Source organism: Nicotiana sylvestris, chromosome 12 (assembly GCF_000393655.2).
Source record: "Nicotiana sylvestris chromosome 12, ASM39365v2, whole genome shotgun sequence".
Taxonomy (NCBI): domain Eukaryota; kingdom Viridiplantae; phylum Streptophyta; class Magnoliopsida; order Solanales; family Solanaceae; genus Nicotiana; species Nicotiana sylvestris.
In genome coordinates, this window is record NC_091068.1 from 160,895,071 (window position 1) to 160,966,748 (window position 71,678).

The following is a 71,678-nucleotide window of genomic DNA, read 5'->3' on the forward strand; positions in this document are numbered from 1 at the left end:
ACACCCTAAATCTCCCAAGTGGCGACTCTGAAATAATTAAACCAATCCCGTTTCGATTGTCCTTTAATTGAAAAAAAACTCCCCCTGCGCCCCGCGGGCGCGGAAAAAGGAGGTGTGACATCTCCCACTAACCAATAATCCTCATAATTAAAAATTATCTCAAATTAGTTTATAGCCATGTGGTACCTTGTATGGTACTAGTCCATCAATACCGGGTATTTTAGTTTGGGCCATATTTTATCACAAAACGTCAAACTTTGACAAAATTCTTTTTCTTAGACTTGTTCTCCCTTTCACCTTCATGAATTTACTAATCACTTGTGAAATAGCATAATCCTTATAATTCCCAAAATAAATCTCATTCCCGAATTTGCGTCGATTAATCTTACAACGAAGCTTTATTGTACGACGACGTTTTAATGTACGAAAATGCGAAATATAATATCTCATTTTCAGACTTTCATCATTTTACTTATGGCGCACTTTCACGCACGAAAACCTGGGGTGTAACATAAATATTCTTGGTATGATGAGTTATGAAAGTTGTTTAAAAAGGTCTTCTCTTTATAAAGTATAGTTTGATTGCTCGAGGACGAGCAATGGTTTAAGTGTGGGATGTTGATGGTAGTCTATAATCTCGTATTTTAGTCACTTATTACACTCTAATTTACTTCACTTTAATTGAGTTTGAGCTTTAATAGCTAATATTTTGCACTAATTGCGTGTTTCATGCCTTGCAGGAGTGATTTCGAATCATGTAGCTATTTTGGAACTAATTCGAGCTATTTGGAGCTTGGTAGTCTGAGTAAAAGCCCAAAGGAATAAGCCAGGACTGTGTTCGGGGGTTGAGGATCATGTCTGGACGTCAAAATTTAAAAAAGAATCAACTGCTGAAAAAAACACTAGTGTGACGCACAGTGCCACGCAGTAGTGTAAATTTACGTAAAAAATTGGCAAAGTTCAAAGGGCACCCAGGTGCGTGATCGCGCACTGGGTGCGCAAGTTAGGCAGTATTCTGTCCAAAGTGTGCGGCCACATGTGTGAGCACACCCTCAGGTGCACGGTCACGCATGTCCAACTCCGCCACGTAGGAGAAGATGTTTTCGTTTGGGTCTGACCCTACTTGGTATATATATATATATATATATATATATATATATATATATATATATATGGAAAATGGTACTTTCTGGACTTTTGACACATCTTAGACCTAAGGAAGCTAACGAGAAGCAAAAGCACAAGGATTTTGTCATTCAATCCTCACTCAAGACAAGAGTTTGGATCTTTTTATATTTTCCTTTAACTTTAAACAAATTTGTGATGAATTACTCCATATCTATGGAGTAGTTTCCTTTAGGGTTTGATGGATTTGTGGATTATACTCTAGTTTTATGTATTGAGTCGTTTTGGATGTTTTACTCGTTGCATCTATATTCACTTGTTCATGTAATCAAGAGAGGCATAACTTGTGATATTTTTTTAGTCTATTTTGTTGGTTGAATTCATTAATTCTTCTATGTAATCGGAAGAGGCTAGTTGAATTATTGATTAAATCTAGTTAGGAGGATAATCTAGAGAAGTTCTCCTAAAGACCAATCCACTACGAGTTCTTGCATACCTTCACGAGCTTAACTTAGTTCATCTTGTGAGGCTGAGACTTAAACGAGAGACGAGTTTCTACTAAACGGTTGAACTAATAATCAAGTGAATTCGAGAGACTCACTTGAATAGTAGAAGTGAATTAACTAGAGTTAGTTCCCAAACAATTATCTTGCACGTATCCTATCAAAACTCTATCTTCCCCCAATTGATAACCTTCTTTGCTCATTACTTGTGTCGATTGTCATTAGCCAATAGTTTAGACTCTTAGTTAATTTTAGTTTTAATCACAAAACTCTCAACTGTTGATCATTTTAGATAGCAATCTAGCTACAAACTACGATAATACTGTTTAACTAATCCTTATGGATACAATATCATATTTTACTATATTCGACTAGTGGTCATATCTAGGTGTGTCTTTTGTGCCCATCAGGACAAAATATTAGGCGATCCGACTCTGGGCGGCTGGGCTTATGTAGGAGGCATGGGCTATAACACATGAAATTTGAAAATCGGGTGGAATTATAATTTTGTGGCACTAAAACACCAAAAAATAAGTAAAGGTCATGTCGAGGTGGTGACTATTGTTATTTAGGTCATTTTTTATGGTCAGACAAAATTTAGGCGATCCAAATTCGGGCGCCCGTGCCCATGTTGGAGGCATGGGCCATAGCACACGAAATTTTCGAGTGAAATTCTAGTTTTATGGCATTAAAACGCCAAAAATGTGTAATGGTCATGTCGAGGGGGGTGACTATTGTTCTTTAGATCATTTTTTATGGTCCGACAAAATTTTAAGCGATCCGAATCCGGGTGCCTGGGCCCATGCAGAAGGCGTAGACTATAAAATACGAAAATCTAGGAATCAGACGGAATTCTAATTTTATGGTCCTAAAATGCCAAAAAATGAGTAACGGTCATGGCTATGCGGTGACTATTATTCCTTTGGTCATTTTTGATGGGCTGACAAAATTTTAAACGATCCGAGTCCGGGCACCCGGGCCTATGCAGGAGGCGCGGACTATAGCACACGAAAATCTAGGAATAGGACAAAATTTAGTTTTATGGACCTGAAAAGCCAAAAAACGAGTAACAGTCAAGGAGAGGGGGTGACTATTGTTACTAAGGTCATTTTTGACAGGCCAGAAAATTTTTAGGCAATCCAGATCCGGGCGCCTAGACACATGTAGGAGGCATGGACTATAACACACGAAAATCTGATTATCGGGTGGAATTCCAAATTTATGGCCCTAAAACTCCAAAAAATGAGTAACGGTCATGGAGAGGTGGTGACTATTGTTCCTTAGGTCGTTTTTGATGGACGGTAATATTGTAGGGGATCCCGGTCCGGGAGCTCGAGCCCATGTAGTAAACTTGGGCTATAGCACATAAAAATCTGGGAATAAGGCGGAATTTTAGTTTTATGGCCCTAAAATGCCAAAAAACGAGTAACGGTCATGGTGAGGCAGTGACTATTGTTCATTAGATTATTTTTGATAGGCCGACAAAATTGTAGGCAATCCGAGTTCGGGCGCCCGAGCCCATGCAAAAGACGTGGGCTATAGCACACCAAAATTTGGGGATTGGGCGAAATTCCAATTTTATGGCCCTAATATGCCAAAAAATGAGTAACAATCATGGCAACACACTCATTACTGAAACTTAGGTCATTTTTTATGGGCCGACAAAGGTTTAGGCGATCCGGGTTTGGGCGCCCGAGCCCATGTAGAAGGCGTGGGTTATAACACACAATAATTAATAAATTGGGCAGAATTCTAATTTTATGGCCCTAAACATCAAAGAACGAGTAGCGGTCATAGCGAGGTGGTGAATATTGCTCCTTGGATCGTTTTTGATGAGCCCGAAAAATTATAGGCAATTCCAGTTTGGGTTCCCGGGCCCATGCAGGAGGCGTGAGCTATAACACACAAAAATTTGGAAATCAGGTGGAATTCAAGGTTTATGGCCCTTAAAAGCCAAAAAACGAGTAACGGTCATAGCGTGGAGATGAATATTGTTCCTTTGGTCATTTTTGATGGGCCGTAGAAATCTTATTTGATCCCGGTCCGTGCGCTTGGTCCCATGTAGGAGGCATGGGTTATAGCATACGAAAATCCTAGAATCGGGCGGAATTCTAGGGTTATGGCCCTAAAACACCAAAAGATGAGTAATGGTCATGACAAGGTAGTGATTGTTGCTTAGGTGGATTTTCATGGGGGCAAAATTTTAAACGATCCGGATCCAAACGCACGGGCCCATGCAGGAGGCGTGAGCTATAGCACACGAAAATCTGAGAATCGGGTAGAATACCAATTCTATGGCCTTAAAACGCCAACAAATGAGTAACGGTCATGGAGAAGTGGTGACTATTGTTCTATAGGTCACATTTGATAGGCCCGATAAATTTTAGGTGATCCGAGTTCGGGCGCCCGGACCCATGCACACGAAAACCTGGGAATCGGGCGGAGCTCTAGTTTTATGACCCTAAATTAACATTAAACAAATAACCATAATGGTGAGACAGTGACTATTGTTGCTTAGGTCATTTTTTATGGGCCAAAAGTATTTTTTGCAATCCAGGTCCGGATGCGCTGGCCCATACAGGAGGTGTGTGCTATAACACACAAAAATTTGGGAATCGGGCGAAATTTTCAGTTTTATGACCCTAAAACGCTAAAAATGAGTGATAGTCATAGCGAGGTGCTGACTATTGTTCCTTAGCTCATTTTTGATAGGATGGCAAAATTTTAGGCTATCCGGGTACGGGCACACAAAAATCTAAGGACTGAGTGGAATTCCAGTTCTACAGCCCTAGAATGCCAAAAAATGCGTAACGGTCATGGAGAAGTTCTGACTATTGTTCCTTAGGCAATTTTTTATATGCCGGCAAAATTTTAGGTGCTCTGGGTCCGGGGCACCCTGGCCCATGCAGGAGGCATGGGCTATAACACACTAAAATTTAGTAATCAGGTGGAATTCCACTTTTATGGCCTTTAAATGCTAAAAAATGATTAACGGTCATGGCGAGGTAGTGACTATTGTTGCTTATGTAATTTTTGATAGGGCAACAAAATTTTAGGCGATTCGGGTCCGGACGCTCAAGCCCATGCAGGAAGCGTGGCCTAGCACACGAAAATCTGAGAATTGAGCAGAGTTCCAGTTTTATGGCCTAAAATGACATAAAACGAATAATGATCATGGAGAGCCGGTGACTATTGTTACTTAGGTCACTTTTGATGGCCGATAAAATTTTAGGCAATCCAGGTCCGGACGCCCGGTCCCATGCAGGAGGCATGGGCTATAGCACAAGAAAATCTGAGAATCGGACAAAATTTCAAGTTTTATGACCCCAAAATGCTAAAATATGAGTGAAGGTCATGGCGAGGTGCTAACTATTATTCCTTAGTTCGTTTTTGATGGGATGGAAAAAATTTAGACGATCTGGGCACGGGCACATGAAAGTTTGAGAATCGAGCGGAATTCCAATTCTATTGCCCTAAAACGTCAAAATATGTGTAACGGTCATGGTGAAGTTGTGACTATTGTTCCTTAGATCATTTTTGATATGCCAGCAAAATTTTAGGCGATTTGGGTCCGGGCGCCCCGGAACATGCAAGAGGCGTGGGCTATAACACATGAAAATCTGAAAATCGGGCGGAATTCCAATTTTATGGCCTTCAAATGCCAAAACGAGTAACGTCCATGGCAAGGTAGTGACTATTGTTGCTTAGGCCATTTTTGATGGGGCGACAAAATTTTAGGCGATCCGTGTCTGGGCGCTTGGGACTATGCAGGACACGTGGGTTATAGCACACGAAAATATAGGAAAAGGGTGGAATTCTAGTTTTATGACCCCAAAACGCCAAAAAATGAGTAATGGTCATGGCGAGGCGGTGACTATAGTTCCTTATGTCATTTTTCATAGGCTGAAATTTTTTTAGGCGTTCCAGGTCCAGGCGCCTGGCCCCATTCAGGAGGCGTGAGCTATAGTACAGTGTTTTAAAAGGCATTTCTGGGGCGAGCCCTGGGGTGAGGCGTACCAAAAATGCCCCGGGGCAATGGTGTGGGCGAAAATCCCGTAAGGCATACGCCCAGAAGTTCGAGGCATATACCCGGGCGAGTTTTTTGGTTGAGGCGAGTTTTTCGGTTGATATCTTTTTAAAAAGGAATTAAAAACATTAAATTTAAAAGTAAACTTTTTAATATTGCTAAAAGCCCTAAATTAGAACTTTTTCCCAATTCTTTCCGTTGTTCTGCCTCTACCAAGAGCAACGATTTATCACTTTTTTTTGCAACAGAAAACTTCATTCTTCTCCGTAAGTCAAATTCAACAGGTTTGTTCTTTCCTTCATGTAAAAACTTTATTATTTTGGACTCATTATTTTCCTCTCTTTTTACATTTCACTGTTAGTTTGTAAATATGTATGTAATTAGTTTTTTAAGTTCAGTGCTTCTCTTGCTCTCTTTCAAAATATAATATGGAATCATATGTATGCGTGCTTTTATATATATTGATTAGATTTATATAAAATTTCACTTATTTATTTGGGATTTATAATTTCATTAGATAATATGGGATTTCACTTATATATAATTATTTGGGATTTATATGTAATTTCACTTTATTTGGGACTTTTATATAATTTCATTAGATAATATGGGATTAATTATATATTTCACTTATTTGTAGTTTTTTTCCAAAATTTTATGCAATTTTACCTATTTAATAATCATTTTTATAATTATATTATTTTATAAAATATTAAAAATTGAATACCCATGGGGCTTACGCCCTGTTGAGGCATATGCAAAACGCCTCGCCTTAAGCCCGCGCCTTTTAAAACACTACTATAGCATACGAAAATCTGGGAATCGGGCAGAATTTCAGTTTCATGACTGTAAAATGCTATAAAACGAGTAACGGACATGGCGAGGTGATAACTATTGTTCCTTAGGTCATTTTTAATAGGCTGGAAAAATTTTAGGAGATCTGGGTCCAGGTGCCTAGGCCCATGCAGGAGCCGATGGCTATATCACACGAAAATCTAGGAATCAAGCGAAATTCTAGTTTTATGGCCCTAAAACGCCAAAAAATGAGTAATGGTCATGGCGAAGCGGTCACTATAGTTCATTAGGTATTTTTTAGGGGTCGTCAATATTTTAGGCAATTCGGGTCCGAGCAAGAGGCGTCAAGGTAGGAGGTGTGGGCTATAGTACACGAAAGTCTGAGAACCGGGAAGAATTCAAAGTCTATGGCCCTAAAATGCCAGAAACCGAGTAACGGTCATGCCGAGGTGGTGACTATTATTCCGAAGCTCATTTTTATAGGCCGGGAAAATTTTACGCTATCCGGGTCCAGGAACTCGGCCCCATGTAGAAGGCGTAAGCTATAACACGCGAAAATATGAGAATTAGGCGGAATTCCAATTTTATGGCCCTGAAACGCCAATTTGGGCCCGGGCGCCCAGGTCCATGAAGGAGGCGAGAGCTATGGCACACGAAAATTTGGGAATCGAGCGAAACTCCATTTTATGGTCGTAAAACGCTAATAAATGAGTAATGGCTTTGGCGAGGCGGTGACTATAGTTCCTTAGGTCATTTTTTATGGGCCCGCAATATTTTAGACGATCCAGGTCCAAGTAGGCATGGGATATTGCACACAAAAATCTGAATATCGGGCGGAATTCCAATTCTACGGCCCTAAAATGTCAAAAACCGAGAAACGATCATGGAGAGGTGGGCTATAACACATGGAAATCTGGGAATCGTGCGAATTTTCAGTTTTATGGCCCTAAAATGCGAACAAATGAGTAACGATCATGGCGAGGTTGTTACTATTTTTTCCTTAGGTATTTTAGGCCCATGCAGGAAGTGTGTGCATACAGCACACACAAATCTAGGAATCCGGCGAAATTCCACTTTATGGCCCTAAAACGATAAAAAATGAGTAACGCCTATTTCAAGGAGGTGACTATTGTTTCTTATGTCATTTTTTATAGGTCGGCAAAATTTTAGGCGATCTGGGTCCTGGCGCTCGAGCCCATGCAGAAAGCGTGGGCTATAGCACACGAAAATCTGAGAATCGTATAGAATTCCAGTTTTATGGCTCTAAAACACCAAAAAACGAGTAATAGTCATGGCGAGGCAGTGACTATGTTCCTTAGGTTATTTTTGATAGGCCGAATTTTTTTTAGATGATCCAGGTTCGGCGTTTGGGCCCATGCAGGAGGCGCGGGCTATAGCACACAAAAATTTGGGAATCAGGCAGAATTCTAGTTTTATGGCCATAAAATGCCAAAAAACGATCATGGCAAGGCGGTGACTATTGTTCCTCAAGTCATTTTAGATGGGCCGAAAAAATTAGGCGATCCGTCTCCAAGCGTCCGCACTCATGCAGGAGGCATGAGTTATAGCACACGAAAATCCAAAAGTCAGGCAGATTTCCAATTTTATGGCACTGAAACGCCAAAAAATGAGTAATGGTCATGTCGAGGTGGTGACTATTGTTCTTTAGGTCATTTTTTATGGTCCGGCAAAATTTTAGGCGATCCAAGTTCGGGCACCCAGGCCCATGCATGAGGCGTAGGCTATAGCACACGAAAATCTGGGAATCGGGCAAAATTTCAGTTTTATGGCCCTTAAACGCCAAAAAATGAGTAACGCTCATGTCGAGGTAGTGACTATTGTTTCTTAGGTCATTTTTGATAGGCAGGTAAAATTTTAGGCGATTCGGATCTGGCGCCCGGGCCTCTGTAGGAAGCGTGGTATATAACACACGAAAATCTGAAAATCGGGGGGAATTCCAATTTTATCGCCCAAAAATGCCAACAAATGAGTAACGGTCATGACGAGTTGGTGACTATTGTAACTTAGGTCGTTTTTGATATGCCGGTAAAATTTTCAGCAATCTGTGTCCGGGCACCCGGACCCATGAATTAGGCATGGGTTGCACACGAAAATCTAGGAATCGGGTATAATTCCAATTTTATGGCCCTAAAATGCCAAAAAATGTGTAACGGCTATGGCGAGGTGAAGACTATTGTTTCTTAGATTGTCTTTGATGGGCCGGTAAAATTTTGGGCGATCTGGGTCCAGTCGCCTCGACCCATGCAAGAGGTGTGGGTTAGCAAACGAAAATTTGAAAATCGGACAGATTTCTAGTTTTATAGCCCTAAAACGCCAAAAAATGAGTAACGGTCATGGCGAGGCGGTGACTATAGTTCCTTGGATCTTTTTGATAGGCTGGAAATATTTTAGGTGTTCTGTGTCTAGGCAGGAGGCGTGGTCTATAGCACATGAAAATTTGAGAATCTGACGGAATTTCAATTTTATGGTCCTAAAACCCCAAAAACCGAGTAACAGTCATGGCGAGGTGGTGACTATTGTTCCATAGATCGTTTTTTATAGGCCATAAAATTTTTAGGCAATCCGGGTCCAGTAGTCCGGGCCTATGCAGGTGGCATGGGCAATTGCACAAGTAAATATGAGAAGCCAACGGAATTCTAGTTGTTTCCATCTATCGGCATGAATCAGAGCTACTAGATCCGAATCGTTCAAAATTTTGTGAGAAAATAAAAAATGACCTAACGAACAATAGTCATGTCTTCAACATGACTGTTCCTCATTTTTTGGTATTTTAGGCCAAAACATTAAATTTTTGGACGATTTTCAAATTTTCATGTGTTATAATCCACGCGATCTCCATGAATCCAGGCTACCGGATCAGAATCGCCTAAAATTTTGCGGGTCCATAAAAAATAACCTAATGAACATTGTCATGGCTTTGGCATGACCGTTCCTCTTTAGGAGGGCATTTTAGGGCCAAAAAATTTGAATCAGGAATTTTTTTAAATTTTCGTGTGCTATAGTCCTCGTCATTTGCATGAATTCGGGCTATGTATTAGAATCGCCTAAAAGTATATGGTGCCATAAAAATGAACTAATGAACAATAGTCATGTCTTTGGCATGAATGTTCCTCATTTTTTGGCATTTAAGGGCAAAAAATGGAATTCAGGCTGATTTTTAAATTTTCGTATCATATAGTCCACACCATCTACAAGAATCCGAGCTACCAGATGTGAATCGCCTAATGTTTTGAAGAGACATAAAAAAATGACCTAATGAAAAATAGTTATGGCTTAGGCATGGCCGTTTCTCAATTTTGGCATTTTAGAACACAAAAACTAGAATTCGGCCTGATTTTAAAATTTTTGTGTGCTATAGTCCGCGTCATCTGCATAAATCCAGGCTACCGGATCTAAATCTAAAGTTTTGTGGGGCCATAAAAATGATCTAATAAACAATAGTCATGGCTTCGGCATGACAATTTCTCATTATTTCAGCATTTAGGAAAAAAAATGAATTTGAGCCGATTTTCAAATTATTTTGTATTATAGTCCACACCACATGTCCGTGCTACTAGATCCGAATTTCCTAAAATTTTAATAAAAGTCATGGCTTCGGCATGAACGCTCCTCATTCTTTAGAATTTTAGGGCCAAAATTTAGAATTCGGGTCGATTTTCATATTTCGTGTGCTATAGTCCATGCCATCTGCATGAATCTGGGCTATTGCATCAGAATCACCTAAATTTTTGTGGGGTCATAAAAATAACCTAATAAAAAATAGTCATGGTTTCGGCATGACCGTTCCTCATTGTTTGGTATTTTAGGCCCTAAAACTGAAATTCGGACCGATTTCTAAATTTTTGTGTGATATAGTCTACGACATCCGCATGAATTTGGGCTACCACATCAGAATTGCCTAAAATTTTGATGGACCATAAAAATAACCTAATGAACTATAATAATGGCTTCGGCATGACCGATTCTCCTTTTTGGGCATATTAAGGCCAAAAAACTGCAATTTCGGTCGATTTCCAAACTTTCTTGTGCTATAGTCCGCCCTATCTGCATGTATCCAGGCTACCGGATACGAATCACCAAAAATTTTATGGGACCATAAAAAATGACTCAATGAACAATAGTCATGGCTTTGACATGACCGTTCTTCATTTTTTGGGCATTTTAGGGCCAAAAGATTGGAGTTCGGGCCGATTTTTAAATTTTCGTGTGTTACAGTCCACGCCATCTGCATGAATCCGGGGAAAATGATCCAAATCACTTAAATTTTTTCCATAAAAATGAGCTGATGAACAATACACATGGCTTCAGCATGACCGTTACTCGCTTTTTTGGCATTTTAAGGCCAAAAAATTAGAATTCGGGCCGATTTCAAAAAAATTGTGTCTTATAATCCACACCATCTGCATGAATCGGGGTTACCGGATCCGAATCACCTAAAACTTTGTGGGTCCATAAAAAAATGACCTAATGAATAATAGTCATGGTTTCGGCATGACCGTTTCTCGTTTATGTATTTTTAAGGCCAAAAAACTAAAATTTGGGCCGATTTCAAAATTTTAGTGTGATATATTCCATGCCATATGCATGAATCTGGGCTGGTCATGGCGAAGCGATAACTTTTTTCATTGGATCATTCTTAATGGGCCCGCAAAATTTTAGGAGATTCATGGTCAGTCGTCCGAATTCATACAACTGGCGAAAAAACGAGGATTAGTCATGGCAAAGCGATGACTATTTTTCATTAGGTCATTTTTATGGGCCCGCAAAATTTAGGAGATTCAGGGTCGATCGCCCGAATTCATGCAGATGGCATGAACTAACACACGAAAATCTTGGAATTGTCCTGAATTTCAGTTTTATGGCCCTCAAGCGCCAAAAAATAAGGAACGATCATGACAAAGCAATAACTATTGTTCATTAGATTATTTTTTATGGGACCGCAAAATTTTAGAAAATTCAAAGTCGTCGCCCTAATTCATGCATGTGGTGCGGATTACATAACACACTAAAATCTGGGAATCATCTTGAATTCTTGTTTTATGGTCCTAAAACGCTAAAAATGATGAACGGTTATGGCGATGCAATGACTATCGTACATTAGGTCATTTTAATAGGCACGCAAAATTTTAGCAGATTCAAGGATGGTCGCCCAAATTTATTCAGATGGCGGGGACTATAGTACACGAAAATCTTGGAATCGTCCTAAATTCCTGTTTTATAGACCTAAAATGCCAAAAACAAGTAACGGTGATGGAAAAGCGATGAATATTATTCCTTAAATTATTTTTTATCAGCTAGAAATGTTTAGGCGATCTGGGGCTGGCACCGAATTCATGTAGATGGCGGGGACTATAGCCCACGAAAATTTGAAAATTGTCCTAATTTCCTGTTTTATGGCAATATTACGCCAAAAATGAGAAACAGTCATGGGAAGCACTGACTATTGTTCATTAGGTTATTTTTTATGGTCCCATAAAATTTAAGGAGATTCATAATCGGTCGCCCGAATTCAAGCAAATGGTGTGGACTATAAAACACGAAAAACTAGGAATCGTCCTGAATTCCTATTTTATGGCCCTAAAATGCAAAAAAAAAAGAAGAAGAGGAACGGTCATGGCGAAGTAATAACTATTTTTTATTATGTTGTTTTTTATAGGCCCGCAAAATTTTAGAAGATTCAGGGCCGATCGCCCGAATTTATGAAGATGACATGAATATTAGCAAACAAAAAATCGTAAATCATGTTGAATTCTTATTTCATGGCCCTAAAACACTAAAAAGCGAGGAACGTTCATGGAGAAGCAATGACTATTGTTCATGACCACAAATTTTAAGGTAATTCAGGGCCGGTCTCCCAAATTCATGAAGATGGTATGGACATTACACACGAAAAATGAAAAATCATGTTGAATTTCTATTTTGGTCATAAAAGGCCAAAAAATAAGAAACGCTCATGGAGAAGCAATGAATATTGTTCAATAGGTCCTTTGTGATGGGCCTACAAAATTTTACAGAATTCAGGGCCGGTCAATTCATGAAGATGGCGTGGACATTAGCACATGAAAAATCGGAAAACGTGTTGAATTCATGTTTTATGGCCTTAGAACGCCAAAGAATGAGGAACGGTCATGGAGAAGCAATGACCATTGTTCATTAGGTCGTTTCTGATGGGCCTACAAAATTTTAAGCGATTCAGGGCCGGTCGCCCGAATTCATGAAGATGGAATGAATATTATTAGCATATAAGAAATCAGAAATTGTGCTAAATTTCTGTTTTATTGTCCTAAAAAACGAAAAAAATGAGAAACTGTCATGAAGAAGCAATGACTCTTGTTAATTAGTTTGTTTCTGATGAGCCCAAAAAATTATAGGTGATTCGGGACCAGTCGCCCGAATTCATGAAGATGACATGGAATGCACACGAAAAAAATCAGAAAACATGCTGAATTCCCGTTTTATGGCCCTAAAACATCAAAAAATGAGGAATGATCATGGAAAAGAAGTGACTATTGTTAATGTCATAATACACATGAAAAAGTAAAAATAATGACAAATTCGTGTTGCATAAACCCAAAAGTCACAGTGAAATAATGAGTATTGGTCACTAGGCCATTTTCTATGGACCTACAAAAATTCAGGTCAATCGGAGTCCGTAAAAAAAATTCTACAGCGAAAAGTGGATATAATAACATATTGGTGTTGCATGACCCTGAAAAGCCATAAAATAAATCTGAAAGTTACGGTGAAGCAATAAGTAACGATCACTAGGCCGTTTCTTATGGACATACAAAATTTCAAGCCAATCGGTGTATGAAAAAAATTCAACAGAATTAGCTTTTACTTAACACACGAAAAAATGGATATTATCACAAATTTGTATTGCATGACCCCAAAATGCCATAAAATGAACCCACCATTTATAGAGAAGCAATAAATATTGACTACTAGGTCGTTTCTATGGACCTACAAAATTTCAGGCCAATCGGAGTCCATCAATTTTTTTTAAGAAATCACCATGTAACTAATACACACAAAAAAGTGGATATAATTATAAGTTCGTGTTGCATGACCCCAAAACGCCATAAAATAAATCTGAAAGTTACAGCGAAGCAATAAGTAACGGTTATTGGGCCATTTCTTATGGACCTATAAAATTTCAAGCCAATCGGAGTACGTAAAAAATTCTACAAAATTAGCTTGTACTAATACACACGAAAAAATGGATATTATCACAAATTTGTATTGCATGACCCCGAAATGCCATAAAATGAACCCAAAATTTATGGTGAAGCAATAAATATTGATTACTAGGGCGTTTCCTATGGATCTACAAAATTTCAAGCCTATCGGAGTCCATCAATATTTTTTCGAAATCAGCATGTAACTAATACACACGAAAAAGTGGATATAATCATAAGTTCGTGTTGCATGATCCAAAAATGCCATAAAATAAACTTGAACGTTATGGCGAACCAATAGGTATTGGTGACTAAGCCGTTTCCTATGGAACTACAAAATTTCAAGCCAATCAGAGTTCGTCAAAAAAGTTTCTACAGAATCAACATGTACTAATACACACAAAAAAATAGATATAATTACAAATTCGTGTTGCATGACCCCGAAACACCATAAAATAAATATGAAAGTCATTGCGAAGCATAAGTATTGGTCACCAGGTCGTTTCCTATGGATATACAAAATTTCAGGCCAATCAGAGTTCATAAAAACTTTTACAAAATCGACATGTACTAATACCTGCGAAAAAGTTTCATGGGCCATGACATAGGAATTAATTATAATGTCCAATTTTATATATTTATATACATGATGATTTTCTTGAATTTGATTGACAGACTCCGATTGCTTAAAAATTGGTGAAACTATCGGATAAGGACTTGTGACCAAATACTTACCCCGACAAATGTCATTTTTTGGGTTTTGAAGTCATAATATAAGAATTAATTTTTACGTTCATTTTTCGTGTATACATGATGGTTTTCGTGAATTTGGGTTACGGGCTTCGATTGACCTAAAAATTGGTGGAACTATTGGATATAGCCTTGTGAGCAATACTAACCATGACTAACATCGTTTTTTGACGTTTCGGTGTAGTGAAACAGGAATTAGAGACATTTTTTCATGTGTTTTATATACATGATAAATTTTTTGAATTTTGTGAACGGACTAACCATCAGATACGGCTGAGCAATACTCACCATGACTAATATTTTTTTTTTACGTTTCAGGGTCATGACACGTGAATTAATTATTATGTTTATTTTTTGTGTGTTTTATATACATGATGATTTTCTTGAATTTAGTTGATGGATTTCAATTGGCCTAAAAATTGGTGAAACCAAAGGATGCGGAAATGTTCAAATTTTGTAAGAAGAAGAAACTCAACTTATCGACTCAAAACCGAAAATTCAAAATATCCAATCCGATTAATTCGAAACCAAATTTGAAAAATCTATTATGCCGAGCTTATATGGATTGGATTTGGATTGTAATTTTTTTATCCGAAAATCGAATATCCAAACCAAAATTTTCATAGCCAATTCGAACGGCCCGAATGCCCCTTAAGTTTGGACCTTGGAATTTTTTCCCAAGAAGAGACAGGGATTTTTACCTAGCTATATTATTAGAAACTTATTTACCTATGTTCTCTATGTTTTGTAGTTTTTAATAAATATCTAGGTTTTTATTACAAATTATGTAGATTTCTCCTTAAAATGCCCACGCCCCATTATTAATGCCTTCAATTAAGGGATTTAATTACATCCTTTTCTTTTTTTCCCCTCTTCCCTTCTCTCCTTTTTTTTTTACATCAAAATCCCTAAATCTATGCCGGAATCTCCATCTTTTCTCTTCCCACCATTGTCGACAACTTTAGATTATTAAAAAAATCATCAATTGCATTGTTTTTTTCTGGCAGACTGGACAACACTGAAAATGAAGAAATATTCAGGAATTGTATGATAATTGTATCATAATTGTATTTGAATAGTATCAGATACATCAATGCTTAAAACATAATTGTATCATACTTGTATCACAATTGTATCTATATGGTACATTAATACCCAAATACCTGGTATAATACTAATAAATTAATATATAATTATCATATATTTGTGATACAAACTGTGAAATTCGTCACGAACTCACAACTGCTCGAATACAATTCCTTCAACAATTATGATACATATACAATTATAATACAAGCACGATACATTTCTTAAAAATTGTGATACAATTATGATCTCCATCTTCTTCAAGTTTCAGTCACAACTCCATACTGAAAATCTAATATAATCGTATTATAATTGTATTAGCATTGCATCAAGTATTATTTTGGGTATTGATGTATCATATACAAGTCACATACAATAAACACTTAGAAAGAAAGAAAACAAGATTCAAAACTTACCAACAACTTGATTCTAAAGCAATATTCCGAATTTCTTCTGCATTGTATCAATAAGAAAGAGAGATTATGGGTGATTAGTAAGAAAGAGGGAAATTGGGTTTGAAAAGCTTAGAAAAAAAGAAAAGAATCGATAATTTTGGGGGAGATAACAACGGTTATAAAAAATTAAGAGAGGTTTTGGGTGATTATCGAGAGAGAAAATATTTTTGAAATCCTTTGGAAAAGGAACAAAATCTTAAATGTAGGGGTTATTGGAAATGGGGGTGGGTGTCATGTAACTGATAGACTAAATTTAAGGGATTTTGAATTTTCTTCTTTTTTATGATTTTATATATAACTTGTAAATATAGATATACAAAGTAATTAATATGGAACCTAAATAAAAGAGGTAAATAGGTTTCTATTATAGTATAACTAGGTAAAAATCCCTAAGAAGAAACATCAATTTTCGAACTCCTTATCTATGACCCTATTCAGATTACCATCGCGAAATGCTATTAGCTAGTATAAGTTTTTGTTGATTAATTTGATAGACATGTGAAGCATGGATGCGCTTACTTTTAGGACTGAATGTACCTACACACCAGCAAGGGGTGGCGGTGCAGTTGGCTAGCGCGTAGGTCAAGAGTTCGAGCCTCTCTCACCCCATAACATATTTTTTTGATACCGTTTATTCTAGCTCTGTAAAATGCATTAACAGAGTTGTGATGCTGAAAATACATTCTACTTCGATCAATACATCTTAGTCGTTGATTCGACGTCATGGCTGTAGGTACAGCGATCCCATAGAGTAGCTCATTCTGGACTAACATTCACAGCATAAGGCCCGTCCACGAACCTCGACATTCACAGCGTAAGGACCATCCACGAACCTCCACCCCCCCCCCCCCCCACACACACACAGAGAAAACATCCCTTCCCCTCTTAATCTCTCCGATTCAGGCCAAGTGCAGGGAGATTGACTCGGAGAACTCTCAGCTTCAGAGAAGACTTGTACAGAAGGGAGAGGGAGACGAGAACGTATTATGACGTTTAAAATGAACTCATGCAAAGCTTATACAGAATACTATTTGTAAATGCCACTCTTAGAGAAGTAATAACTAATTCTCTTAGCTTTTGCGCTGTAATTGACTTCCAACTTGACCTGATTTCTGCTTGTGAGCTAGTGTGGCTGTCACTGCAGTCATGTGTCTCAGAGGTCACAAATCAGTAAGGCAAGAAGAATAGTTAGGAATACTTCGTGGACATTCTTAGTTAACGAAACTGGTTGAAATTTTGACAATTTTCTGTTTTCCATGAAAAGTATCAGATGCTTTTACAAGATTACTGGAATAGGATGCACCTGGCAGGTGAACCATCTCCATGATTCAGCCTCAGAGGTAGACAGTGAATTGTGTAAACTCCTGGGACGGCATCATCAAGCTTGAGGCCTTCCACCGGAATTATATCCTGATGCATAGTAAAAGAATCCTTAACAGTTAGTAACCAAGTAAAAGCATAGATAAAACAAAGAGTGTTAGAAGAAAATATTGAAAGCAAGCTTTGAAGCGTGAAAAAACACTGTCCTTGAAGAAATATTGCTTGTATAGCAATTAGGGAAATAAAAACAAGTTTCTTCAGGGTTCCGTTTTGCTTGATATAACATTGCTTGTCTCCGCATTTAGGGGAATACAAACAAGTTTCTTTGAGATACAACCCAAACAGATGCTGCAAAACTTAACCACCTCTCGGGGAAATCCTGAAAAGTTGAATTTATAGAAGTGAAACTAGGTCTATTCTGAATACACATACAATTTCATTAACAGACATATTCGCTTTTATTCAAAAAAAATATTAACTATTCTTCTAAATTACTTGGAGAGCTTTACTTATAAAAGCCTTCAAAAAGCCTTTGGGCGCCAATGCGGGACTTCTCACTTTATATTACAAAACACAAAAGAAAGAGGACTCTATTAAGAATTCTAAGAGAAAGAAGAACACTTGCTGCTCAATATGGTGGAGAAGCGAAAAGGATTAGCAAAAAGAGTAGCAAGTGAAATTTGTAGATATTATGCAGCTGATAGTAAACAAGAAACTTAAAATACTATTCTTCAACCAAGGGGTTTTCAATCTTACAGGTAAACCGAAATGGGCAAATGGATGTTATACTTACTTTAGGAGCCAGAAGAAGTTGATGAACTTTAGTGAGCTCATCCTTGGGATTAATTGCGACTGACAAGTAATCAACACCAACCAGTTTGATGTCGGAATTCTGGACCAGATACTCTGCTCCATCTGAGGTGAATGCTGTATAGGAAGAATCAAATTCTTTCTTGTGCATCAGCCTCCTGTTTGGACCAACATATATTACATTCAACACCACACGGATGACAAAACAAAAGAACCAACTAGTGTAGGCATTTTAGCAGGGTTGGACCAAATAATTGCCTCCAATATGAACAGAGGAATAAGTACCTGTCGGTGTTTAATGTTCGGAAAAGAACACGTTTTACTCCTCGGGGTATGTTCAATGACCTCATAACTTCAGCTGATGAACAAGAAGAAAAGCAAAACTCTTAGGTTTCTTCCCATTGAGAGCAAAATAATAGTTAAGGAGAGAAAGAGCTTACTACTTGGTGCCAAACTATACTGTATGGGGTAGAAAAAGAGTCATCTAGTAAGAATTTTGGCGATGCATATGGAAAGAAAAATGTCAGTAGGCCGTCGAATTAATATTTGGCTTTATAGTCGGCAAACAAAATGGCTTAGTTTAATTTAAGTCTTTACATCTAGTAATTATCTCAACCATTTAAAATATGAAAATTTCCAAATACCGTTATACCTTTGAGGTGAAATTTTGTCTCTTTAACTTATTAACCTACTGCAGTAAGCACTCTTGTCCTAAAACCTTAGGTGATAAAATAATTTAAAAATTAAAACTAACAAGGGTCCTAAAGAAATACAAGCTTTAAGGCAACTAAAGTTAGAAAAAGATAGGTTAAAGTAACTGAATAATTGATGTTTTCCACAACATCTGAAAACGAAAAACAGTCAAAATTGATGTTTTGTTTCCAGAAAATGCCTTTCAGCACTGAAAACTTGCCAATTTTTTCAAAACCAAATTCAGACAAACATTATTTTTCAGAAATCAAAAATAAACCAACACATATGCTTACTATTAAACAAAATGCATTAATAAGCAACAACAACAAAAGCCGGTGTAATTCCACAAGTGAAGTCTGGAAAATGCTTTAATAAGATATGCAATAATTTCTTCTTTTTTTTACAGAAGGACCATACCTGTAATATTCTTGTCCCGTGGAGTGTCCACTACAAGAACAGGACCTAAATTTACAAAACTAAAGTTATCCCAAATTTCTGAAACAGATGATTTTTCAGTTTTAGAGGGAAAAAGAATAAAGAGATGGGCAAAAGCATTGTACCATTTAAGGTTCGGAGATCAAGCGAAACGACATCGTAACCGAGCTCGAAAAGAGTCTCATTGAAATGTCCAGGAGCATCAACGTGTGTACCAGAATGAGTAGAAAGGTTAAAAAACGAATAATTTGAGAGATCACCCAATTTGATGCTTGTCTGAAGTCTTATGAAGTTGCCTAACCCATTTTTTGAACCGTAAGCTGGCAATTCAGGAACATACTTATGAGAAACGTCAATTACTTTCTTTTGCCTGTAATTTCTCTCTTCTCTCGTGATTTTTTGAAAGTCAGAAGTGCTCACTGCCCCGGCGGCGGCGGCGACGGAGACAAGCGCCAGTACGGCGGCGAGCGGCAGCAGGAGAGGGAACAGTGTGTGACTGGTGGTCATGGTGGTTATGGGGTTTTTTCTTTCTTCTTTTTTTTTTTTTTTTTTGGAAGGGAAAGAAGAGAGGACTGAAGAGACAGAGGTGAAAGGTGATGAAATAGTTCTATGCAGATTGGTGACTGTAGTTTTATTTAACGGCAAATTTGGCAATTGAAAGCAGATACATGCAACTATGCAAAGTCTTGGACAAATAATTGGAGTTGGAATAGGGAAAAAAATTTATTGAAGGTAAAATTGGATTTAAAAGTCTGGAAGAAATATTATTGTGTTTGGAATGTTGTGCTTCTTTTAGAATGAAAAAAAAGAAGTTAAGGTTGATTATTTGTGAGTGAAGGTTTTAGAGGTTTCGAAAATTTCATTTGAAATACACATTCACGCTAGCTTGCATGAATGTGAGTGGAAGTAAAATTTTCATCCAAAAACTGATTTAAACCAGTGCTTGCGAATTTGAAAATTTTTTTAAAAAAAATTCCAGGACATTGATCATATTTCATAAACAAACAATATTTTTAAAAAAAATTGAAAAAATAAGCCAAAATCTATGCCAAACGTGAAATACCGTATTGGCTTTCCCCCCTTTGGTGTATCCATGCGCAACAGAACCAGAATTTGGCTAAATACTGTTTGTACTTTGTTTATATCAAGGTCCCCTAGTACAAATGTGAAATCTTGGGGCAAAGGACTGCAAACTCGGGCTTCTAGTATCTGATAGAACAATCACCAATTAAAGTTTGGCAGAAGAAAAATCCAATGCTGAACACCCCACCCCACCCCACCCCCCCAAAAAAAAAAAAACCCAAAAAGATTGTCAAATTGACAACCAAATGTACTACACTTCTAATTTCACATCCAAATTATTTTTGTATCCTGCACTAGACTACTACTGGTAAACAAATAACATCATCAAAATTTTGCTTTGTAGCGAATTCAGACAGAAATCAAACAGTTCTTATAATTTAAGGTAAACAAACTCCTCAACAGCAGGAATTTCCCCAATCCTCTTCAATGACTCCTTGCTTGGTTGCTCATCCACCCCAATAGCCATAACCGCGTGCTTCCTTGGAGCAATCCTTCCAACACTCATGAAACTTACATTCACATTCTCCTCAGACAAGATGCTACCCACCTTCCCGATCATTCCTGGTTGATCAACCTGTCTGCAGAGAATGATGCTGCCTTCCAAGCTCACATCCACTTCAAAGGATCCCACTTTAGTCAAATGAGGGATTCCATCTTTTACCCTGCCCTCCACTCTAATCTCTCCAGAATCAGAAATAGCACTGGCAAATTTGGACTCCACATTGGCAATCTGAACCCGAATGAACTCGAGCGGACTTTCTGGTGAACCATTTAGATGAGATCTTTCTTCAGCTATTCTTAGTCCTCTCTGTTTAGCAGTGAAATCTGCATTGACCAAGTTCACAAAGGCACTGGAAATAGGCTCAATCAATCCCTTAGTTATCATGGCACGAAGCAATCTTGTGTCAAGATCATCAGGTGCTCTAGCTGAACCATACGTCACTTTCACTGATTTCACACCACTTCCACCTGTGACTAGTTGGACAGCAAGTCTACCAAGTTTTTCAGCCAGTTCGACAAAAGGCTTCAGCTCAGAAAGCACCTGCATTATAGAGAGATAGAAATGATATTTCCTTTCATTAATTCCACAAATCACAACCAAATTAATCTTCCAAGACCCCCTTCCTCAAAAAACAATTGAAAAATAACGACGGATTTATCTACACATCCGGAGGAGACTCTTGTACAATTACCAATAATTGGTCAATTTGAAACATGCAAGAATTAACTAAGTGGGCAGGCTAATTAGTTGAAGGCACTGTATGGAGCCTTTCATAATTTGAACTAAGATGTTAAAGGGATTATAACCAGTAAATATTCAGCGCATTTACCTCGGCAGGCACCATTGGAGCATTGACAGCAGTAGCAGCAAGCTCTCCTTTCAAAGCTCCAACAACAGCTTCTGCTATCTCAATGGCCACCCCTTCCTGAACAAGAAGTTCAGACAGTATCACAATATGTATCAACTGGTAAAAAGTGTGACACTAGTGCAGACATCACACAGACCTGCGCTTCCATAGTACTAGCACCAAGATGAGGCGTTGCAGTTATATTCTCATGTTGAATCAACTTACTATCCTTTGATGGCGGCTCCACAGTGAAGACATCAAGTGCTGCCTGCAAAATTTATTCGTACTTCAATACAAATAAGCTATGGCAAAAGCGTATTTTATAGTTTAATCCAGGATTGGACAAGAAAGGTGGAAAGTAAATATTTGTTTTAGACTCTCAACTGTCAAACAGACATGAATATCAGCAAAATACACAGAAAGATGCAAAATACACAGAAAGATGCAGTTTGACAAATAAGTGCATAATATATAGCCAGGACCTGTGCCACAATTCCAGCATCAAGTGCCCTGACCAAAGCATCTTCATCAATCACTCCTCCACGAGCAACATTGACAATTCGCACTCCCTTTTTCATCTTTGCGAAAGTTTCATCATTTAGGACCTTCTTAGTTGCAGGTGTAAGGGGCATGTGAAGTGAGATAAAATCTGCAGACGCAATGGCTTCATCAAAGCTAACAAGCTCCACCCCAATGGCACGTGCACGGTCAGCAGGGGCATATGGATCATGAGCAATAACATGCATGCCAAGCCCCTTAGCTCGCCTGGCAACTTCTGATCCAACCTTCCCAAAACCCATCACAGCAAGTGTTTTGCCAACTAGGGAGACACCAACATATTTGTTTCTCAGCCACTTTCCTGGAAACAATATCATGGGAAAGTTTCAACATTACAATCTCCAGGTGCAAACACAACCAGGATAACAGAGGAACTATTAGCAGCCATAAATATGTACATGCAATCAATAGAGGCTTCCTGACTAGTTCTCCCATAAAAAATTTCCAATTTCACATTCCTAACAATAGCAAATTCATTTAAAGCATTTCCTTCCATTAGAATATTACTTTGCCAGTTACTTAATGTTTAGTGTTCCCCTCTTCAAGATAGAGCCCACGGGAGATGAAACACTCTAGCATTTTGATGCCTACATTGAAGAACCGCCCAAGCCAAGCGGATTGTTCAGCCCGTCCTAGTCTGAGGATAAGTACGCCGTACTATTACAAACAGATCCGAATATATTCTCATTAAATAAGGGTAAGAACGACTATAATATTTTCTCTCTTCCAAATAAATCATCTGAACAACTGAACCAATTTATAATAGATCGGATACCATAGCCGCAAAGCAATGGTTTTTTAGCAGAATTTACGTCTAGATAATCTCATATTCAAACTAAAATACTCTCACATTGACAAAACAGATCAAATTCAGGAAATAACTACGAACGTCATTTGTATAGATAAAACTACAAAAAAAAAACGTGTACAATATACTAACCAGCTTTCACGGAAGCATCGGCTTGAGCAATATTTCGAGCCATAGCGGTGAGTAATGCGATTCCGTGCTCCGCAGCAGCAACAGTGTTAGCAGTGGGCGCGTTAACAACAAGGCATCCATGCTCAGTCGCTGCTGCAAGATCCACATTATCAATTCCCACACCAGCTCGTCCAACAACTTTAAGCCGTCCACCGGACGACTCGAAGACTTCACGGCTCACCTTCGTACCACTACGTACAATCAACGCATCACACAATGAGATCTTATTGCGGAGTTCCTCAGGACTCAGGTTATAAGAACAATCCACGTCAGCAAATTCCTTTAGGAGATCTACCCCTGCCTCGCCGAGTTTTTCAGCTACAAGGACCGTAGGTTTTGCGCCCATGGAGAATATAACGAAACGGGGGTACTGACGCTGATCGCGGCGGGGAGACACGGCGGCGACGGCGAAAGCGGAGGAGGAAGCGAGGCGTGTTTTCCATGAGAGAGAGGTGCGGGAGGGTTTGGTTGAGAAATTTATAGTCGAAGAAGCAGATGTCGCCATTTTTACAGATGATTTTTCAGCGTTTATTTTAATACAGAGTGCTAAATCGGTGTGGCGAAGGAGAAGTAGGTGTGTAGGAGGCGGAGAGGGAGGAAGAAAGAAATGAATTATATATCCGAATTCCGAGGAGCAATTATAGAGAGGTTAAGGTGGTGCTTTGTCTTGGAATGAGATGAAAACACAAGAAAATAGTTTTTCAAAAAATGGTCAACACTTCTTGAAAACAAACATAATTTGGTTGATTTAATTTGAAAGTAATATTGAATATAAAGCTTTTCTATATAACGCCGTAAACTGTAAAAGTAAAATTTATTTTTTAAGTTATATTTTATATTTTTATAATAGTTTTTTTTACATATAACAACAATAGTCATATTTATAACATAATGCTCTTTTTGTAAAATTACCCCTCTATAACAATCATATAGAATTGTTATGACTACCAATAATAATTCCAAAAATATGCACACAATTATTTCTATTAAATAACATTTCTATCATGCATAAAATATAAGATTTGAAGATTTGCACATGATATCTTTTTTCATTGGTCAAATTCCAAAAAATATTTAAATAGAAAATTTAACTGTTAATCTCTTAGATTGTCTTCAAGAAAAAATTAATGGATACCTTTTTGCTGAAAATTTGGACATGAATCTTCTCCAGGCGTTACATCACTAGTGAGAGAATGAAATCTACGAAACAAGCTACAATTACAAAGTTCTTCCATCAATCTTGAAAAATTTATTTTCTAGGTACTTTTAAAATGTTTGCCTTAAAATTTATATCTTTATGCTTTTAGTTATGAATTTAGGCAAAATACATAAGCTACCCCCTAAACGATGGACCAAATCTAGATTACACACTTTTTGCGGACGAAAATCACATTACACACTCAACCTTTCCAAAGTGTATCTAATACACACTAGTTTGCCCGCGTGGACAGTACATGTTTTTTTCCAATAAATGAGTCGCGTGAACAAAAGAATTTTTGTGTCAGATGTCAATTTTTTTTAGTTTTTAAATTTTTAAAATTAAGTCATCTTCTTCCTTGTTTAAAAAATCCTGCCATGGCTGCTCCTTGAGACCTTGACACTAGATCCACTTCTTTCCACCATCCGATCTCCTGCTTCTCAAATAAACCCACCACGATTTCTCATCTCTTTTCATTGATTAGTTTTTAGTTTTTTTTTTTTTTTTGCAGATCTTTGGGCGAGAAATTGTGGCTAAATTCAGTAATTAAAGTTTTTTATAGCTCTCACAACCATTAAAGCTTGCCTCAAGCTTTTGCATAAAAGATTATTTTTTTCGCGGAGAATCTTAGTTTGAGCTTTTGGCGTGGCAGTGTCTAACTTTTCGAAAAAAAAATTCCAACCATTAAAACTTAACTCAAGCTTTTGCACATAAGTACATTCTTTAATTTTATTAATGAATGAATTTTTAAATAACTAAAATGTAAAGTTCTTAGTTTTCTTCTCTAAGAAATATACTTTCTTCCTTATTATTACAAATTCATTGCTTCAGTTGTGGGAATCGGAATGACACAAAACAAAACATTGAAACATGGAATGATCGTTAATGGTAGTTGAACTTTTACAGAAGAGAAATGGAAAATGAGTTGGATCTGGGCTAAAAATTTCTTATTCAATTTCAATGAAAAAGATGGATTTTTGGGTGTGTTTCTAGTATTTTTGTTAGTAAAAGGTGGGGGAAGAGGCTATGGTGGTTGATGGTGAAGAGAGGAGATGGACGACAGCAATGGTGGTTTAGAACTTTAGACGGAGAAAATGAGGGGTATAGTTGTAATTTTAATTATTTTATTTTTTAATAAAAAATAATGACATGTGTCACTGTTTGATTGGTGAAGGAAAAACTAGTGTGTATTAGATACACTTTGGAAAAGTTGAGTGTGTAATGTAATTTTCGTCCATAAAAAATCTGTAACAGGGATTTGGTCCATAATTTAGGGGGTAACTTATGTATTTTGCCATGAATTTATTAATAATGTATTAGCTTTCTTCAATAGTTAACTAGTGAAATATGCATATCTTTTGAGATTTTAAATTTCAATAATTTTCTTATCTTTTATATGTAACATGAAAAAAGAAAAAATAATAAATTTTTGAATAATTTTTATCTATAACGGCCAAAAAATATTTAAATGTCAAATATTGTTATAGGTATATAATAGTCATTCACTTTAAAAGTCAAAAATAAATGGGATCAAAGGGTGTTATAGAGAGGGTTTACTGTATTAAGCAAGATAACTTTCTAATGAACTATGACCTGCTTATTCATTTTATTTATTTAGCTTATAATGATTTTGATGTATGTTGTTATTTCCTTTGGTCCATTTTATTAGTGTTTTGAATGTGTAGAAGTTTAAAATAATTATTTGGCTTAATGTAATATTACTAAAAGCAAATTAATTAGTTAAAGTAATGAAAAATTACTTTAACACAGAAAATATCTCATTATAAATTTCAAATGCAGATAGTTTAAGGAATTTTTACCTCATATAGCAAGATTAACACCTTATTTATTTTAAATAAATACCATTTTAAGATATTATATTTTATAGATACATTTTAATGTTTATAGCAAAATATTTATTTTTGTTACCTCCTCCCCTTAAGCCACTATATATGCTATTTTTTATTTTTCTCTCACATAATTACCGTATTTGATGTAAACTTCTCACTCCACGTTCTCTCTCTCTAATTTGATACACTGCATCCTCTTCCCCTATTCCAGAAAACACGAAAAAAAGAGGGTAAAATTCTTCTGTTAGCATTTGAGAAAATAATTGCTACTGCATTTGATTTATTTACTCAACTTTGGGCTTCTGATTGCGAGCAGAGTTTGGATCTGGCGATGAGCCTCCACGTCGTAGTGGCTATATGCTGTAGTCTCGGAAGGTTCGAAGAGGCGATTCCGGGGCTAGAAAGGACGATTAAGGTGCCAAAAGTTTCAAAAGGTGCAGATCATGCGCTCGCGACGTTCTTAGTGTATATGCAGCTCGATGATACTCATTCTATGCTTGGACAGTTAGATCGGTCGATTGAATGTCACAAGGATGGTTTGAAAATACAGATGGGAGCTTTAGGAGATACAGATCCGAGAGTCGCAAGCTTAGGGTTGTTTTTGAACAAAGACGACAGAGTTGGGTGCTGAGCAACTTGAATTTTCTGTTAATATATTTTCAATGTATTTCAATGTATCTCGCTGTATTTCATTGTATTCATTATCTTTTTTCATTGTATTTCAATGTATCTCGTTGTATTCTATGTATTTCATTATATTCATTGCGTTTTTTTATTATTATTATTGTATTTCAATGTACCCTGCTGTATTCTATGTATTTTATAGTATTCACTGTCTCGCTATATTCCATAAATGTATTCATATGTTTTTTTAATTAATATAATTTATGTATTCAGATGTATTATATAATTTCTTTGAAGATTACTATGTTTTTGGGGTGTTTTTTGATTGAGAATTTTTTTATAACTGGAAATACAAAATTTGTGTGTTATAATTGAGTTTGTTGAGTTATATTAGGAGTCTATTATGTTAATTGATTCACTTTCCATTTAAAAATAGTGTAATCCCCTGTTTTACGCCGTGAGCACAATTGAATACAAAAATCTGTCCAGCTGTAATCCCATGTTTCACGCCATGAATACAGTCGAATACACTCGAATACAAAAATCTGTCTAGCTATAATCCCCTGTTTCACGCCTAGAAATGCTACTGTGTTCATGAATACAGTACCTTAAATACATTGAATACACTCAAAAAAAATCTGAAAACATAGTTATAGGAAGTAATATAGTAAATGGTAGCTACAACTAGCTAATAACCACTAAAACATAGTGGTTTCTGAAAGTTTCTCATAGTTTAATTTGGGAGAATTACATACCTTATCACTTGGCTCAACACCCATCAGAAAATGGCTCACGTTTGAAGCTCTTACCCAGTGTAGCTCAGGTTGTACATAACCTAAATATTACTTTTCACCAATTAGCCCACCCCTTTTTTCTTCGTTCTTCTTCTTCTTCTTCTTCTTCTTCCCGTGTCAGCCTTTGCACCACAAAAATTTCTCTACTATTGTTATTCTCCTTTAATTATTTTTCGGATTCCAATGGTTACACCATTACAGGTGGTTCAAAGATTTGATTTGATTTTAGAAAGTGAGTTTTTCGATATGTTAGTTGTTTGGAATGAGTGTTGTCCCAATTGATTGGAAATATCAAGATGAGTTCAAAACTTAAATTTCAAGTGATTTGGAGTAGATTTAAGCTATATTTGAGTTAAATTTCAGAGGATGCCTAAGGAAGAAGAAGAATAACACGTGAAGCTCCATTGATAGGATTCAATTGTATAATAATATATAATATTGTATAAATAGTATATAAACACCTCTTATACACTATTGTATACAAGGTTGATACATTATTTACTGGTATTTGGTGAATTTCTCGCATTTTCTTCTTCTTCTTCTTCGTCTTCTTCTTCTTCTTATTCTTCTTATATACCTATATACATAGTATATTAAGAATATTTTCACTCTGTGATTATACATCTTTATACACTTTTATACAACTATATACATAATGTACTTCTTTGTATAGAAGTGTATAACATTATTTAAAAGTCTATAAGCATCTCTGACAAAATTTTTGTACGATTTTCTCTTGCAATTCTTGTATAAAACTAGTCCAAATCTCCAGCAAATAATTTCAAACTTTGTATATAACCTACTTAGACTATTTCTAATAAGTTTAAACAATACTCACTCCAAATTTATCACAAAATCATAATCGAAATTTAACAAGATTAGCATTAAAGGAGATGGGAATTTAGGTTTCTCGCGTCTGTTTTTGCGTTTTGTAGTTGTGATAAGTATGTATAAACATGAAGATATACAAAATTTAAAAAATAATAATTCGGAGAAGTATTGGTTATGGAAGAAGGCACGAATGAATGTTGATTTAGTGTCTCGATCAATGGTTACACTAAAAATGGGGAACTGATTTTTGTTTGCATATGATTATTTTTATTAATTAAATTAAATATTTATGGGTGAAAAATAAGGAGAGAACTACAATAGGGGTAGATAGGTGACGGAAAAATAAATGAGGTTGTTATAATTAGAGGGAATGAGAAAAGAAAAGACCTTATTGATATTTGGCTACACATTTGCAAACTTGTAACTGAGCTAAAATAGTACAAGATCAACTTATGGAGTGCACTATTCTATAATTTTGTCTTTAATATTTTGAAATTTTAAAAATTATTAGTACATTTTTAGAAGAAAAAGTGGCTAAAGTATTTTTTTTTAGACGGTTTCGAAACAAATGAGTGTTACATAAATAAAAACAAAAGAAGTATATGCACAATATCGCATTAGTTAGATGTGAGATAAAGTACAAATAAGTTCTTTTGCCATGGTGGGGCAAAAGTTATATGTATGCGTACTTGCAGTTCACTAGGGGAAGCATATTTTTATTATTTTCTCTGTTTCTCTGTCTCATAACTCCAGCTTTTTAAGTATAAAGTTAAAGACATTTGCATTTTGGGGTTTTGTAGAGTAGTATAAAGTTAAAGACATTTCCTCTTGGGATTTGGTAGAATCAGGAAAAAGTTTAATACTATTTATTTACGTTTGTTTTTATCTTTTTGGACTTCTATAGAATCAGCGTAACATCATACATCAATCGACTAAATTAGCAAATCTAGTTGGTGTAAGGACTGAACTTCAGTCACTGAAGGTTTTGGACCAGGTCCAAAACTGTCTTGCAGCCGCAAATGCAAGAGGACTACATCTCTTTCTCAATCTTGGGGAACATAATATGCCAATATGGTACATAACTATATTACAATCTAGTATTACGAGAGACTGAATGTTTGGAGACATACTCTTGAGTCTAAAGGTTTCAAGCTGAGTAGAACGAAGACGGAATAGTTGGAGTGTATTTTCAGCACTGAGCCGGGGGAAGTGGGCGTGGATGTGAGGCTTGAATCACAGGTTATCCCAAGTAGAGGAAGCTTCAAGTACCTTGGGTCAGTTATCCATGGGGAGGGGAGATTGATGAAGATGTCGCACACCGTATTGGGGTAGGATGGATGAAGTGGAGGTTAGCATCCGGAGTTTTGTGTGACAAAAGAGTGCCAACAATACTCAAAGGTAAGTTCTATAAAGCGGTGGTTAGACCGGCCATGATGTATGGGGCGGAGTATTGGCCTGTTAAAATCTCACATATCCAAAAAATGAAAGTAGCTGAAATGAGAATGTTGAGGTGGATGTGCGGACACACCAGGATGGACAAGATTAGAAATGATGATATTCGGGAGAAGGTGCACGTGGCTCCCATTGATGACAAGATGCGAGAAGCGCGGCTCAGATGGTTCGGGCATGTAATGAGGAGAAGTCCAGATGCTCCAGTGAGGAGGTGTGAGCGGCTGGTTGTGGAGGGCACGAGAAAAGGTAGAGGGCGGCCTAAGAAGTATTGGGGAGAAGTGATCAGACAGGATATAGCGAGACTTCAGATTTCCGAGGACATGACACTTGATAGAAATTTGTGGAGGTCGAGTATTACAGTTGTAGGCTAGGAGCTAGTTGAGTCTTGTGTTACTTTGTTCCATTGTGAGCCTAGTCTGATAAGGTTTTAATCGAAAATTACTAGGGGCATTGTCGAGTCTTAATATTTTCTCTTTTCGGTGCTAGATCTATTTACTAGCCATCATTTCTGCCTTGTATTTTTCTTATGCATTTTAGGTTCCTATTTTTCCTATGATCTCTATGGTGAAACTAATATTCCCCCCTTTTGTTTTTCTTGTTTTTCTTATTATCTTGAGCCGATGGTCTTTCGGAAACAGTCTCTCTACCCCTTTGGGGTAGGGGGTAAGGTCTACGTACATACTACCCTCCCCAGACCCCACTTGTGGGATTTTCCTGGGTTGTTGTTGTTGTTGTATCTCCTTCCCAAAAAGAATAATAATAAAGTTCTAACATTTAAAGCAATGTGAAATAAACATATTTAAAGCTCAAATAAAAGACTTGATATGCTACTAACAAAATATATTGAAAATGTTGAATCAAAGGAGGTTAAAAAGAAACAGAGAACTAAAACAGCCTGTTATGAAGGCATTGGAATTCAATTTGTTCCTGCGAGAATACGATGATGATTCGACTTCCATTTTTTTGCATAAGCCCAGAGAAGCAACAGAATTATTACTCCAGAATCTTATAAATAAAAAGATACTCAGCAGTCAGCTCATTCAAGCTGTCATGACTCTGGATTTTCTTTCCTGAATCAAGACTAATTCTTTAGACTTACAGTTTCTACAAAATATCTTCAGAAGTAATGTCCTAAGATACTATTTAAGTTAACCCATTTGCTTACTTTCACCCGAGTCGAGTGTAAGTCTTCAAATCATAACTAGCAGACAATGTCCAGTAGATATTTAACAGATCAAACTTCTAAGACAAGATTGTCAAAAAGATAAATATTTGAGAATATAAAGAGCAGATGCATTATACGAGTTGGAAGTCAGACTTCTAAGATCAATAGAAAATACCAACTAATAATCTTTTTTTAATTGGTTATACCACATATTAATCTATAAAAGGTATTTCAACATGTTGATTTTGTACACAATTGAGAGAAATCAAGGAAACATTGAATGAGCCTCCATTAGAAAGTACTTTGCTTATGAGGCCCTGATGAACAAAATCCACATTAAGTAGAAACAAACACGAAAATGATTGGACTAAAGAAAAAAGAAGGATAACATGAGAACAGACCCAAACAAAAAGTTTCAAGTTCCCACTAATAGCAATATCATGTGCAATCCGCAGTATATGGTTTACCCAAACACGCATCATATCAGCAGCCTTCACGACAAATTCCTCGGGAACTTCCATATCAGGAATTGGAGGTAAAGGTCTGGAATTATAGAAACAACAATTCATTCATGTTTGTTGCAGACGTAAAACAAATAAAGCAGATGTGTCTTTTTGGTTTAAACTTGTAGATGAGGCAATTCACACAACTCAGCAAGATATCAGGTCCTAATTCAACTTCTCAAAACCACCCATTGACAATATTTTCACATGTTTGACCATGAAAAAGAATCAGGTTATATGTAAAGGGTGCGTTGCAAAACTAAGATACATAAATGTATCTATTCTCTAACAACTTAAGTTCTTATATGAGACAGTTCATGAAGCTCCACACAACTAAGTCTGACAATACATATTAACTTACATTAAATGTATAAATTGTGATTTTTGACAGAGGAAGAAAATGTGAAAAATAAATGCATCAATCAATACCTGTTGAGAAGTGAAGCAGATTTAGCCCAGAAAAAGAGATTCACAACTAAAAGCAACAGCACATTGGCAATAAAAGATAAGAGATTGTAGCCAGCTCGCTCAAGTAGAAACCAAAGAACAGTGGAACTAACAAGCAGAGTAACACTGCCGCATCGTCTCCTCCACAACAACAGATCAGCAACTGCAATAACAATTAAAAACCTCAAGAATACCATTCTAATTTCTCCCTATCAAAATAGTATTTCTATTTTCTTCATTTTTTTTTTCCATTTCTTTGTGATTAATACCACTTAGCTGGAATTAAGGTTTAGTCTGGTTAGTGAAACTTGTACCAAAGAATCTCCAGTTTTTGAAACGTAAAATTTTATTTTTGAGACAAATTATTTTAAACAGGAATTAGATGCGTCCGACTAGAGCGGAACGGATTCAGATGATTCATATGCTAACCCAATTAATTTGGAATTGAACTAACTTGATTGATTGAATAGTGCATTCTAATGAATGCTAACATGCTAGAATGAAGAAATTCGAGAAAAATTGGAGGATTAATGTCAAATCCGAATTGATGGAAATGCAGAGGCAAAATTGTGAATAAAACACTGTATACGGGTAAAACCGGTCTCGCAGTAGGTCCCGTTCTCCGACATGATAAGCCAAGCTGTAACACGACGTCGTCGGTCTCGTAACAGTCGTTTTGAGATCTAGCACGTCGTTCGGCGGTTTGAGGCTACAAGCAGCAACACTTCAGGTATTACGACATGTTCGCGTTGTCGGAATTGAAATTCGGGAAGTTCGAAGTTGATTTGGAAAGAGAATTGTCATTTCGGAAGCTTTAAGTTGGAAGATTCTGACTAAAGTTGGATTTTGAGTAAACGACCTCGACATCGGGATTTAAAGGTTCCAAAAGCTTCATATGATGATTTTGGACTTGGGTGTATGTTCGGATCAGGTTTTGGATGACCCGGGAGCGTTTCGGCATCTATTGTGGAAGTTAGCATTTTGGAAGAATTTCATAAATTTTGTTTAGAAGTGCATTTCAATGTTATTGATATCCGTCTGGTATTTCGAGTTTGGAAATAGCTTCGTATGGTGATTCTAGTATTGGGAGCGCATCCGAAAGTGGATTCGGAGGTCCGTAGGTCATTTTGGGGTAACTTGGCGAAAGTTAGAAATTTGAAGGTTTTTGAGGAGTTTGACCAGAAGTGGACCTTTTGATATCGGGGTCGGATTCCAATTTCAGAAGTTTGAGTAGGTCCGTAATGTCAAATGTGACTTGTGTGCAAATTTTGAGGTCAATCGGACGTGATTTGATAAGTTTCGGCATCGAATGTAGAAGTTGGAAGTTCTAAAGTTCATTAAGCTTGAATTGGAGTGCGATTCGTGATTTTGATGTTGTTTGATATGATTTGAGGTTGCGAGCAGATCCATGTTATGTTATGAGACTGGTTTGTGTGATTAGACGGGCTCACAGGGGCCTCGGGTGTGTTTCGGAGGTGTTTGGGTTGTATCGCGCTCTTATTTGATGTTTCAACGTCGTTTCTTTGGGCATAAAAGGAACTATATTGAGAAACGACCTTTTATTTATGATTGGATTGAACCATTAGATCCGTATCGTAACTACGGAGCCATAGTAACAAGAATCGTCGAATTTTGATGTCATATGAGAGAGTTGTGCCCATTTCCGTGACGGACAAAATTGCTGGTTTCTGGTGCGAAGATTTGTTCTTCACAAACGCGAGAGAGGTTTTGCGAACTCGAAGAAGGATTTCTGGGTTGATCGGTCAACGCAAAAAATTTCTCTTCACGATCGCGAAGGCGATGAAGAAAAATTGTCTGGATAGTGTTTTAAACCGAGAATTTTAGTATTTTGGGCATATCTTGAGTTCTAGAGTTCCGTTTGAGGTGATTTTTGCGGCGTTGTTCTCGTCTCAACAAGGGGGTAAATATATAACCTTTATTTTGATGTTTCTCCATGATTATTTCTGTTGGTTTCTATTTTTATCCGTGTTTGGATTGTAGAAATTGGGATTTTGAGCACCAACGTTGAAAAATGGTAAATCCTTGCTTTGAGGGTCGATTCATTGATGAAATTGGATGAATTTCTGGATATAGACCATATGAATTATAGATAATATTTACGAGCATGTGGACTCGAGGGTTGACTTTATTGACTTTTCGAGCGGAGATGGGAGTTGTTACAAATTGATTTATTATGAGTATTAGAGTATATTTTTATTGTTTGCACATTGCTTGACTAGTTTTGGAGCGACAAACACTGGTTTGAGGTGTTAGAGCGATGTTGGAATCGGTTATGAAACTTCGAAGAGAGGTAAGTCTCCTTTTTAACCTTGTAAGAGGGAATTTACCCCATAGGTGAAATGATTTGATTTGTACTTCTATTTGTGGGGGCTACGTACGCATGAGGTGATGAGAGTCTGTACGTAGCTACTATTCCTATTTATGTCCGGGTAGTTTAGGTTTACACCATGCTTTGTGGACACCGTTACTTGATTATATTTGTTAATTGTATCAAATGGAACTAAGTTGAGGATTATTAAAGATTTAAAAGTTTCAATTTGAATTGTCTTTATTTTAAAAAGAATCAAAAAGGGTTATGATTTAATGATAAATTTATATTTGACCACATTGCAAGTATGATCCGCGAGCGGAGAAACTCCTTAAATTTATATTCGACCGCGTTGCATGTATGATCCGCGAGCGGGGTAATTCCTTAAATTTATATTTGATTGCATCGCATGTATGATTCGTGAGTGGGGTAAATAGATGCATCTATGGTTCGCGCCGTTTGACCCTCGGCAATGCACAATTTAAATATTATGTTGGATCGGGCCGTACGACCTCGTCATAATTTGTGCATGACTTAATTGATTGTTTTAAAATTTTTGATAATTGATGTGGCCTCATTGGCCGGAGATATAAATTGTTAAAAGATGAAAATAAATTTGGAAATATCTTATTAACAAAAGAATTGTTTACCTGCTTCATGTTATTGAGTTTACAGTCACCTTAAAGAAATTCATAATTTATTATATTATCGGTATATTATTGTTGGCCATATTAAGTGTCGGAATCGACCTCTCATCACTTCTTCGAAATTAGACTGGATACTTACTGGGTACGCATTATTTTCGCACCTATACTACACTTGCTGTATATTTTTTTGTATAGGCACATGTACGTCTAGTGGCCTTGTGGGCGCAACGGTGTGGTTGATATGGGGACTTAGGTGAGATGCATCCTATGAGACAATCCACAGCCAGCAGAGTCTCCTTTAGAGTACTTATATTTTTCTTTTCTGTCCAAATTTATATTTCAGACAGTTATTGTATTTTATTTTAATTCCTAGTAAGTGCTCACGCACTTGTGACACCAGGTTCTGGATGATTATGGGATATTCAGTATTGAAATTGGAGAATATTATTATTATTCTGTAAAGTTCATCTTTTACTAGTTAAGTTGAAGGAAATTTATGATCTCAGAAATATAAAAATGAGAATTTAATTAACTACTTAGTGTTGGCTTGCCTGACAGTGATGTCCGGTGCCATCACGACCTTTAACGGATTTTGGGTCGTGACAACATGGTGTCAGAGCACGAGATTCACTTAGGTCTCACGAGTCATGAGCGAGTCTAGTAGAGTCTTGCGGATTGGTACGGAGATGTATATACTTATCTTCGAGAGGCTACAAGGCTGTTAGGAACACTTCCCTTCTTGATTCCTCATCGTGTGAATCGATCCTTTTGAGGCTTGTACCTTTATTTCTTTCCTATACAATCTTATGCGACGTGATGAACTTGTAATGGATTGGGAATCGAGGAATTGTCATGGTACTACAGATATGGTGCAAAATATTTCTACCTGCATATTTGATTAGGCTATTACCGTCGTCTTTCGGAAGGCCATCTTGTCGTTTCAGCTCAACATCAGTATTACCTAAGGTTTTGATATTTGGCATTGATTTTTATGATGATTTGTGCGTTGCTATCACATAGTGTCTGTGTAATAGTAGGATGCTTGTCTAGGCGTCAAGGCAGTGAATGACCTGAAATGAGGTTTTACACAGTGTATGATTCAGAGATTCAGTATTCTATTTCTAGCGGAGAAAGGCAATCGGACTAGGAATGTTCAGATTTGGGTTGATGGAGTACCGAGACTTCGTATTTTTGAGCGTGGTAGAGTTCTTAATTGTGATGTGGTGTCATCGTCTTTGTTGAACACATTAAGGTTCGCTGATGTTATGGCATTCTTCAATTTGCTTTCGGGGCAGGGTATTATGAAATGGTGCCTGAGATGCGGTTATCAGAGATAATAGAGTATAGCGATTTCGGAATCGAATTGGTACTTTTAGTATTGATGGCTCAAGAAAGATGATCTTTTAAAAGGTTTAGAGTTGGTAGCGGCTCATTTTTTGGATGTTACGGAGATGGATTCGGATTTGGGGCAACAATTAGGTGATGAAGGACAAGGAAGGACATGTGGGAGGTGTTTTGCAGTGGTTGAATTGCTAGAAGTTCAAGTGTGAAAAGTAGAAGTCGAGGAGTTACTTAAAGGAGAGGGTTGAACCAAAGTGGGAGAGTGACAGAGTAATATATAAGTTCTGTGGTAGGATGGTCACACGCCTTGAGGAAAGTCTAGAGCCATTTGGGAAATTCATGGTGGACAACGACTAGGTCCACTGATTTTTTATTTGGGTGCAACATTACTTCGAGTTTGGAGTGTGTTGTTGGACTTTTAGCTGATGCCAATGGGGAAGAAGGAACCTCGGTGGGTCTCAAGGTTATTGAATTGTAGCTTCAAGCTAAGTGGGAGAGCCCCACCATCTATGATTGGATTGCGTGGTTGTCTACTTCTGTGGTTTCTGGTTATCGGTGTACTAGTGGGTTAGTATGACTAAGGAAAAAACATTAGTGGTAATTTGAGCAAAGGATTTGAGGAATATGTGCTATCTTTGGCCTTATCGGTCCATGTTCAGGTTTTGGGAAGATTCATGATTTATGCTTTGTGTAGAGGTGATTTACAAGAAAGGTGATTCAGCCGGTTGCTTCTTTTATAGGGTGTTCATGTGCTAGCAAAGCCTTGGGGGTTTGATTAAATTCGGGACCAAGTCAGAGTGGGTGACTCTCAACAACGGTCCTATTGGATTCAAAGGTTAAAGTGTGGTGCCTAAGGGCTTTGAGTCCGTGGTATGGTTAAGTATCGAGCTTTTATGGCGGATTATGAAAGGGGCTTGGATTGTTCTATATTATCTTCTGTCTGCGGTATAGTATTGATGGAATGGGAAAAAATAACTTCGGATTCATAGAAGAATTGCCAAAAAGGGTATACTAGTTGAAGACACAATTATGCGTACAAGGAGGGTATGAAATGGTTCGTGGGTTTTGAGACGACGTGGTCTTATGAAATCAGGCCACTCAGGACGAGTGTGGAGTTGGGTTCATGATGTTTTGAATGAGGCTATTATTATTCCTAAGTCAAGCCCAGAGTAAATTAGAAGAAGTCGAATAAGTTAGCAATGATTGAATTGGCACGATGGTGGCAATGATCAGTTCCTTCAGCGTGATAAGTTATACATGTGCTTGGTGGCGGTGTGTGAGAGGCTTGACGGCCGCCTTAATTGATTTTATGTGAAATCATTCAAGTGTTATGCCCTATTATGTGTAGTTGGATCCTGGAAGGGTTATGATGGTTTAGATCACGACTCGAGGTTTTATTTTCTGCGGTTATAAGAATCCAGTCACGTATTGTAATGGTTCTCTTGAAATGAGTTAAGTAAAAGGTTTCTATATAATGAAGTCTTTACTCTATTAGTGGTTCAGGAGTTATGATGGAATTCTTGTACTCTTGTGCATTGGCATGATTAAGTGCATCGAGTAGCATGGGACTTGGAATTTGAGGATCAAGGTTGCAGTTTGGTATCGACAAGAATGTTACCAGCTCAGATGAGTAGGGAAAAGAGATTTAGATGGTTAGAGTAAGTTGGTGTTGTCTTTAGCGTCACCTGAGATCGGTGTCCTGTGTAAGAGGCTTTGAGTACTGATTTTGGATTTTTGATTTGCTTTAAACATTAGTGCGTCCGGTGGTATGGATATGCAGACTTTTTACCTGGTGCGGAAGGTCGTGGGAGCCTGTACCACGGGAAAATGGTATACATGTGACATGTAGTCACTTAATTGATCGAAGATTGGAACCAAGTATGAAGATTGTGGTACTATCGTTCATATGAGAATTTATGCCTGAAGGGCGCTCGGTTCATTTGGTTATAGATTGTGGAAGTTTGTTCTGGATCAACAACTGTCTTTGTGTGTCATGGGAAGAAGAATTGTCAGAATGGGTGTACCAGTTGAAGACACAATTATATGCACAAGGAGGGTATGAAATGGTTCGTGGGTTTTGAGATGAAGTGGTCTTATGAAATCAAGTCACTTAGGATGAGTGCGGAGTTGGGTTCGTGATGTTTTGAATGGGGCTATTATTATTCCTAAGTCAAACCCATAGTAAATTAGAAGAAGTCGAATTAGTTAGCAATGGTTGAATTGGCACGATGGTGGCAATGATCAGTTCCTTTAGCATGATAAGGTATACATGTGCTTGGTGGCGGTGCGTGAGAGGCTTGACGGCCGCCGTAATTGATTTTATATGAAAGCATTCAAGTGTTATGCCATGTTATGTGTAGTTGGATCTTGGAAGGGTTATGATGGTTTAGATCACAACTCGAGATTGTATTTTCTGCGGTTATAAGAATCCAGTCACGTATTGCAATGGTTCTCTTGAAATGAGTTAAGTAAAAGGTTTCTATATGATGAAGTATTTATTCTATTACTGGTTCAGGAGTTATGATGGAATTCTTGTACTCTTGTACATTGGCATGATTAAGTGCATCGAGTAGCATGAGACATGGAAGTTGAGGATCAAGGTTGCAGTTTGGTGTCGACAAGAATGTCACCAGCTCGGATGAGTATGGAAAAGGGATTTAGATGGTTAGAGTAAGCTGGTGTTGTCTTTAGCGTCACCTGAGATCGATGTCCTCTGTAAGAGGCTTTGAGTACTGATTTCGGATTTTTGATTTGCTTTACGGCATTAGTGCGTCTGGTGGTATGGATGTGCAGACTTGTTACTTGGTGCGGAAGGTCGTGGAAGCGTGTACCACGGGAAGATGGTATACGTGGGACATGTAGTCACTTGATTGATCGAAGATTGGAACCAAGTATGGAGATTGTGGTCCTATCGTTCATATGAGAATTTATGCCTGAAGGGCGCTCGATTCATTTGGTTATGGATTGTGGAAGTTTGTTCCGGATCAACGACTGTCCTTGTGTGTCATGGGAAGAAAGGTTATTGTGAATTCTTGAAAGGTTACTAGCCTAGTGCGTGATAAGAATCGGCTTGAGGTCTGTGGATGGATCTATATGTGAATGTGGGCTCTATATCAGGTTGGATTTATTTATTTCAGCATAGCGCTCCTTATGGAGAAGTATTCAGACGTTGGATGTTATTTCGTCGTCGGCTATTTCGTGTAATATTATATTGTGCCGTATGAGTCGTGAAACGGCTTGATAAATTTCACATGTGTTGAGGTTCCGCGTAGCGATGGTGTTATGTGACAGGATGGTGTTGTATCCAATTTTTTCCTATATATTTTTAATATGCAAAATACCTTCAAAATAGCATATATATGCATATATAATGTCATGGGCGGCTTTCTAGCCATGCCCCATGACCCCTTGGGCACGCCCCGTGGCGTCCTAGCAAGCCTCCCAATGCCTAGCGCCACAGACGACCCCGTGGTCTTGGCCACGCCAAGTGACAAGCGTGCATGTTCCTCTGTCGCCATACCGATATCCCTCGCCAGCGCCCAACTGCAGGTGGATGCCAACAACGCCGCGCGCGCATACCCTGATGCCAAAGACTATGCTGCTGACAACGGGTCTGTTTTTGCCTTGTAGAAAACTAAGTCCTTTTCATTGTAAATATAGAGTAGTTTTATTCCATGTACTTCCATGATGTTTCTCTAGTTTAATCAAGTCTAGTCTTGTAGCTTTGATTTATTTTTTTAAGTATTATTAGGGGGGATCAAGCAATCAAACTTTATAGCAAGCAAACAATTCTCTATACTGGTGTCTCTCCCCCTCGACACCGCGTTGCCTTTCTGTAATAGCTTTCATTAATGCAATCGAGCTTTCTTTCATTCTCAATTCTCATTTCTGTTCTCTTAATTGGTCTTGACATTGGTTTTCCCGTACGATACTGACAATCTAGTCTAGCGTACAGAGGGGACCTCAGTTGGCGGACAGTAACTGCACTGATATCAGTTGCTTACCCTTACGTCGCCCTTCCAAGGAATCTCAGGAAGGCGCCACGTACCAGTTGGTATTAGAGCCTAGGCTCGACATCGGACGAGGGAACGCATTGCCATTACCACCATTTCTGACCATAGTGAATCATGGGGACCGCATTGCGGCCCTTGAACAGACGGTTGACGGATTACGACCCATTGTGGATACGGTGCCTGAACTAAGAACCAGCCTAGGGCAAAGGTTGGACGACCTGGACTGCAGGGTACTCCAGGACGAAGTTGACATAGAAAACATTAGTCGCGACTCCGAGGGAGACCGCAAACAGCAGCCACAAAGGCAGGCAAAATTTTTGGAAAATTTGAGGGACTCCAACAGGAGCGTGCCGAGGATTTAGCTTACAGAGCACAAGAGGCAGACAGGTTGACTGCCATGCAACAAACTATTGACGACTTGACAGATAAACTCAATGTTGTCAATGCTGCTTTACAAGGCCTGCTTTGAGGCGGTGGAAACCAAATCAAGGGCGCTGCGAACCCCGCTTCCCCGACACAAAAACTAAAAATTCCAGATCTAAAGCCATACAGTGGATCTAGGAATGCCAAGGAAGTGGAAAACTTCATCTTTGACATCGAACAATACTTTGATGCTGTTGGAGGCCTATAAGAAGCTAAGAAGGTAGCAACTGCTGCCATGTATCTTTAGGGTGATGCTAAACTCTGGTGGCGAGTGAATACGAAGCCATCAAGGCCGGTGAAGATGCTCTCGAGACATGGGTAGAACTGAAGGCAGCCATACGCCTACAGTTCTTCCCCGAAAATGTTGAATACAATGCAAGGAGAAAGCTACGGGAGCTTTGCCAGACCAAGTTAGTGCGAGACTACGTGTGGGAATTCTCCGCGCTCATGCTAAACATATGTTACATGGGGGACAAATACAAGCTCTTCACCTTCCTAGAAGGGTTGAAACCTTATGCCCGCATGGAACTGCAAAGACAAAGGGTAGATACCCTACCCAAGGCGATCCAAGCAGCTGAATGCCTTGGGGACTATCAAGTGGAAGCTCGGAAGGATCGACCTCACCAGCCTGTCCGAGCGGGATTCAAAAGGCAACCTAGCAATGGTGGCTCTAGTAGAAGTGGGGGAGATCAGAGTGCAACCAAATCTAAGGCTCCCTCCTCAGGCAGCAATAGTGCTACGTCAAACAACAATGACCAGGGGAGAAAGCCTCCTTCGGGATGCCGTCATTGCGACAGACCACATTGAAATAATGAGTGTCCACATGCATAGATGAATGCCCATCAAGCCTTTGACGATAGGATAGATGACAACACAGACGATGCAGACCAGACCGAGCCAGTAAGTGCCTTCAATGCAATTGTTGGCTCTATTTCTAAGGCCTTAGCGGGAACCGGTGCTGCCATTCGTAATAAGAAGGACCCCTTCCCAAGCACCAAGAAAGGGAAAAAGAAGGCGGATGAGAGGACCTTAATGTTCATTGAGATGAAGGTAAATGGCAAGCCCATTCGGGCGATGATAGACACGGGTGCTACCCACAACTACTTAGCCTCGAATCAGGTGGAGCGCCTTGGTCTAGTTGTAGGAAAGGGCAGAGGTAGTTTCAAGGCTATCAACTCACCTCCTCAGCCAGTGGGTGGGATAGCCAAAGAGGTACCAGTGAAGCTTGGCCCTTACGAAGGAAAATTCAACCTGCACGTGGTGATCATAGATGACTTCGAGTTGATAGTTGGATTGGAATTCCTGAGGCAAACCAACACCATGCCTGTACCGTATGCTGACATGTTACTGATGATGGGAGCAAACGGGGCCAAGCCCTGCGTTATCCCGTGCATGCCCATGAAGATGGCCGTTGAAAACATCTCGGCCTTGCAGTTGAAGAAGGGGGTCAAAAGAAACGAACCTACGTTCCTGGCAACCCTCTGCATCGAAGATGTAGAATGCTCCTCGGGTCCCATTCCTGAACCCGTGAAGGAGCTACTACTAGAGTTTGAAGATGTCATGCCACAAGACATGCCAAAGCGACTACCGCCTAGGCGCACTGTGGATCATGAAATTGAGCTGGTGCCGGGCGCGAAGCCACCTGCCCGGGCGCCTTACAGAATGTCACAACCCGAACTCACCGAGCTTCGGAGACAATTGACGGAAATGCTAGACACAGGGATTATCGTGCCCTCCAAATCCCCATACGGGTCCCCTGTGCTATTCCAAAAGAAACATGATGGTAGTCTACGACTCTGTGTGGACTATCGGGCTCTAAACAAAATTACTGTGAAGAACAAGTACCCTATTCCGTTAATGGCAGACTTGTTCGATAGACTGGGTGGTGCGACAGTGTTCACCAAAATAGACCTGAAGACAGGTTATTGGCAAGTTCGGATTGCAGAGGGTGATGAGCACAAGACGACCTGTGTGACAAGATATGGGTCGTACGATTTCCTAGTTATGCCATTCGGCTTGACTAACGCCCCAGCTACATTTTGCACTTTGATGAACCAAGTCTTCCGGGAGTACATTGATGAATTCGTGGTGGTCTACTTGGATGACATTGTGGTATATAGCCAAACATTGGAGGAACACCTGATGCACTTGCGGAAGGTCCTAGCTCGATTGCGGGAGCATGAACTATATGCGAAGCTATCTAAGTGCTCCTTTGCTCAAAAGCAAATTGACTTCCTCGGACATGTCATTGGGGAAGGGCGGATCAAGATGGACCAGCAGAAGATTCAGGCAATCACAGATTGGCCGCCACCTAAGGATATCCACGCCTTGAGGGCGTTCCTTGGTCTATGCAATTTCTATCGGCGATTCGTGAAAAACTACTCCCTCATTGCAGTACCATTGACAGAACTCCTCAAGAAGATCACGCCTTGGGAATGGGGACCCAAGCGAGCGGAGGCCTTTAATGCATTGAAAGCGGCTATGTCTAGTAGCCCCGTCTTGGCCCTTCCTGATCTGGCCAAGCCATTCGAAGTACAAACAGATGCATCTGACTATGCCCTCGGTGGCGTCTTGCTACAAGAAGGGCATCCTGTGGCGTACGAGAGCCGGAAGCTAAAAGATGCAGAGCGGCGCTATGCCGCCCATGAGAAAGAATTATTGGCTGTCGTCCACTGCTTGCGCCTCTGGAGGCACTATCTGCTGGGAACCCCGTTCGTGGTCAAGACAGACAACACAGCTGTTAGCCATTTCATGACCCAGCCGAAGTTGAATGGTCGACAGGCCAGGTGGCAGGAACTCCTAGCTGAATTCCACTTCAACCTGGAATACCGAAGTGGGAAGACCAATCATGTTGCTGATGCGCTCAGTCGGAGAGCTGATCTAGCATCAGTGTGCTTACTCGCCACCCTAAGGGGGAGCGAGGTAGCCACCTCCATCAAGGACCAGATACAAGATCTACTCATCAGAGATCCTGCTTCACAGTATTTGGTTGATTTGGTAGGACAAGGCAAGACTCGCCAGTTCTACATGGAAGATGGTTTTCTGAAAGTGAAAGGGAACCGACTTTATGTTCCTAAAGGAGGAGATCTACGAAGGACTCTTCTAGCGGAATGTCATGATACTCTGTGGGCCGGCCATCCCGGTGAAGAACGCACCATGGCGTTACTTCGCCGTGCATATTATTGGCCTCAAATGGCCGATGACGTTGCTCAGTATGTGAAGACTTGTCTAGTATGCCAGAAGGACAAGTCAGACCGCTTAACACAGGCGGGACTTTTGGAACCACTAGCTGTCCCAAAGAGACCTTGGGAAAGTGTTTCCCTGGATTTCATCACTGGATTGCCCAAGGTCGGAGATCTCACAACTATCTTGGGGGTAGTAGATCCGTTTTCCAAGTATGCTACCTTTATTGTTGCACCACAATATATATCAGCAGAAGATACAACTCGACTCTTCTTCTTTCATGTCGTCAAATATTAGGGCCTGCCCAAAAACATTGTTAGTGATCGCGACTCACGCTTTACTAGTAACTTTTGGACCCAACTCTTTAAGTGCCTTGGGTCAAAGCTGAGTCACAACTCAAGTTTTCATCTGCAATCTAATGGCCAGACGGAGCGGTTCAATGGTATGTTGGAGGAATATCTCCGTCACTTTGTAACTGGATCGCAGAAGAATTGGGTGAAGCTTCTGGATGCTGCTCAACTGTGTTTCAATTCACAAAAGAGCTCTAGTACAAACAAAAGCGCTTTTGAAATTGTTACCGGACAACAACCACTACTCCCACACACAGTCAATGCACCAAATATGTCTAAATCTCCTCGAGCTGCTAGCTTCTCAAAAGAGTGGAAGAGAAATTTGGAGATAGTGCAGAGCTATCTTATCAAGGCTCAAAAGCGGATAAAAAGGCATGCTGATCAGAATCGTCGCTTTGTTGAATACCAAGTAGGAGACAAAGTGATGGTCAAAATTCCAAAGCGGTACTTATTTGCGGGGGTCCATGACCCTCGCCTATTGCAAAAATACATTGGACCCTTGTCCATTGAAAGGCGCATTGGGAAAGTTGCATACTGGGTGGATACCCCAGCTTGGTGGAAAATTCATCCTGTCTTCCATGTCAGCCTCCTGAAACCTTTTTGGCAAGACACAGAGGATCCTTCACGGAGCCAGCTCACAATACCTAGTATTCGAGGGCCCAATTCAACCGGAAAAAGTCATGTTGAAGCTATCCTTGATGATAGAGTGATTCATGCCTCAAGGAAAGATCACCAAGAGTTCTTGGTGAAATGGCAGGGCTGTGATGCAGAGGAAAACACTTGGGAGAGGGGAACAAAGCTCAAAGACTACAAGAGCCTAATTGAAGATTATCTTGCAAGTAAGGCGCCGAGGACGTCGCTAACTCAGGTGGGGGAAAATGTCATGGGCGGCTTTCCAGCCATGCCCCATGACCCCTTGGGCGCACCCCGTGGCGTCCTAGCGAGCCTCCCAATGCCTAGCGCCACGGACGGCCCCGTGGTCTTGGCCGCGCCAAGTGACAAGAGCACATGTGCCTCTGTCTCCCCACCGATATCCCTCGCCAGCACCCAACCACAGACGGATGCCAATAGCGGCGCACACACAGACCCTGATGCCAAAGACTATGCTGCTGACAACGGACCTGTTTTTGCCTTGTAGAAAACTAAGTCATTTTTATTGTAAATATAGAGTAGTTTTATTCCATGTACTTCCATTATGTTTCTCTAGTTTAATCAAGTCTAGTCTTGTAGATTTGGTTTATTTTTTTAAGCATTATTAGGGGGGATCAAGCAATCAAACTTTATAGCAAGCAAACAATTCTCTGTACTAGTGTCTCTCCCCCTCGACACCGCATTGCCTTTCTGTAATAGCTTTCATTAATGCAATCAAGCTTTCTTTCATTCTCAATTCTCATTTCTATTCTCTCAATTGCTCTTGACATTGGTTTGCCGTACGACACTGACAATCTAGTCTAGCGTATGGAGGGGACCTCAGTTGGCGGACAGTAACTGCACTGACATCAGTTGCTTAGCCTTACATCGCCTTTCCAAGGAATCTCAAGAAGGCGCCACGTAACAATAAGCATGCCCAAGGTTTTTATTATTTTTTCCATAATTTTAATGTTTTAAATTGATTTATTTTCTCCTTTTTTATCCATAAAATCCCCAATAATTATTTTTAAAATTATCATTTTGATGATTCATCTATTGGATTTCTATATTTATGCCAAAATATGGCTAAAGTAATTTTTATAATTACATTTAGTATTTTTAAAGCTAAAGCGCATAATTACAATATTAGCCCTCTTAAGATTTAATTATGTTTTATATGAATAAAATTGGATCCTGTATTGTTAAATTGATAATTATGTATTGTAAATCATTTTAGCACTCTAAATTATTTTTCAGAAACTATTTACTATTTTTGTAAATCAAATAGGAAAAAAGTGGCTATTTAAAATATAGCCAGATTGACTTTCAATTGTAGCCTAAATTAAACCCCAATCCCACCCCAATTTCGAATTAAAACCCGACCCACACCCCTTTAACCCATACCGAAACCCAGAATCCACCTACCCTTTCTAATCTCGACCGTTGATCTCCCAGATCAACATTCCACATTATTTCTTGCCATTTTTAACCTGAACGACCCCCTAACCTAATTTATTCTTACCAAACAGCTGCCCTAGTATCCCCAAATCCTCTCCGTCTCTCTGAGACCTAGTCCTAACTTTAGCCTCTGCCACCCAAAACTAGCCCTAATCCCTTCGATCATCACTCGATCCATGGATTCCCATGGCTGTTCGAGACATATACTTGTCTCCTACATCTCCTGGTTGCTTGTTTCTGTGATTTCATGGAGGGATCTCGAAGATATCTATTCCAGATCTTGTTCAAAACCCTCCAAGAGCCTCTCCATGGTCTTTCATGCCATTTTCCGGCCATCCATGGCTGTTCGAGTCAGATCCATGACTTTTTCGGCTAAAACCGGTAATGTTCTAAGGTTTTCTCATCTTCTTTGGGTTCTCTAAAACCCTAACTCTTGAGATTTTCCACTTTTCTTTAGATCTGTCTTAGATCTAGGTATATCCATGAGTTTTCAACCGATTTTTCTTCATCTCTACTATTTTCTGAAAACCTTAGTTTCACTATTGTTCGAATCTTCTCAGATCCTTATAGATCTGTAGTTATTCGAGTATCATTGGATGTTTTCCTTTAAAAATCTCTCCGTTTGATTAATTGTTTTGACTTGGTTTACTCTTTTTGAAATTTGGGTTTATGTCAGACTTTTCTTCAAAGATTTTTCTAACTTTTCGGTGTTTAAGCTAAGTATTCTTCACTATGTTGAATGATTCTCTTATATATGCATGAATTCTAGATGTTTCTATTTGTTGTACTGGTTTTTCTTTCATCTGTTCTCCGTTATTTGTTTATTTTTCTGTCAACCCAATGTATTAACTGATTCTATTTGGGGGTTTGAATAATCTTCCCTGTTAAAAAAATCAGTATTCTTCGGGATCCTTGCGTGATTAATTTCTATTAGGGTTTTGATCAATCTTTCTTGTTAAAATCAGTATTCTCCAAGATTTCTTTTACTGATTCGAATGATTATCCTGTTAAAATCAGTGTGTGCTGGGATTTTACTTGCTTCCTTATTTGTGACCTTGATTGGTTATACTTTCCTTAATTAGTTATCAATAGTTTGGGGATCTTACTGACTCCCGATATGGTATGATTTTTGATTTATTACCTTAATTGAACCCTGTTATGGTTGTTGATTGACTATTCCCCAATTAAAGGGGTCTTTCCCGGACTTCTCTATAGAATTTGATTCTGTGATTGGTTGATTGATCCTTAATTGATTGAACTCTGATTCTCTTTACCTTATTAGTTCTACTCCTAAAGTGCTATATATACACTCTTGTTTTACCTCTCAACACACGAACACAGTTCAGAACACACACACACACACTCAAACTCTCTCTTCTTTCTCTACTGCTTGTGCTACTGCTTGTTTCGCCCGGCTAGATTGTGGAACTCTACTTGCTTTACTTTTCTGCACTTTGCTTCCTTAAATGGTATGTCCCTAGTTCAATTATGAAACTCAACTTTATGTGCGTCATTGTTTGTCAATCCCTGTCTTTTTCTGCACTAACTCAATGACTCATGTGTTTAATTGTTTGTCTGGTTTACTGCTTTATTCAGCATGCTTAAGTTCTGCCCTTTCTTGTTCAAATGTAATCAGGATGTCTACTTGAGTTCCTATTTATGTACGTTAACTAGTAAGTCTCCTAATGTATTTGTTACAACCCATATTTTTGTACCTGAAAGTATGTCGTGAGTCAATTGATGTAAGCTCAAAAAGGATGAAATCCTTGTACAAGGACAAGAAAGGTTTGCCGAAGTGTTAAGCAAGTTAAGATGAATATGAGTCTTGTTAATCATAATTTAAATGAGTTTAAAGCCATTATATGACTATATATGATGTTTGTATATGAAGTATAAAGTTTGAGAAAAATCGGATTTAAGTTGCGGAAAAAAAACGACTAAGGATTTGCCTTGTAATGAAGCTTTTTGAGTAATAAATTTCGTGTGATATATGAGGTCTTTTTGGGATATATTATATACCAAATTGAAGGTATTGGAATGTAGTTTCTAATGCTCTCAACCGTTTGCTCATACGACACACAAATATAAAGTTATAAGCGTTGGAAGACGAGCCAATTATAGGGTGCCAAGTAGCATCTTTTGACTTTTCAACAAAATGGAGATTATCTCCTTTATCTCGTCTCTTTCTGCATATTTCCAGAGAGCACGACCAAATAAGACCCCTAACATCACCCTTAAGCTCTATACAAGGGTTTCCAACAATACCATCATCCCGGGCACGAAATCAAGAAGCAATAACACTAGATCGATCCCCACAACGTAAGTATTGCTATATTGCCTCTCTTTTTCTTTGTAGTTTGAGTTTTTTTTAAAGATATTTAATAGTTGAGAAAATTCTTAATTTCTGGTTTTAAGCTCTTAAATATCAAGGAAGGTTGATTAATTGATTTCATAATAGTTAGAACTCACGGGACGGTGATCGGAAGCTGTGAGTTGGAGTTATTTGACTTGTAATGGACTGTTTTTGGGATGTTTCGTGTAGCTTTTGGGCTGTCTATTTTGTTGCTATTAAATGGAGTTTTTACAGGATAAATGATGGGGAGAAATACCACATAATGGAAAAATCATGGATTAATCATTATGTTTGACACTACTATAGTCGTCGTTTTGGATATGAATTGATTGGGGTGTATTGGGCTGTTGTAAGCTAAATATAATGTGGATTTCGACTTACATCTACTATATGAGGTAATTATATTGTGTTCTTACAGGTTCTTAAGGTTATCTTGGCATTGGTTAAGTTAAATGGATGAACTAGTAAATAATGTTGCTAATTAAGAATAAATGGAGTTGTGGATCATTTTCTTTGTTATGGATATATGGTATAAGGTTGGAATTATTGATGAATGACTTCATTATCATGTTAATTATACTATTAAGTTAAAGTAAAAAGTTTATAAGGGATGATATGGGGTATACGAATTCCAATTGGAGCTTGTCGCTCGTCGTAAAATAGTTATGACTTGTTGTTTTATGGTGTCTTGTTATTGATAATTATATATTGCTGGATTTCTCTGGTAATTGTTGTAGATATATGATATTGGAGGAGTCTCTTGTTACAGGGGAGATGCTGCCCGAATTTATATAAACGAGCTACAAGTTTAAGTTGTAGACTTAGCCTTTATTCAACACTGATTTTGAATCTCCTTATGCAATGGTAGATTGAGTTGAGTTGTTTAAAGAGTACATTGGTAGGTATTAAGGACTCACCATAGTTAAGGTATGTTAAGGCACTTCCCTCTTTCTTTTGGCATGATCTAAAGTGAAATGAATACACTATTTCATAACGGATCTACTCCTAGAAACTAAGGTTGCTCATGTTGTTCTTTCCTTATAAAGTTATTTTAAGCAAGTATGTATGATCCTTGAATCCTATAGAAGCTCATATTGATGGTATGATGTCCATAATGTTAATCGTAGGTGCAACGACCTTACGTCACTCCAAAAGGTTTAGAACGTGATTCCATGAATCTAGCATGCATTATATATAGTATCTATTTTACTCTACCGAGCCGCGCTATAGTAGGCCGGGTACGATACCTATTGTGCACCCACTGATTAGTTGGATTTACCGAGCTTCACGTGGCCGGGTACAATTCTACCGAGCCTTATGATGGCCGGGTACATTTTACCTAGTCCTCTTTGAGGCCGGGTACGATATGATGATGATGATGCTTACAGAGGTGTATATTTTTAAAAGTTTATGTATATATATGTATTATGCATTTCATGTCAGTAGCCCCCAGAGGCACGCAAATGTTACAAGTTGTATCTCCTCTATCTCTTTTTATATTACTGTTCCTGTTTATACTTTCCTGCCTTACATACTCGGTACTTTATTTGTACTAACGTCCCTTTTGCTTGGGAACGCTTTGTTTCATGCCCGTAGGTCCCAATTGATAGGTTGACATTCCTCCTAGTAGGCTATCAGCTCAGCGGAGGTGTTGGTGCACTCCACTTGCTCTAGAGTTGCCTATTTGGTCAGTATGCTTTGGATATGTATTGATTGGTATGGTGGGGCCCTATCCCGACCTTTATGATTTTATGTATTGTTTGAGGCTTGTAGACAGATATCAGGTTTATGGATACTTGTATGGCCTTGTTGGCCTATGTGTTGAGTTTACACCTGGTCATGTCGGCCTTATAGGCCCGTATGTAAACATGTATAAGTTTGTATATCATGTTGGGTCGTCATATGTTGAGTATTCCCTTATGTTTTATTCTTGTTATCTCATGACGGGTTTCTGGCTCAATTTACTCAAGATAGTATAATATGAAAGATATGTTATGTTGGTACTCGGTTAAGTAAGGCATTGGGTGCCCGTCGTGGCCCTTCGGTGCCCGTCGTGGCCCTTCGGTTTGGGTCGTGACAGAAGTGGTATCAGAGCAGTTCTATCCTAGGTAGTCTACAAGCTGTGTCTAGTACAATCTTGTTTATGGGTGTATTGTGGACCACACTTATAAGTAGGAGGCTACAGGGTATTTAGGACTGTCACTCTTTCTTCTCACTCTAGATCGTTTTGTAGAGCTCAATTGTAAGAATTCAAACTTCTAAATTCTATTGTATTTGTAATACAACGATACCTCATCCAAATAGATAGTTGGTATGAGATTGAATGTGGTTGTGGAAGAGTTGAGTCATAGGAACTCGATTTTGCATCATACTTATGACGAGCAAATGTGGGGTCTTCAACTGATCATGTGTGTATTAATATGTGTAAGCTTCTTGATAAGGAGTCATAAGGCAAGAATATATATCCACTCATATGTTAAAAAGGAACAAGAGAATCAGAAAGTAGACATAAGTTTCAGCAAGTAAAACAAGCAAGATGACGAAGGGTACGAGGTACCTAGTTAATGAAGATTATCAGTATTTACAATTCAGGCAGATAAATGTAAGTATTGGTATTACCTTCAATATTAACGGTGATATATACAATTGACCACACCCATTTTAGTTTTGCCCTATGGGAGCTAACAAATATAGTTTAAAAGAAGAAGGTGATATCAAGATTCAATTCGGGTTAGAGTAACCAAAAATTATGGATGGATTATTATCATTAACTAATGTATCTGAAGGATAGTGCAAATGTGGTAATAGATCTCCTTGTGAGACACTTAGATGGTGAACTTTAGAATAGTACAATCAGATATGAATACTAGAATATTCATAAATTTCAGAAGATAGGTAGTAGGTTCCTAGAAGGGAAAAATATTTCCCTTAGTATGACTCCAGCCCTGAGTAAAAAAAAAGGGAAGAATGTTAGGCATTCCGAAGATCCAGTGAGATAAAGCAAGGGGAGCTTAAAGTGAAAGAACATTTTGTTCAAGTTTCAGAATAAAGTGATAGACAAAAATATTATCCGGAGAATAAGAAGAGAGTAAATGAAGCATCATGAGTAAGATATGATATATGGGTGATAACAGTAAATCAAAATATGACACGATGATAGAGTCTATAGTCGAGTGGAGGAAAATACAAGAGGTAACAGGCCTTGAGACAATAACTGAGTATAGGCCATAAAGTCATATCCTTATTTCAAGAATGAGTTGGTGACTTCAACGTGATTACTAGGAGGAAAGGTTAGACCCCAGAGTAGTAGAAATTAGTATGGGCTGGTGAACAAGATAAACTGAACATGAATTAGGGACTGAAGGATTTTATAATAGCTGATATCATGTGAATTTCAGAGATAACATTCCGATAATAATAGAATGGACAACAAAAGAATAACCTTTAAGGTTCATTTAGGAAAATGCTTCCCTAAAGAAAGCACGTGGAGAAAAGTTAAACTTAAGGGACTAAGTATACCAGTTACATTAAGTGTCACCCTTGTGCGTAATAAATTCAATTATCCCTGGTATAGAGAGGTTACCACAAGGCGAGTAAGATGTTAGTGAAGATGTGAAAAAAATACCAAGATGAAGAGGTAACTATGGAATAGTAAATGAGGAACCGGTAAAAGGGTAAAAGGAATGAGATTGCATCTATTCAAATCCTATAGATATGATATGACTCCTGAACATTATGCAAGCATGACGCCGGAGAGAAGCAATAAGGGTTACGCACCCGATGATATTGATAAATAAGTGCAAATGAACACTTGATACATAAGGAGCCAATACGAGAGGTAACTTAAGATAAAGTAAATAACTAAAGAGAGATTACACGAAATATAGATATGAGAATGGACCAACGAGTGGTTTTTAGTTGATTCAGGAAGAGCCAAGTTATGGCTATACAAGAGGTTACAAGCAAATCACCAGATCATGCAAGATAAACGTAGTGAATCCTAATCTAGTAAATTTAGTCTCGCAAATATAATGCTGTAACCTTGAGAAATATTCAGCTAGGAGTTGGGTTACTAAAGGTACCGTATAAGTGTTATGGAAATAATGGAGAGTGCCACTAAGGAGACAATCAAAAATCTGAGTTTAGAAGTAACCCTACGAGCACAAGGGCATAAAGGTATGTAACTAAGGATGTTTGAGGCGAGTAAGAACATCGAAAATTCCTTCGGGTATACAGTATAACAAGATCGTAACTTTACAAGATACAAAAGGTCTCCTTAAGTACTACAAAGAAAGACTAGCTGAGGAAATAAGGAAGAAGGCTTCAACTTAAGCATAACAATATAAAGAAGAAATGGTTTTGTAACAACAGTCTCACTACAATATGGTATACACTCCATTAGAAAGTGGCACCTATCGTGACTAATGAACGGGAAGTCAAAAGTGATATTTGAGATCGTATGAGTTATAGGAAATTCAAGTATTGGTAGGCAATAAGATAAGCCAAGTATTCATGCAACAAGTGGCATAACGACCAGGAAAAGTGATTGCTTACATTTAAAGAATGCTGAGAAGGCATGAAGGGAATTATTCAATCAATGATCCAGAGTTAATTACGTTGTGAATGCACTTAAGACTTCAGAGTTATATCCATGCAACATATATGTTGACATTCATACAGCTATATGAGACTCTGGTATAAGTTAAAAGAAAGAATTAAGTCCACGTCACCTATAAAGGCTTGAATTGTTAGAAGATTATATCATGGATGCTACATAGAGTCCATGAAAGGCTAATGTAATAGCTAATACCCTAAGCTGAAGATTGGAAGATAGCCTAAGTTTAATTAAAGGCTAAGAAGGAAGAGGAAGCTCGGAAGTTACATCATGAGTCTGATTGTTAGACCTAGATGATTATAGAAATCGTGACTCAAACCATAGCAGGAACACTTTTAATAGCAGAGGTATAAAAAAGATAGTACAACAATCATATTCTATAAAATCTCTATGATAAAGCAATTAGAAGAGTACCAGCCTCATAAGGCGTTAATACGAAGCTTCTACCAGATTGTGTATGCACTAGGGTTGCAAGTATTATAGTAGAGCTTTAAGGTATGGATGTGAATTCCACCAATGTAGAAGGGAGGTTATGAAATCGATAGAAGATACGGTGTGAGATTTAAAGGTAAGTATGGTAAATGTGAGTGAGAAAGTGACAATAATAGGCAAGGTCTCAGGATTAAACCCATCAAAACAAAAGGGCTGATGCTTTCCATGAGCTATAGAAAGCTCGGTACACTGTGAATGAATTTAGAGGAGTCTAAGAACATGAGCAATTAGAAGAGATGGAATACTGCACTGGTAGTAGAATAAAGGTGTAACTCTGATAGTTAAGAGAATGACGTTTGGGCCTTCGATTGAGTAATGATTTAAAGAAAAGGGATTTCATGGATGGCACGATATTAGAATGCCCCGTAAGATGAATACATTGGGATGTTATGAAAATGCAGTTATTGAAGTATAGTAGCGTCCCTAGGTGCATCAAGAAAATCACTTCAGATGTTCCCCGATGAGACGCGAGCCTTAGTGACAATGTATTACATTTGAGGCAATAGTTGGAGTTAGTAAAAGACTATGGTGTTTATATTTTATATCATCCAGGGAAGGCGAATGTAGTAGTCAACGCCCTTAATCTTAGATCTATGTTTAGCCTATCATATTTACAGGCATAGACGAGTGAGATAGCTTGTGAGATTCATCTACTAGCTAATCTTGGAATTCGATTACTAGATGCAGGTGGTACCAGAGTTACTACTTAGGACATGGAAACCTCCTCTTTAGTAGCTGAAGTGAAGGAATGCCAGTATGAAGATCATGTACTAGATCATTAAAGAAATACAACCCCTCAAAACGAGAAGACACTATTTGAGGTTACAGGAGATGGAGTCCTAAGATATCGAGGTCGATTATATGTTCCTAATGTGGCAGGGTGAGGTGGAGTACTAAGATATCGAGGTCGATTATATGTTCCTAATGTGGCAGGGTTGCGCCGGCAGGTTATGGGACAAGCAATGAGAAAGTAACCTAGAGTTGTGTAGCACACCTCGGTAATAATACCAAGGCTATAAAACGAAATATAGCAATAGTCGTACATTCAACAAAGTACCAAGCGAAAAGCTTAAGTATACCTGTATATGCCCAGAGGGACATCATGTCATAGTTCTATATATGTATTCACAAAGTGACGCCAAGAGATTGGCAAAAAGCTAGAGGAAAAAAAAGAGACAAGAGTCGTGCATAAAAGGACATAGTCATATAGGATACATCATAGAAGGTAATCGAAGTTACGAGATTGGAAGAACTCTGGCCATAATTCGCGAGGTGAGAATAGTCCTAAAGGGGGGAATGCCCTGGTTTTTAAATTTATTCATAGAACAATTACCTAAATTACAAAGGACAATATTAAAGTATTCATAAAAGCCATATGGTATGAGAATGAGAAGCGTATCAGTCAACATTCGAGGACGAATGTTCCAAAGGGGGGAATAATGTTACAAACCATGTTTTTGTACCTGAAAGTACGTCGTGAGTCAATTGATGTAAGCTCAAAAAGGATGAAATCCTTCTAGACGGACAAGAAAGGTTTGCCGAAGTGTTAAGCAAGTTAAGATGAATATGAGACTTATTAATCATGATTTAAATGAGTTTAAAGCCATGATATGACTATATATGATATTTTTATATGAAGTATAAAGTTTGAGAAAAATCGGATTTAAGTTGCGGAAAAAAAACGACTAAGGATTTGCCTTGTAATGAAGCTTTTTGAGTAATAAATTTCATGTTCTATATGAGGTCTTTTTGGGACATATTATATACCAAATTGAAGGTCTTGGAATGTAGTTTCCAACTCTCTTAACTATTTGCTCATACGACACCCGGATATAAAGTTATAAGCATTGGACAACGAGCCAATTATAGGGTGCCAAGGAGCACCTTTTGACTATTCAACAAAATGGAGATTATCTCCTTTATCTCGTCTCTTTCTGCATATTTCCAGAGAGCACGACCAAATAAGACCCCTAACATCACCCTTAAGCTCTCTACAAGGGTTTCCAACAATACCATCATCTCGGGCACGAAATCAAGAAGCAATAACACTAGATCGATCCCCACAACGTAAGTATTGCTATATTGCCTCTCTTTTTCTTTGTAGTTTGAGTTTTTTTTAAAGATATTTAATAGTTGAGAAAATTCTTAATTTCTGGTTTTAAGCTCTTAAATATCAAGGAAGGTTGATTAATTGATTTCATAATAGTTAGAACTCACGGGACGGTGATCGGAAGCTGTGAGTTGGAGTTATTTGACTTGTAATGGACTGTTTTTGGGATGTTTCGTGTAGCTTTTGGGCTGTCTATTTTGTTGCTATTTTGAGCTTTTGGGCTGTCTATTTTGTTCTTTCCTTATAAAGTTATTTTAAGCAAGTATGTATGAACCTTGAATCCTATAGAAGCTCATATTGATGGTATGATGTCCATAATGTTAATCGAAGGTGCAACGACCTTAAGTCACTCCAAAAGGTTTAGATCGTGATTCCATGAGTCTAGCATGCATTATATATAGTATCTATTTTACTCTACTGAGCTGCGCTATAGTAGGCCGGGTAGGACACCTATTGTGCACCCACTGATCAGTTGGATTTACCGAGCTCCACGTGGCCGGGTACAATTCTACCGAGCCTTATGATGGCCGGGTCATTTTTACCGAGTCATCTTTGAGGCCGGGTATGATATGATGATGATGATGCTTACAGAGGTGTATGTTTTTAAAAATTTATGTATATATATGTATTGTGCATTTCATGTCAGTAGCCCCCAGAGGCACGCAGATGTTATAGGTTGTATCTCCTCTATCTCTCTTTATATTACTGTTCTTGTTTATGCTTTTCTGCCTTACATACTCGGTACTTTATTTGTACTGACATCCCTTTTGCTTGGGGACGCTGTGTTTCATGCCCGCAGGTCCCAATTGATAGGTTGACATTCCTCCTAGTAGGCTATCAGCTCAGCGGAGGTGTTGGTGCACTCCACTTGCTCCGGAGTTGCCTATTTGGTCAGTATTCTTTGGATATGTATTGATTGGTATGGTGGGGCCCTATCTCGACCTTTATGATTTTATGTATTGTTCGAGGCTTGTAGACAGATATCAGGTTTATGGATACTTGTATGACCTTGTTGTCCTATGTGTTGAGTTTACAAATGGTCATGTCAGCCTTATAGGCCCGTATGTCACATGTATAAGTTTGTATATCATGTTGGGTCATCATATATTGAGTAATCCCTTATATTTTATTCTTGTTATCTCATGATGGGTTTCTGGCTCAATTTACTCAAGATAGTATGATAAGAAAGATATGTTATGTTGGTACTCGATTAAGTAAGGCATCAGGTGCCCGTCGCGTCCCTTCGGTTTGGATCGTGACAGTATTTGACTAATACTAAGTCATGACTAATTGTGTGTAATAGACCCCTACATGATTACTTCCATACCCTGTCCCTATGTCTTATTACTATTCTAATTTCAAGCATGATTCCCTTGTTAACACTTTGAAGTAATTGTTTGTGTTCTAAAGGCCAATCAGTCCCTACTTGTTCTTTGTGATTGCTGGTCAATATGCTTCTCTTCTCATCCATGTTTATGTGTTTCTAATTTGGGCTCTCTGTGTCTCCAACCCCTTACTCCCATGCTTAGGTGTGTGTTGTCTTGTTTCAAGTTGTTGTTGCTCCTATTCTCCCCTCCTTTCCAAACTATTTTTCCCTAAGTAACTCTTCTGTTATTTTGCAAACTTATTTCAAACATGTTGTTTTAAATCTGTTTTCTAACTCAACTCTTTTAAATCTATGTCAAGCACTCTCACACTCTTAGAACACTAGGTTCTGCCCCTTTTGTGTGAGCCTTGCTTTGGGACCCTTAAGCTCCCTTTGAACTTGGACACATAAAAGCTGGCCTTCCCACACTGCAGTTACTCTGTCTTGGTCATGCAATCTGGGTGTGAGCACTGCCCGGGACCCCTTGAGGTCCTTAGGAAACTCTGACACACCCAGATATGAGAAAGTCTATAGAACAATATTGGCACTTGAGGTAGTTTATTACATAACTCAGGGAGGAAGTCCTAATCAGGCTTCCTATAGTGTAACTTCTTATTTTCTCATTTCTACTTATATAATTCATTTTAATGCTAGTCTGTTATAACCTGTTGTAAATAAGTTTAGGGGTGGCTAGTGAAAAGGGATGGGATAAATATGCATGCTATAGTTGTTAAGGGTAGAATACATGTTATTAGGGTTATATTCCTAATTGTGCAATAGAAACCATGCTTAGGACTCATACATGCATTAGAAATCATGCTCTTAGGTCCCATGTTTCTTGCTTCAACATCTCATCCATCACTAATCCATGTTTTATGTTAATTACTTAGAAATCCTGCTCCTAGGACAATAAAAACATTGGCATAAAAGCTATTACTCTTGTACTTTCATAAGTCCTATTTCAATAATTCTGCAACTCTTGTGTGCATTTAGCAATCATGCCTTAGGGATTCTATTTTTTGACAATCCTGCTATTTGCATATGCATATTAGATATCATGTTCTAGGATCCTGTTTGTATTTTGTCTAAAACGCCTAGTTAATTAATGAGTCATGCAAAGGTAATAAGATAATAATTTCACATTGTGATGTTTTCTGAATAAAATTGGTAAACAATCTCTGCATTCGTATCAACTAGAACAACATATTTTAGGTAAAAACAATCCCCAAAGTGTTTTAATAACTCAGAATAACTACTGCATATTGCTTTACGCTTAGGCAAGCCTTAGGTAATAACTTAAATAAAACCAGAACTGCATTTGTTTAACAGTCAACCTGTTAAAATCAGTAGGTAATCCCGATTTAGACTTCTTTTCTGAGTCATGCAATAAATCTGGTTATGCTGTTATCACTTAGATACCATGCTTTAGAATTCTGAATTCAGACCTTATCTATGTATGAGTCATGCTATTCATGTGCACTATATGTGGAGGTATATTTGAGCCTTTCGTTTGTCTTCCATGCCCCCTTTAATTGAAGTCCTACTTGTTAATTATATGCCGCCTTAATGTTTTGCCTTTAAACTTGAGGGTCTTCCTAGAACCTTCTTTTGTAAGATAGGAGTCCTAAATTCCTCCGGGACTGATAGGAAGGGACGAGTAACAGCATGCAATAGAGGTCGAGACCAACCCTCGCTTTAATTACCTTCACGGGACGGGAAAGGGTAGATATGGATATGATGACCGCTGCATTAATGCCACGTGTATCCCCTCTTTGAGGAGTGTCATACCGGGTATTGCATTGATGTGATCCATATTATGACCAAACCTAGGACCCCCTTCCCTTTTTATGCTTAGATTGTAATTTTTTTCAAAAAGTCTTGCTTTTCATTAATTGTTTCTCAAACACTTGTATATTTAAACTTAAATCTCCTACTATTTGAGCCATACTTGTTAGTTTGCTACTTGTACAAATTCACAAAAAACTGTCTGGCCGGGAACCACACTAGTGGATCCTGAGGGGTGCCTAACACCTCTCCCTTAGGATAATTTCAAGCCCTTACCCTATCTATGGTTACCAAACGTAGTTGTAAATAAACCCTATAGGTTCCCTAACGCACCTTAAAAATCGTTAGGTGACGACTCTCCAAAATGTAACCCCCTTTCCAAAAGGAAAGAGTTGTCCCAACCAAAATGTCATGAACACGATTCCGCGGAAGGAAAAAGGGGGTGCGACAACATAGCGACTCTGCTGGGGAGATTTAGGCTTTTACCATTTCATACCGTTTTTTTGTAGATTTGTACCCCTCACTATGTGCAATTATTTGTTCAATTCCTTTAAGCGTTTAATTTCTTTGAAAAGCAAAACTGACATATCTTTCTTGTTTCCTTCTTTTATAACTACTTTAAATTATGAAACTGCTGTATTTATCGCTTTCTTAACGTACAAATACATGTCAACATGCTTTTAATTATTGCAAATCATGCTCAACATCATACTCCACTCGTGCCAAACAAATACTATAGCAATGCTTGATGAGTGGTTGCGTCCTTCCTATATCATTACCCCTAAATTCGAAAAGGTATATTTGCGGTAAAACTAGTCAATTAGCGGTGCATTTGACAGTTCTGTGCCTTCCCCCTTGAGTTGTCCGCTCAAGAGTACCAGTCTAAAACCCCATAGAAACCTTACTCTATTTAAATTGCGCATGCATCATGGTCAAACCTAGCCGGGTCAATTATGTTGTCCACATAATGATCCTTTAAGATAGCCTTGTCCAAAGGTCCACTGGGTTTCCCTAAACCCAAATAGACATCATCACGTTCTATGCATTTATTTGGAGAACTAAATGCTTTATGCTAATTGTTGATATTAAATAGTCGAGTCTGGTGGGAGTAAGGGCCTAACCTTGTTTGTCTTGTAGAAATATGAGGCACGAGGTCCCTAGTTTCGATATGATTAGCACGCCCCCACTCTTGCTAGACTGGTGGAGGAGTCTTCCATCAAATGACCAAATCAATGAGTGGAAAGAGAGGGCCGCTAAATCCAGCAAAAAGCTGGAATATCTGGAATACAGCCTGTTGGAATTGGAAGGAAAGGTGAGGAAGAGAGTTACTGATTGCCAGAACGCTGAGGGAAAGGAAGGAGAACATTTGTCAAAGACATTTATACTGGTGAACTTATGCGAGCTGGGGGATTTAATCAACGAGAACATTCAACCTGAGGGAGGTCCTTCTAGGACCAAGTAGATAGGAGTTTACCTTTTTCGCTTTATGAATTTAATAAGGCCAATGGCTATTAGTGACTTTTATTTCTTGTTTATTTCGTGTCGTTTTGTTATTCGTCTATTTCTATCAATAAAATGGGGTATTTAGCATTATAAGTTCTCCAAATCAATTTTTCGCGAGGCCTACCTCGGGCACAAAGAGGCTCCCAAATTAGGACACGCTTTACATTCCTGCATTATGTGTTTAAATATTGCAATACTTTTTATAATCCTTACTAACTTGGTTACCTTTTGTTTTTATTTTTGTTTTTATTATTCCCCTCCCCAAAGCATTACTATTACTTGTCTTGGTGAACCAATGACTGTGACATGCAATTAGACAACACAACAAACAGACATTGATTTAGAGGAAGATGACATACCTGATGAGATTGTCAAAGAAGTTGAGAACTTTGAGAACAGACCTAAGTCCAACCTGGACGAGATCAAAATCGTCAATTTGGGGGATGCAAAAAACATCAAGGAAACACGAATCAGCATTCACCTATCGCCATTAGAAAGGAAAGAATACACAAAATTTCTAAAAGAGTATGAGGACATATTCGTCTGGTCATATGATGACATGACTTGTCTGGGTATGCTTATTGTGGCTTACAAACTGCCAACCGATCCAATGTGTCCACTGGTAAAGCAAAAGCTCAGAAAGTTCAAGCCTGATATGAGTTTGAAAATCAAGTAAAAAGTCAACAAGCAGATCAAAGCTAAGGTTCTCAAGGTAGTAGAATACCCGACATGGTTGGCCAACATTGTGCCAGTACCAAAGAAGGATGGGAAGGTTAGAGTCAGTGTCGACTACCAGGATCTCAACCGGATCAGTCCGAAAGGCGACTTCCCTTTGCCAAATATACACATCCTTATTGACAATTGTGCCAAGCATGAGCTATAGTCATTCGTAGATTGCTTTGCTGGTTATCATCAGATCTTGATAGATGAGGAAGAAGCTGAGAAAGCAGCTTGCATTACGCCGTGGGGAGTGTACTTTTACAAGATGATGCCATTCAGACTGAAGAATGCAGGGGCCACCTACATGAGGGCCATGACTACCTTTTTCAATGATATGATACACAAGGAGATAGAGCTATATGTGGATGATGTTATTATCAAATCCAAGAAGGCCACTGACCACATAGAAAATTTGAGGAAGTTCTTCAATAGACTACGGAGGTACAACCTGAAGCTGAACCCCGCAAAGTGCGCATTTGGAGTTCCTACTAGGAAATTGCTTGGGTTTATTGTTAGCCGCCGAGGAATAGAACTAGATACATCAAAAATCAAAGCCATTCAAGAACTACCACCGCCAAAGAACAAGAAGGATGTGATGAGTTTCTTGGGAAGGCTTAACTACATCAGCCGATTCATAGCACAGTCTACAGTTATTTGTGAGCCAATCTTTAAGATGTTGAAGAAGGACGCCGCCACCAAATGGACTGATGATTGGTAAAAGGCCTTCGACAAAATCAAGGAGTACCTGTCAACACCACCAGTCTTAGTCCTGCCCAAGCCAATTAGACCTTTATTACTCTACCTTGCAGTGTTAGATGGAGCTTTCGGTTGCATTTTGGGGCAGTACGTTGAAACGGGGAGGAAGGAGCAAGCCATTTATTATCTTAGTAAGAAGTTCACCCCGTATGAGGCCCGATATTCTCTATTGGAATGCATCTGAAGTGTTTTGACTTGGGTAGCGCAGAAGTTGAGACATTACTTCTGCGCCTATACTATATATCTTATATCAAAGATGGGTCCTTTGAAGTACATCTTTTAGAAGCCCATGCCCACTGGAAAGTTAGACAAGTGGCAAATTCTGTTGAGTGAGTTCGACATTGTTTACGTAACTCAGAAAGCAGTTATGGCCCGATATTCTCTATTGGAATGCATCTGAAGTGTTTTGACTTGGGTAGCGCAGAAGTTGAGACATTACTTCTGCGCCTATACTATATATCTTATATCAAGGATGGGTCCTTTGAAGTACATCTTTCAGAAGCCCATGCCCACTAGCAAGCTAGACAAGTGGCAAATTCTGTTGAGTGAGTTCGACATTGTTTACGTAACTCAGAAAGCGGTTATGGGACAGGCACTGGCAGACCACCTTGCTGAAAACCCCGTGGATGGAGGATACGAACCCCTGAAAATGTATTTTCATGATGAAGAGGTATCATTCATAGGAGAAGACATTGCAGAATCCTATGACAATTGGAGAGTGTTCTTCGATGTTGCAACAAACTTTAAAGGAGTTGGAATAGGAGCAGTCCTAATATCAGAAACCGATCAGCATTATCTGGTGTTTGCCAAACTCAGGTTCCTCTGCACCAACAATATGGCCCAGTATAAAGCCTGCATATTGGGGCTCAAAATGGCCATTGACATGAACGTTCAAGAGCTGCTAGTAATTGGAGATTCAGACTTACTTATACATCAGGTACGAGGAGAATGGACAACCAAGAACTCCAAGATACTCCCATATCTGCATCATGTATAAGAATTGAGAAAGAGGTTCACAAAGACGGAATTCCAACATGTTCCCAGAATCCAGAATGAGTTCGCCAATGCATTGGCTACCCTATCATCTATGATGCAATAGCCCGATAAGAATTTCATTGATCCCATTCCAGTGAAAATCCATAATCAGCCAGCTTACTGTGCCCGTGTTAAAGAGGAAGCAAACAGAAAGCCTTGGCTTCATGATATCAAGGAATATCTGGCAAAAGAAGAGTACCCGGATCTTGCTAATCCCACTCAGAAACGCACACTTCGGAGATTGTCCCACAACTTCTTTCACAGTAGAGGAATCCTTTATAGGAGGACTCCCGATTTAGGATTATTAAGATATGTCGACGTAAAGGAAGCATCCAGGCTACTAGAGGAAATTCATGCTGGGACATGTGGTCCACATATGAACGATTTTGTTTTAGCAAAGAAGATACTTCGGGCCGGTTACTTTTGGATGACTATGGAAACAGGCTACATCCAGTATGTCCGAAAATACCACCACTGTCAGATACATACAGACATGATAAAGGTACCCCAAAGCGAGCTTAGCACAACAAGGTCACCGTGGCCGTTCGCCGCCTCGGGAATGGACGTTATTGGACCAATCGAGCTTGCTGCTTCCAACGGACACAAATTTATCCTGGTAACCATTGACTATTTCACCAAATAGATCAAAGCAGCATCTTACAAAGTAGTGACTAAGAAAGTCGTGGCAGACTTTATCCGCAACCGCATCGTTTGTCGATTTGGAATTCTAGAGTCAATCATTAGTGATAATGGCTCCAACCTCAACAATGACTTGATGAAATCTATGTGCGAAACTTTCAAGATCAGACACAAAAATTCCACAGCCTACAGGCCTCAGATGAATGGAGCTGTGGAAGCCGCCAACAAGAATATTAAGAAGATATTGAGCAAAATGATAGAGAAACATAAACGGTGGCACGAGAAGTTATTATTTGCTCTTCTGGGGTATCGTACCACAGTCCGCACATCAACCGGGGCAACCCCCTATATGCTGGTTTATGGTATAGAGGCTGTCATTCCCGCTGAGGTAGATATTCATTCCCTAAGGATCATACAAGAAGCTGAGCTCGACGACGCAGGGTGGGTGAAAAGTCATTATGAGCAACTAGCCCTTATAGACAGAAAGAAACTGAATGCAGTCTGCCATGGTCAACTCTACCAGAACAGAATGTCCAGAGCCTTCAACAAAAAAGTCAAGCAAAGACAGTTCACACCGGGGCAGCTGGTGTTAAAGAAAAATTTTCCGCATCAAGATGAAGACAAAAGGAAGTTCTCTCCCAATTGGCAGGGTCCATACATGGTTCACCGGGTTTTAACAGGAGGAGCCCTCATACTTGTAGAGATGGACAGAGAAGTCTGGACAAAGCCAATCAATTCAGATGCAGTCAAACGTTACTATGTGTAATCTTCATGCTTTCCTTATATGATGTAAATTAAACTACGCCTGACCTGATTCCCGTTTAAGAGGGGATACGTAGGCAGCCCTATGGGTTCTGTCACAATTCAATAAAAATTTCATTTTCCCCGCAATTGGAAACTGGGGCAAAATTTTGAGGAGGGCCCTCAAAATTCTGAAGTAATTTCAGCCGATCGCCGTACGAGAAACAGTCAGAAACGTCAACCCATCAAACTGGGGCAGAATTTTGAGGAGGAATCTCAAAATTCCGCATCAGGAGGGGTTGTAATGTCCCGAGCTACGTCATAGTCGGTGGTTCATCTAAAATCTATTTTTAATTATACATTTATGTTATTCTTTTACAAAATCATGCATATTTGTTATTGAAACTGCTTTGTTTAGCAACGCTACCCTAATGATACAGATGATATCACCAGATCAGAGCCAAACGAGTCAAGCAAAGCCAGCAGGGATACGAACTAACCTTCCCCCTTGCAAAACTCATGATTTTTCTTTGAATGCAGGCACTAGGATTGCAAAATCATTAAATATACTGTACGCCCATGGAACAAACATTGTTCAAGAATACGACTCTCCGAACCATTGCACTTGCCAACATTTGCTATCCGCACACACCAGTGATGCCCCGTATATCACAATGCTCCTAGTAATAACAACGCCACAATCTGCTATTAGTTAAGAAAACTCTACTCTCATTTGTTATTTTATTTCTTGTATAAGGCTACTATTCTGCCTTCCGAGACTAAACGCTGTCTACATCTGCATTATTGCATAAGGCTACTATTCTGCCTTCCGAGGTTAAGCTCTACCTCCACCTGTATCTGCATTGCATAAGGCTACTATTCTGCCTTCCGGGACTAAACGCTGTCTCCATCTGCATTCTCTCATAAGGCTACTATTCTGCCTTCTGAGGTTAAGCTCTACCTTCACCTGCATCTGCATTGCATAAGGCTACTATTCTGCCTTCCGGGACTAAATGCTATCTCCATCTGCCTTCTTGCATAAGGCTACCATTCTACCTTCCGAGGTTAAGCTCTACCTCCACCCGCATCTGCATTGCATAAGGCTACTATTCTACCTTCCGAGACTAAACGCTATCTCCATCTGCATCTACATTGCATAAGGCTACCATTCTGCCTTCCAATATGCATAAGGCTACCATTCTGCCTTCCGAGGTTAAGCTCTACCTCCACCCGCATCTGCATTGCATAAGGCTACTATTCTGCCTTCCAACTTGCATAAGCCTACCATTCTGCCTTCCGAGACTAAACGCTGTCTCTATCTCCATTTGCATTGTACAAGGCTACTATTCTGCCTTCCAATCTGCATAAGGCTACCATTCTGCCTTCCGAGGTTAAGCTCTACCTCCACCTGCATTCGCATCTTTGCATAAGGTTACTTTTCTGCCTTTCAAGGCTAAGCTCGGCCTCCAATTTCCTTTGAAAATAAGCGCTATCCCAAACACTATTTATCTCGCTTCTCTTACGGGATAAGCTCTGCCCTTCAATTCGCAAGACTAAGCTCTGTCTTGTCCGCATCATATTACTGCATTCTTCATGGGCTGAAATATCGCCAACTCATCCAAAGGTGTCATCGTTCGGAGGCACCATCTTCATAGCCCGAGAACACCATGTCATGGCCTGAGGATCTCTTTCAATCTTTTGAATATCATTATTCAAAGGCATCATGGTTCGGAGGCACCATCCTCATAGCCCGAGAACATCATTTCATGGCCTGCGAATCCCTTATCATATGTTTCATAGCCTAGGACATCATGGTCTAAGGACATCATTCCCACCATCCGAAGACAACATTCATGGTCCAACGGGAATTTGCATCATGTTTAAATTTATGCACAATATATGCTTGTATTGTTTCTAATTGCATGTAAACCGTCGAGCAACGACCATCCCGGCAGGAGCAATCCCTCTTCAGTTCCCGCAGCCATATCAAACCTAACCATTCCCGTAAACCTATCACTCACCTGGCCTTGGATATTGCGTCCGTTCTTGAAATGTCTTCATCGGCATACTCCGCGGGTGAATCATGAACTACATACGACTTGATTCCTGTGTAACCAAGGATATGTAGGCAACTCAGAAGCCACGGTACGACCTAACCTCTTCAAACCTTAAAAGCTCGGTCAAAACTGGCCATCATTTCTTTATCCGAAAACTCTTTCATCCTTCCCGGGTAAAGAGGGGCAGCTATTGATACCCAATTTTTTCCTATATATTTTTTTGTCACACCTGCTTTTTCCGCCCCTGCGAGGGGCGAAGGAGTTTTTCTAATTATAAAGGACAATCGAAACGGGATTTGTTTGTTTATTTCAGAGTCGCCACTTGAGAGATTTAGGGTGTCCCAAGTCACCAATTTAATCCCGATTCGAGGAAAAGAATGACTCTGTATTACAGTCCGCGAACCAGAAATCCGGATAAGGAATTCTGTTAACCCGGGATAAGGTGTTAGGCATTCCCAAGTTCCGTGGTTCTAGCACGGTCGCTCAACTGTCATATTCAGCTTGATTATCTGATTTTATACATATTGAACCTATGTGCGAATTTTACTTTTAACCGCTTTTGTCATTATTATTATTTTTATCAAGAGTTGCAACATCGTGAAAATACGTCTCAAACCACGTCACATCAATGCACCCGTGGTTGTTGGCACATTTCCACTCCGTTGAGATTTGGATTTGGGTCACATAAATGTGCACCCGAGTTTAAGAAAAATTAAATTATTAAAGGCGCGCCTAAAGCGACTAGCGTATCATTTACTTTGGGTAGGGCCGTGAAATTTTGCTAAACGGTCCATCCCAAAGTCTAAGCAATTTTAAAGCAAATATTTACTGAGAGCCCCGCAATTTTGTATTTTTATTCGGCGAGGCTCATCTCATTCTTATTTTTTTTAAAAGGGAATTGCAACGTCATGGACACGCATCTCGAACCACGTCACAATCAATGTACCCGTGATTAAAGAGGCCTTTCGACTCCGTTGAGATTTGGATTTGTGTCACATAAATGTGCACCCGAGTTCAAGAAGATAGCATTATTAAATAAGCGCCTAAAGCGACTAATGTATTATTACTTTGGGAAAAGACGTAAAATTTACTAGCCGGCCCGTCCCAGAATCTAAATATTTTTAATATATACATTTAACGAGAGCCCTGCGATTTACGCGTTTTATTTTGGCGAGGCTCATCTCATTTTTATTTAAAGGCAAACCTAAAAGCAACTACGATTTCCTATCTTTTGTTTGTCCCTAAAAATGAAAAGGGTCCTACTGTATTTACATACTTAGGAGTTATTATAGTTAAGTTTCGAATGTGATTTGTTGGAAGAGGGACGTGACACGGGTCAGTCTGTTTGGCAATTATGGGCCCAGGCCTTGTGCATGAAGATAAATTCGGCCTGGGCCTCTCTTATTCCAATTGGGCCTATTCAATGTGTTTGATATATGTTTGGCATTTATAAACAAATGGGGGGGGGGGGGGAAACTGAAGTGAAACGTATTGTTTGCCTTAATCAAGCCATATTCCCAACGACTTAAAACAAGCCATCTGTTTAAAGCAGGAACTATTGGGGTACCTAACGTGCTTCTTGACAAAACAATAAGGACTAATAGGACATGGCTACTACAACATTAATCACTTTCGATTATAAGCAATACACAGGGTCTTCCAACTAAATGTTATGCATAAAAGTTCAGTTACATCACAGCTAATTACATAATTCTATTGGGGAAAGTAAATTATCATGCTGACAACCTATTTTTAGTACATTTCTAAGCTAATTCAGAATAACATCCACTCTTCCCATTTTCTTTGTATTCAACTTCAAACTTCAGCTTACATTTTACAGTGTATCAGTGTGTACCTGGTATAGGAAAGCAAAAGAAGAAGGAGGATGATCAGCAGAAAACAGTATGCAACAACACAGCAACAACAACAACAGGGATAGCCCAACAATAGACCAAAACTCAGCAGCAATTTAAGTGAAAACCCAGCAGAAATTTCAGAAGAACCCAGCAGAAATTTCAGAAAAAACCCAACAACAACAACTAGTGGATTTTCAGTCCAAATAGAGAACCAAAACACTTAACTGAGGCAGTTTTTTTTAGCAAGTAAAGAAGCCAGGGAAGCTAACTGAAAACCAGCACTCTTTTAACTCTCAAAAAATATCCAGCCTCTAATTTCTGATTTCCCACTGGTCTCTTAGGATCAGAAAAACCAGCCTATGCTCTGAAAATAAACTAAATCCCTAAAGGTTGGAAGCCCCAGCTTTGTTTTTGCCTCTTTTTTTCCCACTATCTGAAAACTTAAGAATGTCCCCTTTTTTTTGTTATAAAACAACCTATTTATAAGCAAACCCAGGCCAGCCAAGCTGCCTTGATACCTTCAGCCTTTATTCTGCCCATACCCCTTAATTCCCCATGCCTAAATGTCTTTTCTTGATGCCCACTATATTGTTCCCCATGCTTGTCCTATTTGTTTTAATCAAGAGTCATGGGAGGGGTTATAGTATTCAAATAAACCCATGCCCTTATGTCTTGTTCCCCATTGTCATCAGATTAATAGTATTTTAAATACCACTTGACAGGTTCTTAAGTTAATCCCTGATTAAACTACGTCAAATGCCAAAATTACCCTTATTTTTAAGTTAATCCACTTGCATATTACTGTATTACCCCAACCTTAGTAGTCAGTATAAAACCCCTCTTCATTTAGCTAATCACTAAATACTGACTGTATCAACTTAAACCTAACACTGATTTCAGGTTGACCTGTTAGATTTCTACAGCCATATCTAATTCCTAGCCTAAGTTCAATTCAAAATCAGATCACAAAGGGATGTCAATCGAACCAAATGAGTTGGTCATATCGGGAGCCAAACCTGACCAACTCAAAGTCAAAAATGCAAACAGGCAACAGCCAATAGGCTAAGATCAAGGCAGTAATGAACAGGCTTCTATGGCAAACTATGAAGATCATGGGGTTACTTAATGAATGAGCAGTCTAGTTCAAAGACATAAACTGAACATATTCCACAGGTTCATTACAAATTAGCATACAAATGCAGGGCTGGCAAACATACATGGAGGACATTAATGACCTACTATCACGTTTCCTCTAATTTTTAAACAGATTAATTGACGACACTTATTTGAACGACTATACAAGCTATAATAGACAACAAACAATCAATAAAACACCAAAACAAATTAAACCCTATCCCAGGGTTCACAGAATTGACAGAAAAATCAGAAGCAAAACCAAACCAAACATGAAAGAAAGACAGAATCTATAGGAGAACAGAAGAGAAAGGAAAATTACCTCAGGGATTCGAAATTAAGACTGACTCAAGCTCGAACTCGAACTCGACCATTTTTGGGGTCGAATGGACTTTAATCGAAGTGTTCTCAACTGAGAACACCTCGGTTAAAGTCTATTAGACCCCTATCTTTTGTTGATATGGACAGACCCCCATAAATCTGAGTTCTAGGGTTCTTGGGGGTCAGATTTGGGATTTGTTCAGTTCTGTTCAGATTCGAACGGAACAACGGTCATTCAGGGGGTGAGGAAGGTCAAGAGGTGTTGTGCTGTGAGTTTGGGGTCGGTGGGTGTAGATCTGTTTGTTGCTCGAATCTTCGATTGAAGATTCAAGAAGTTGCAGGGTGATTCGAGGTAAACGGTTGGTGGATTTGTGTTCATGGTGGTTGGGTGCATCAGGGGTGTTGTTTTGGTGGCCATCGGAGTCCGGGTGGCCGGGTTTATGGTGGGGGAAACCTAAGGCGGCTAGGGTTTGAGAGAGGGGGCTCTGGGGACGAAGGTGAATAGTGTGTGAAGGGGGGGTCTGGTTTGGGGCGTGGGGTGGCAGGTTAGGTTTATATATGGGGTGGATGGTGTAATCCTGGCCGCTGGATCAATCAAGATCGATGGCCAAGATTAGGGGAGCTTATCCATACGGTGTCGTTTGGTTAAGTGGGGGGGGGGTCGGTTTAAGAAGGGAGTGGGTCAGGTCACTAGGGAAGCCAGAGACCGTTGGATTGCAACAGATCAACGGCTCTGATTTAAGTCGCCAAAAAGGCACCGTTTGGTGCATCTGAAGGGTCAAGTGATCGGACTAGGTCAGTGCAGTGGATTGAGCCTGATTTTCATTTGAATTTTTGGCCCAAATCCGGTATTTCCTTTCCCTATAAATAAACAAAAATTCCCAAAATCCAAAATTAAATTATACAACTATTAATTAACACTTAACAACAATTATCATACGATTTAAGACCTTTAATAAAATCACCATGACAACAAATAGAATAAAACGCATATTTTGGTGATTTTCGCTTTTATAACCAGATTACGGTTAATTAATTCCTAAATGTACCATTTATTCCTAAATGTCTGCAACACGTACCTTTGTATTTTTAACTATAGCAAGGCAAGCATTACGGACAAAACCTTTATCAAAATATCACGCAAATTCTCAAAATTGTGCACAGATGAAATTTGTTTTATTTTTGATTTCTTTTGGAGTAGTTTTTCCATGAAGCAAAAATTACGTGCTCACAGCTTCCCCTCTTTGGCCGAAAACACAAAGAGTTTTCGTGCAAAGATAAAGTGAGCGCATACGAGCGATTTTTGCCCGCTGGAATACTCCGTGTGAAGCATTTTCTGGAAAAAGATTTAACCGAACCTTTGCTTCAAAGGTTTCCTACATATCCCTGGCTAAAGGAGAATCAAGTTAATGTAGTTCGGGAAATTTTGGTAGCTGGGATTACCATGGGACTGCAATTTTGCTGTTACTGCTACTGTGAGCTATTACCACTGCTCACCGATCTCCTGGTTACACCGTGCTTAAAAGAAAAAAGCTAGGCTAGACTACGGATCATGAGATCTCGTCTGTCTTCAAACTTGTTTTTGTGGCCTTGCTTTCTTGTTGGCTTATGCTTCTTCCGGTGCTTTTCTTTCCGTGAATTTTGGGGATGACACTGGCCTTTTGCTTTTCTGAATACCAGTTTTCCTCATTTTGTTCGGTCCTTCTAGGGATATGGCTTCCTTCACTAAGATTTTCGGTGGTTCCTCTGGGGATATGGCTTTCTTCATCAGATTTGTTATGCTGGGCATA

At 38.8% G+C, this 71,678-nt stretch overlaps 5 protein-coding genes across 8 annotated transcripts; 2 read left to right on the forward strand and 3 right to left on the reverse strand.

Moving 5' to 3' along the window:
* Positions 1–15,607: 15,607 nt before the first annotated feature.
* Positions 15,608–20,097, reverse strand: LOC104213537 (cyclase-like protein 1). Of its 4 annotated transcripts, XM_070165086.1 has the most exons (7): positions 19,324–20,096; positions 19,181–19,225; positions 18,356–18,428; positions 18,054–18,228; positions 17,244–17,350; positions 15,902–15,938; positions 15,610–15,777 (listed from the first exon to the last, which is right to left on the reverse strand). In XM_070165086.1, exons 1-7 carry the CDS (start codon positions 19,703–19,705, stop codon positions 15,757–15,759), a joined length of 840 nt encoding a protein of 279 aa, XP_070021187.1. In that variant the 5' UTR covers positions 19,706–20,096; the 3' UTR covers positions 15,610–15,756. The 4 variants fall into 4 exon arrangements, with proteins under 4 accessions (XP_070021186.1, XP_070021187.1, XP_070021185.1 ...); XM_070165085.1 differs by having other exon boundaries at positions 15,608–15,938; XM_070165084.1 differs by lacking the exons at positions 15,610–15,777; positions 15,902–15,938 and adding an exon at positions 16,796–17,078 and having other exon boundaries at positions 19,324–20,097.
* A 418-nt stretch (positions 20,098–20,515) lies between these two features.
* Positions 20,516–23,821, reverse strand: LOC104213535 (D-3-phosphoglycerate dehydrogenase 3, chloroplastic-like). The gene is made up of 5 exons (XM_009763052.2): positions 23,129–23,821; positions 22,113–22,489; positions 21,788–21,898; positions 21,613–21,708; positions 20,516–21,323 (listed from the first exon to the last, which is right to left on the reverse strand). The coding sequence occupies exons 1-5, from the start codon at positions 23,670–23,672 to the stop codon at positions 20,652–20,654; spliced, it is 1,800 nt and encodes a 599-aa protein (XP_009761354.1). The 5' UTR covers positions 23,673–23,821; the 3' UTR covers positions 20,516–20,651.
* Positions 23,822–31,293: 7,472 nt separating this feature from the next.
* Positions 31,294–32,228, reverse strand: LOC104213536 (reticulon-like protein B11). Its single transcript, XM_070164761.1, has 3 exons — positions 32,014–32,228; positions 31,483–31,624; positions 31,294–31,398 (listed from the first exon to the last, which is right to left on the reverse strand). The coding sequence occupies exons 1-3, from the start codon at positions 32,226–32,228 to the stop codon at positions 31,294–31,296; spliced, it is 462 nt and encodes a 153-aa protein (XP_070020862.1).
* A 9,387-nt stretch (positions 32,229–41,615) lies between these two features.
* LOC138884023 (uncharacterized) lies at positions 41,616–45,455 on the forward strand. The gene is made up of 2 exons (XM_070164762.1): positions 41,616–41,834; positions 44,337–45,455. The coding sequence occupies exons 1-2, from the start codon at positions 41,616–41,618 to the stop codon at positions 45,453–45,455; spliced, it is 1,338 nt and encodes a 445-aa protein (XP_070020863.1).
* A 17,299-nt stretch (positions 45,456–62,754) lies between these two features.
* LOC138884025 (uncharacterized) lies at positions 62,755–69,366 on the forward strand. The gene is made up of 4 exons (XM_070164763.1): positions 62,755–63,009; positions 63,205–63,508; positions 68,418–68,479; positions 69,334–69,366. Exons 1-4 carry the CDS (start codon positions 62,755–62,757, stop codon positions 69,364–69,366), a joined length of 654 nt encoding a protein of 217 aa, XP_070020864.1.
* Positions 69,367–71,678: the final 2,312 nt, after the last annotated feature.

Excerpts from the sequence above, each read along its gene's own strand:
- LOC104213537 (XM_070165084.1), bottom strand. The coding sequence starts at position 19,705 with ATGACCACCAGTCACACACTGTTCCCTCTCCTGCTGCCGCTCGCCGCC. Across the intron at positions 18,229-18,355 it reads CGAACATTAAACACCGACAG|GAGGCTGATGCACAAGAAAG; the intron begins GTACTTATTCCT and ends TGGTCCAAACAG. Across the intron at positions 17,351-18,053 it reads AACTTCTTCTGGCTCCTAAA|GATATAATTCCGGTGGAAGG; the intron begins GTAAGTATAACA and ends ACTATGCATCAG.
- LOC104213535 (XM_009763052.2), bottom strand. The coding sequence starts at position 23,672 with ATGGCGACATCTGCTTCTTCGACTATAAATTTCTCAACCAAACCCTCC. Across the intron at positions 22,490-23,128 it reads CGATGCTTCCGTGAAAGCTG|GAAAGTGGCTGAGAAACAAA; the intron begins GTTAGTATATTG and ends TATTGTTTCCAG. Across the intron at positions 21,324-21,612 it reads CTCCAATGGTGCCTGCCGAG|GTGCTTTCTGAGCTGAAGCC; the intron begins GTAAATGCGCTG and ends TCTATAATGCAG.
- LOC104213536 (XM_070164761.1), bottom strand. The coding sequence starts at position 32,228 with ATGGTATTCTTGAGGTTTTTAATTGTTATTGCAGTTGCTGATCTGTTG. Across the intron at positions 31,625-32,013 it reads TCTGCTTCACTTCTCAACAG|ACCTTTACCTCCAATTCCTG; the intron begins GTATTGATTGAT and ends CTATAATTCCAG. Across the intron at positions 31,399-31,482 it reads ACTTGAAACTTTTTGTTTGG|GGCCTCATAAGCAAAGTACT; the intron begins GTCTGTTCTCAT and ends TTTGTTCATCAG.
- LOC138884023 (XM_070164762.1), top strand. The coding sequence starts at position 41,616 with ATGAATGCCCATCAAGCCTTTGACGATAGGATAGATGACAACACAGAC. Across the intron at positions 41,835-44,336 it reads TAATGTTCATTGAGATGAAG|TGCCTTGGGTCAAAGCTGAG; the intron begins GTAAATGGCAAG and ends CAACTCTTTAAG.
- LOC138884025 (XM_070164763.1), top strand. The coding sequence starts at position 62,755 with ATGTATTTTCATGATGAAGAGGTATCATTCATAGGAGAAGACATTGCA. Across the intron at positions 63,010-63,204 it reads TGAACGTTCAAGAGCTGCTA|CCCGATAAGAATTTCATTGA; the intron begins GTAATTGGAGAT and ends ATGATGCAATAG. Across the intron at positions 68,480-69,333 it reads AGGATGATCAGCAGAAAACA|GTTGACCTGTTAGATTTCTA; the intron begins GTATGCAACAAC and ends CACTGATTTCAG.